We start from the raw sequence: 72,089 nt of genomic DNA on the forward strand, positions 1-72,089 counted from the left end.
CAACTCCTTCTTCTTCGATATAACTCGGAGTCTTGAATCGTTAGCCTTCGAAACTCAACTGAAATCGAGAAATACAAATGCCATAACATTCATAACATCTAAACAACTATCTCAACTCGGTTATAGGCTATCAAAATGAAGTCAAAACATCAACCGGTGGCGTAACGATTAAAAATCGGGAACCGACTCGGTATCGAATTCATTTCTAATCAACTTAATCATTCGTATCACTTATATCAGATGAATTCATCATTCAATTCATCATATCAGCAGCTATAATCACATGTTAACAAGTCAAAACCATGCTGAAATACTCAGAAGTTCATATAACAATAACTCATCATTCCGGTCTTGACAACGAAACACATATACGATCAAGAACATGAAACTATATCAAGGTACTGTTCTCTGCCAAATTCCATTCTTCAAAACATGCCGCAAGAACAAAATACTTACATCAAATCGAAGCCCTCGTCGCAAGGATTCTAGAACATCTTTCGGAATTGAAATCGGACAAGCGGATCAAAAGTTATCGGCGTTTGAAAATTGAAAACGAAAAAGGAATAAGAGGGTTTGGCTTCCTCTGTTCATTTCTTCACTTTTCTGAATTGCATACAACATAAGCACGTGTACATGCTGATAATCTGATTAAAAATCAGATATGTATAGCTTAATTGCAATTTAGTCCCTCAAGTCTTCAGTAATTGCAATTCAATCCTCGGCCTTCGTTTTAATTCAATTTCAATCCAAAATAATTTAAGAATATTAGAATTAAAATCAAAAACTCTAAATTTTCCAAATTAAATATACTCGGATTAAAATTAAATAAATTCGGATTAAATCAATAATCCCGGCCTTTTGCACTTTAGCCCTCGAATCTTCGATATTTTCAAATCAACTCTTGGTCGGGTTTCATCTTCAAAATACATCTTCTTTAATTTCCGAAATATGGAATTTAATCTCAAATTCCATAAATATTCAAATTGAATATTTATTCTTTTAATTTAAGAATTCTCGGAATTTAATTCGCAAAATCCGTACATTTTCAAATTAAATATTTTCGGCTCAGAAATTAAATCTATCATTTCCATAACTTCTCAAATCAATATTAGCCCATAATATGAAATTTAATTCTCAAATCTCATAATTAATAATTTAATATTTTCGGGCCTTACAATTCCTTCCCTCTAAGATATGATTTCGTCCTCGAAATCGTATTCATCCAGAATATAAAATCTAATAGACTTAATGATTATCTGAAGTGATTCTCACTTCAATCATCCACTCTGTATTTCGTATCTCACTTCATCTTTCAATCTCTTGTCAGATTATTACTTCGAATCTGCTTCTATTCTCTTGTAATCAGTATCTATTCAGTTGTACTTTAAGTCCTTGAAACGACTTTGTTCTGAGCTGTTTCTTTCTTCAATCAAAGATTTGTCTAATAATCGACTTAACTCAGAATCTCATCAATATCTATCTCATCTGAGTAAAGTACATAAGAAGAATCTACTGATACTTCTTTCACTTAGATACTGAACTTATCCAGCTGAAAAGAATACATTCGTTCAATACAATCATCAATTCTGTCTGACATCTCAGTCAGTGAAATTCATCTTTGGTGACAACTTGATTCTTTCTCTATATCATTCTATACAGAGTATAGAACATAAATCAAGTCTACACTGTTCCTCAATTCATCGCTTCAAAATCATTATTCATCGTCACATTCTAAATCTGTAAATTAAACTCTGCTCTTTCTCTATTCTGAATTGAATGATGTTTCAAGAATAACTTTTCCACTTAACTAATCAATTTCAGCTTCAAAAGTTATATCTATCATTCAATTACTAATTCTGATTCATCTTCTTTGCTTTCATTCCATACAGATTCATATTCAATATCATTGTGTCTCTTAAATCAAATCTGATCTAATATCAACAAATCATGTCTGATCTGATGTCATATACTTCAGTAGTATTATTTCAACACAAAGAAATCTAATTTTCTTCCATCATATCATCATAACATTCTCTCAAAATCGACTCATTAGCTATTACAGGAATTATAATCCTCAAGTGGCAACACATCAAGTCAAGTAATACCGAATCAGGTATTAAAGTTCTGAGAATATTCTCAATATCCGGAAAATCAACTCAGATAATCCATCAATCGACAATTGGTATAATGCAATCACATATAACCAACTCTCTGAACATCAATCAATCAATCGATGCCACATATGTCGAATAAATCTAAAGTCTTAATCCTGACAATATATTTTAATCATTCCTGTAATTTCATCATATCTCTTTCTTCGTCACAGATCTGAATAGACAGCTGTTATTCACATCTCATACAGTGTATATTCTACAAAACTGATTAGTCTATTCGGACTATTTCGTAATCAGAGTTTATGATGTAGTAACAGAGTTCAACGTATTCAGAACTGTTGATAATCGGTATCATGTCAGATAAAAATTCATTCTCGAAATTCAATTCATCTTCTCTACTTATTCTTCCAATTCAAAGATATCATGTTGTACCTTTACTTCAAAAAGTACTCAAAGTCTTCGAATCAGCTGTATTACAATGTAATAGTAAATCCAATGTTTCAATCTGAGACATTATTTCTTGGCTTACTATTCGTCTTACAACGAATCTAATCACAATTCAATGAGTTGATCATTCAGACAAATCGTATCTAGTAATTTCCATCAATCTGTTCATACTTACCACCTGTTTACTTCACATAAACTGTTTCATCTTGGTATTTTTGCAAAATATTCTTTCAAATCACAATCTCGTAACAATTCTGGAGTTTCTAAACTATCACTGAACTCATCTGGTCAACGATTTTCAAATTCATCAGAAACTCTCTGTACGTTTAACTTCAAAAACATACTAATTCTGTTACCTCTACTTGTTTTATCTTCTGCTAAAACAATTATCGGATGAATATTGAATTCATTGTTGTGCAATTCTTTGATATCTCTTTTCGGAAATATCAGGCACAATCAAATAATCAATCATAATAGAATTCATTCATTCTAATCTGAGGCTTCAATTCATATCTCTATATGGCATTCTATACTGAATTCTCATCACTTCAGTTTACTTTCTGTGTTTCTTTCATCTTCTAAACAGTTCTAGATTGCTTTCAATCAAAAAAAATTCTGATTGGTCATATATTCATCTGAATATTCAAACCAAAATACACAAAAATCTGAAATCAATTGATCGAATGCCTGTTTCATTCTTCATTTCTATTTCTCAATTGAATTCTAATAACTTGATCTCATCTCAATGTGCTTTAATCTTTCCAAATCAGTTCTCACTTAATTTGGATTACAGCAATTCGGACAGTTTTAGTATCTATCTCGATACTCAAGCATATAAATTCAAAAGATCAATTAATCACGCATTCATCTCTTCTCTTCGTTCTATTTCCCAAATCTCAATTGGAAATTCTATCAGTTACGAGTCCAAAAATATTATAATATACTGAATGTATACATCAACCAATCAGTAACTCTTGAAATTCATAATCAGAAAAACTCACTTAAGTCAAGATCATCCATAGAACAATAATATGAATGACAATATGCTAATTGAAAACAACTCACTAGCATCTCAACTCAAGACAAGTAAATCAAATCAGACCCTAACAAAGAATAAGAGTCCATCAAAATCGATTGAGGTCGGTACCAAAACCTCAAAATCAATATCAAGAATTTCAAAAATCATGATTTATGATGTAATAACTTCAGTAAAATCAAATAAAAGACTCATCTGTAACTGATTTTTATATCATCATCTATTTTGTAAACCTCAAAAGCAGTAGTCAATTCACAAACTCATCAATTCTCTGATAAATTCCAGTTTACAACTTAAACTAAAGTCAAGAATCTTACTGAAATATATCTGTCATCTCTACTCATCGGCATATCTTTCAATTCTGGTTTAGATCATGAACATATCTAGTGCATTGAATATACTTATTTCAGAATATTTCTGTAATCAAATATCATATAGCAAATCGAAATCACAGAATCTTAATTTGAGATTCTATATCATCATATTCAATTGCACATTATGTTCTTACTGATCTAATTTAATCGCTTCTTATCATCAATTCTTCTACTAATCTGTATTCGATTATTGCATCATCATCTATCATGCAACATAAACAGATATTTCAATACGAACAAAATCATCTTCAGTTTCAGTTCATCGAAATAATAGTTCCATTCTTCAGTTCAATTCACACAATTTCTTTTCTGATACAGAGGTGATCATATAATAAGCTTTCAGCTATCATGAATCTATTGCACCAATAATAGACAGGTCAAAACAAAATAAATCTGTTACCTGAAATTTCATTCTCAGGTGCAATTTCATTCTGATTCTCTGTATACTTCTGGAATAGAAATTGTAGCTAAATATGTGTTTTTCTCACACACTATAGCATCTGTACAATTTCAGTCCTTTTGCTTCATCATTCAGCTTCAGTTTTATTAAACAAGACTATGTCTTTCATAACATGTTTCAGCCGTCAACATTTATTCAGACATAATCTTTGAATTCAAGCCATAATTAAACAACTCAATCTTGAGCTTCATTATTATCATCCACAATTCAAAGAATCATAATAAGCTTGCAAAGTCTAATAAAACATTCTTCAATATTCAAAATATTCAACTTCGAGATGGTATATTTTTCTTTCTCATCATTTCTATATATTGTGGCAAAGAACTATAAACAAAAATCATGTTCTAAGCACTTACCAACAAATTAATATACCTCTGTTCTTTCATCATTTCTTCATCAAAATTCATCAGCTGATTGCTAGGTTTCGAAGTTGGTAGACAGTCAATCTAATACATCATTCATCTGTATCTTTCAAATATCTGAACATCAGTTCTTCAGAACAACTTCTACCTGCAATACATCTATTCATTCGCTGAAATTCTGTTTTTGTTCAATCAGAGATATTTCATTCAACTGAACAATAATACAGTTCTGTTCAATCTGACCATACCATTCTGTTCAGTCGGTCCATACAACTCTGTCAGTCTGGGGTGCTTACATCACCCAAAGAACAATATTCTCTTCGATTTTGGGTGTTTACATCACCCGAGGAAATTTTTATAATAACATCGATAAGAATTTGAAAATTTACAAATCAGTAAATTAATCAATTCAATTTCAAAGGTATATCAAGAGTACATGCAATTTATTAAATCATCGAATCAAATACTGCATAATCATGCAATACTATAAATGCATGTGACTCACTCTACCCCGCTCAGCTTCTATCTCAGTCCAGAACCTAGGCTCTGATACCACCTGTTGTGGGGACCTCGGGTTGTTAATCTCGTCTTAGGGCAACTAATGATTAATTAAACAATTAATCAAACAATTAAAAGAATAATAAATCAAAAGCAAAAAATTTTTTTTTTTTTAAAAATTCCAGAGCCTCGCTTGATCGGGCAAAATCAGCCGATCGAGAGAGCAACAAAATCATGCTCTCGGGTCTGAACAAAATTTGGTCTCGCTCGATCGGGCAAAAGCTACCAATCGAGCAAGAAATAAAATTGAATTCTCTGCCCATGAAAAACAGGCCTCGCTCGATCGGTAACTTTCACCCGATCGAGCGAGCCAACTTTTGCTCGAATTCTGCTGCTGATCTTTTGCTGTCAAAACATTAGTACAAGGTATATATCATCATCCAAATCAATTCTAAGCATGTTATAAAATCTAAAAACATTCATACATTCATATACCAAGTTCCTATTATCAACTCATACAATTTAATACATCCAATGAATAACATTAAAGACATAAATCCACAAGCTACACTAACTCTCAATAGTGAGCTTCTAAACAAGATGTCAATGTCAAGTTCAATGCTATTTGCTACCATTCTTCAACTTAACCCGAGTCCACACTTGCTACATCTCTCTCCCGAGCTATCAATGTTCTCTCAACCAAGCTCCTGCCCCACCTGTTGCAATGCACACATACAAAACAAAGCAACAGCCGGATAAACTCCGGTGAGAAATCATTCTCAGTATAATCGACATATAAATATCGTTAAATAAATTCATATCAACTCTAAACATATCAACTCAAGAATAGAGTAAAAATAACGCTTATATCGACTCAAATTCATATCAAGACTCAATTTATATAGCGCTCTTATCTCAAGAATTGATTCTTATCACTTCGTTGCCATCAAGATTCGTATCCGATCTTGACATGGATATCCATCTATCGTAGCCATTCTGGGATAGAAAATAAGGTTAACCGCAACCTTGGCATAGAATCAATTCAATATACAATCATATCAAAAGCAATAAAGATCCACTACCTGTGATAGATTGAAAATAACATAAGTTCTACCTCAAGAACAAATACTTAAACAAGTATGTGGTTTGTTCGGGATAACTCAAGAATAGTCATTCTTGAGTTTCACAGTCCCTGACTCGCGATGTCGTCATTATACCTTTCATTCTCGAGTTGACGATGTTCCACATCTGGATAGGAAGTACCACAACTCATAGAAAATTTGCTCATTCAAACATCAATCATCTTCACTCACATTCGCTTCCATCTTGATCACTTCTTCTTCGGTTTCAAGTTGAGGTTCTTGAGTCAATAGTCTCCTATTAAACTCTGAAACATATCATCAAAACATGTATATCAAACCTCATTCTATTCAATCCTTTCATAATTGAATCAAAATCATCAACATAGATTCAATTAATATCATTTCAAACTTCAACTCCTTCTTATTCGATATAACTCGGAGTCTTGAATCGTTAGCCGTTGAAACTCAACTGAAATCGAGAAATACAAATGCCATAACATTCATAACATCTAAAAAACTATCTCAACTCAGTTATAGGCTATTAAAACGAAGTCAAAACATCAACCGGCGGCGTAACGATTAAAAATCGAGAACCGACTCGGTATCTAATTCATTTCTAATCAACTCAATCATTCGTATCACTTATATCAGCTGAATTCATCATTCAATTCATCATATCAGCAGCTATAATCACATGTTAACAAGTCAAAACCATGCTGAAATACTCAGAATTTCATATAACAATAACTCATCATTCCGGTCTTGACAACGAAACACATATACGATCAAGAACATGAAACTATATCAAGGTACTGTTCTCTGCCAAATTCCATTCTTCAAAAAATGCCGCAAGAACAACATACTTACATCATATCAAAGCCCTCGTCGCAAGGATTCCAGAAAATCTTTCAGAATTGAAATCGGACGAGCGGATCAAAAGTTATCGGCGTTTGAAAATCGAAAACGAAAAAGGAATAAGAGGGTTCGGCTTCCTCTGTTCATTTCTTCACTTTTCTGAATTGTATACAACATAAGCACGTGTACATGCTGATAATATGATTAAAAATCAGATATGTATAGCTTAATTGCAATTTAGTCCCTCAAGTCTTCAGTAATTACAATTCAGTCCTCGGCCTTCGTTTTAATTCAATTTTAATCCAAAATAATTTAAGAATATTAGAATTAAAATAGAAACTCTAAATATTCTCAAATTAAATATACTCGGATTAAAATTAAATAAATTCGGATTAAATCAATAATCCCGGCCTTTTGCACTTTAGCCCTCGAATCTTCGATATTTTCAAATCAACCCCTGGTCGGGTTTCATCTTCAAAATACATCTTTTTTAATTTCCGAAATATGGAATTTAATCTCAAATTCTATAAATATTCAAATCGAATATTTATTCTTTTAATTTAAGAATTCTCGGAATTTAATTCGCAAAATCCGTACATTCTCAAATTAAATGTTTTCGGCTCGGAAATTAAACCTATCATTTCCATAACTTCTCAAATCAATATTAGCCCATAATATGAAATTTAATTCTCAAATCTCATAATTAATAATTTAATATTTTCGGGCATTACAAGCCACAAAGTTGTTAAACTTTGATAAGTTTGATTTTGATCAAACCAAAGCAAAGCTTTGACAAAATTCTAGATAGAATTTTAGACTGATAAAAATCAATAATATGAACTATGTTAACTTGTCTCTCATGAATGAGAAGTTTACAACATATAGAAGATATAAACTAGGAATCCTAATAGAATTAGACTAAAGATTTCCTAGTTGGATTATAATTCCAAAATCCTAAAGATAATGCAAAATATATCTAAAGATATTAAAGATATCATCTAGAAGTTTTCTAATAGACTTCTAAGACTCAAAATAACAGAATATATCTAAATATATCAAATATATATCAAAAACCATGCATACACACTAACATGCCAAAGTGCATGTGAGAGACAGCAGGCGCGGGCGCGCGAGTGGAAGGCGGGCGCGCATGGCCGTTTGTCCAACATCTTCAAAATTCACTCGGATGCGCGGGCGCGCATAGGCTTCAGACTTGCTGACTTATTTTTGAATTTTCTTCACTTCCTTGATGTTTTTGGACTTCAATATCACCATAACACCCTTCAAAAAGATCTTGAAACATCTCAACTTGATTCCTATGAATTCTAAACCCTTCAACTCTTGATTGTAAATATAAGGTTTTTTTCACTGTTTACCGTACAATCCATATTTTTTTCTCATTTAAGATGGTTGTGTGGAGGTTCTATTTTTACCATAACACGCCATATGAAAGGACATCATTTAACTAAAAAGACGTAACTCAAAAAGTATTATTAAAATAAAAACTTCAAATCACGCCACTCAAGTGGCGTGACTTCAATTTGTTAAAAATTTGACTGTCTCGGTTAGAGTGACTTTCAATTTGTTACAAATATTGTTCAATTTGTTAAAAATTTGACGTCAATTTATTATTATTATTTTTATTATTGTTATGAAACAAGTAATAAAATTTTATTATTATTAATATAGAATGTAATAAAATTATTTATCGAAAAGTTGGTTATTATTATTATTATTATTATTATTATTATTATTATTAATGTTAATGTGGTAATATTAATCTCATAGATTAGATTATTTGTTCCAATAATAATAATGATGATAAAATTTCATTACCCTTTAATAATAATAATAATAATAATAATAATAATAATAATAATAATAATAATAATAATAATGTGTTAATATTAATCTCATCGATTACATTATTTGTTCCATTAATAATAATGATGATAAAATTTCATTACCATTTAATAATAATAATATTAATAATCATCATCATCATCATCACTAAAATAATCCTATTAACCAAATTTTTGATAAATAATTTTATAACATTCTATAAAAATAATAATAATAAAATTTTTATTACTAGTTTCATAATAATAATAATAATAATAATAATAATACATTGAAGTCAAATTTTAAACAAATTGAAGTCACCCTAACTGAGGTAGTCAAATCGGTGTTTTCAAAACCGGACTAGACCCGCCGGTTCGATCGAAAACCAGTCATTGGTCATGTGTGAAGCACTCCTTAAAACCGTTTTAACGGTTGAACCGTTCAGAACCGGTCAAGTACCGGTTAAACCGGATTTTGAATTTTTTATTTTTTTAAAAAAAAATTAGTTTTTTTAAATTTAAAACTTTAATTTAATATTTTATTATATATAATAAATGATTTTTTGTAATGTGTACATCGCTAAAAATATTATTTTAGTATTATTAAATTTTATTTTTATTAATTTATTTACTTATAAAAATATATATAACTATAATTAATATTTTAATATATTTATTTTTCAAACTAGGATAAATATATTTTTTTTGTCTATTTACATACATCTTTTAATTTTTAAAATTTAAACTATATTATTAATTATATTATATTATATAAACGGTTTTTCGATCCGATCGTCCGGTTAAAACGGTCTGATCGATTCGACCGTTTTTTCAAGGAAGAACGGTTCGATCTACGGTCCGATTATGAAAACATTGAGTCAAATTTTAACAAATCGAATTCACGCCACTTCGAGTGGAGTGATTTGAAGTTTTTATTTTAATAATATTTTTTGAGTCACTGTAACGTCCCAATTTTTACAATCGGAGCGTTACTGAAACTTACATACTTAAAAGATAAGAAAATTTTGAGAAAAATAAAAAAATTTGCGGAAGCATCATCTTCTTTATTAAATAAGCGGATAAAAAATTCATAAATAATAAAATAAACATTTAAAAGACTATGCTAAACATGGCCATCAACTAAAAATTCAAAACTTGTTTTCCCATCAAAACATAAATTGGTTTGAACAACTTTCACTCATAAATCTTTCGCACTCATGCATCATCCAATGGACCGACCCCTGCCTCTTCTTCATGTTCGCCCTCATAATCATCAATGAATGCATCAACATCATTGTTATCAGCACCATTCAAGTATAGTGAATCTAAAGACTCAGAAAGGAAAAACATAAAAAAAGGATCTTTGTAAACTTTAAAAGAGAAAACATTAACTTAAGCTTTCATGCAATAAATATAACTTTGATGTAGCCATAACATAAAAATATTTGGGGTGATGAAGTATAACTAGTGCGGCCACCGTCATAAGGAGACATTCATAGTTTTCTGTTGATCAACAAGCATATGACATTACACCCGTAAAATTTCATTCTTTGGATAGCCGCTTCGGAGCTCACCGTGAATTGCATACCCCGTATAACCATCCCGTGAGCCATGTTTAGATAGCCGCTCTGAAGCTCATCCCGAAGTGCATATCCCGTATAATCACCACAAGACACATAAGTCATCAAAATATTTTTCATGCATCCAATCATTCATCGTATCATAACATAGCGTATCATGCCTTTGTCCTACATCTCGTAAAATCATACTCTTAAAATTTCTTGTGATACTACATGCATACAATACTTCAAAATATTTCATGAGACAATGATTTTTCATGTGAAATTCATATAATCATGCCATACATAGCTTAACCGTTTCGTGTGAGTCATTTCGTCCATCCCGGACATTGAAAACATAAAACTTTTACATAAAACCTCCTAAATTTATTTAAGACATCATAAAATATCATAAACATAACTTTTAGAACTCAAAAACAACGGATTTAAACTTTCATAATTCAAAGCGATCCGAACCCTTATCCGAACGTGACAAGGACCCCGTGCTAGGGTCCGTGCATTAAGTTTTCAAAATAATTTCTTACGACTACGTCGAGTCACAGACCTATGTCCGGACCCCCCCCCCCCTCCGGACCCATACACGGATGATGCACGGATCCCATTCCTAGGTCCGTGCATAAGCCAAATTCATTTTAAAATAAATATGTCGATGCACGGACCTGTGTCCGGACCCCCTTTCAGGGTCTGGATACTGCGAATAAAATTCTGCAGATTTACGACTATGAAAACAGTTTTCACGAAAGTCATATTTTTTGATTCCTAAAACGATCAATCTTCCTAAAACAAGGAAAAACACTTCAAAACCTCAATAAACCTTCAAATAATACTTCAAAACTCACCCCTCAAAACATAACTCAAAGATTTGAATCAAATTTCACACCTAAAACACTCAACCCAAAAAGTTTGGATTTCAAACATCTTTGCCCTTACATCTCATCAAACTTGTACCGGAAACATTAGGAACGCCTCACGTTTCACAATTAAACAACATACTCATGAATCATCAATAAATATGCATAAATCATCAAAAATCTCATAGGGTTTACTTGAAATACTTATACTCTTGAATGGATTTCAAAACAGTAAAAACATGCCTGAATCGTTTGATTGGATTTAACCTGGACTGCAGAAAGATCTAGCCTAGAGAAGAAAGAACTCTTGATCACTTGATGCAGTGCTCACGTGAAAGAGGGTTTGGGGAAGGAGAATGTACGCAACGTTCTTTTGAGAAATCTTGAATGATTGAACGCCAATAATTTTGTGACTAATGGGCTCCTAAATCGGTCCATTACTTATAAATAAAACTTTTAAAAACATTATTCTCCCCACTATTAAAATACACTGCATCAACTTAAATATTAACTAAAATATTTTACTTGACTAGTTCGAAGGCTAGGCTCGTTTCTACGATCCAGAATTAAATACCAACCTGAAAAATTTTAAAATCATACATTCACATAAATATCAAGCATTAACATAATTCAAATAATAACACAGAACAATTAAATTTTATAAAATAACATGCAATATATCAATTAATTTAATTAATTATATCGTGATTGAACTAGTGGACTTTTGGACCTTACAACTCTACCCTTCTTAAAAGAATTTCAAACTCAAAATTCGAGTTACCAAACTGTTCAGGATAGCGTGTTCGCATATCCTGCTCGGTTTTCCATGTAGCTTCCTTAACCAATTGGTTGCGTCATAGGACTTTCACCATCGGGATCTCTTTGTTCTTCAATCTACGAACTTGTTTGTCCAAGATTTGAACAAACATCTCCTCGTAGGAAAGGTCTGGCATCCATTCTACTGGCTCATGACGAATAACATGAGAAGGATTCACCACATACATTCTTAGCATGGAGATATGGAAGACATTGTGTACGCCCTCCAAGTTTGGTGGTAGAGCTACTCGGTAAGCTCGAGCCCCAACTTTATCTAGGATCTCAAAAGGTTCTATGTATCTTGGACTCAGTTTACCTCTCTTACCAAACCTCATAACACCCTTACATGGTGACACCTTCAAGAAAACATGGTCACCTACTTCGAACTCCAAATCTTTACGCCGCTGATCGACATAAATCTTTTGTTGACTTTGTGCTGTCAACATTCTATCTCTGATCTTGGCTATCAAATCTACCGTCTAAGTCACTATCTTTGGTCCCAAAATAGCTCTCTCTCCAACTTCATTCCCATGTAGGGGAGTCCTACATCTTCTTCCATACAATTCCTCGTACAGGGCCATGCCAATAGTTTTTTGATAACTATTGTTGTAGGTGAACTCTACTAAAGGTAATTTCGATTCCCAATTACCTCCAAAGTCGATCATACAAACCCTCAACATGTCTTCGAGTATCTGAATTACTCGTTCTGAATGAACATCTGTCTGCGGATGAAAAGATGTGCTGAAAGCTAGCTTCGTTCCCAATACTCTATGTAAACTTCCCCAAAAGTTCGAAGTGAACTTAGGATCTCTGTCAGATACTATTCTCAATAGACCTCCATGTAGTTTGACTATTTTTCGAATGTACAGCTCTGCATACTGCTCGGTTTCCCATGTAGCTTCCTCAACCAATTGGTTGCGCCATAGTACTTTTACCATCGAGATCTCTCTGCTCCTCAATCTACGAACTTGTCTGTCCAAGATTTGAACAGGCATCTCCTCGTAGGAAAGGTCTGGCGTCCATTCTACTGGCTCATGAAGAATAACATGAGAATGATTCACCACATACTTTCTTAGCATGGAGATATGGAAGACATTGTGTACGCCCTCCAAGTTTGGTGGTAGAGTTACTCGTTAAGCTCGAGCCCCAACTTTCTCTAGGATCTCAAAAGGTCCTATGTATCTTGGACTCAGTTTACCTCTCTTACCAAACCTCATAACACCCTTCCATGGTGACACCTTCAAGAAAACATGGACACCTACTTCGAACACAAAATCTCTATGCCGCTGATCGGCATAACTCTTTTATTGACTTTGTGCTGTCAACATTCTATCTTTGATCTTGGCTATCACATCTACCGTCTGAGTCACTATCTCTGATCCCAAAAAAACTCTCTCTCCAACTTCATCCCCATGCAGGGGAGTCCTACATCTTCTCCCATACAATGCCTCGTACGGGGCCATGCCAATAGTTTCTTGATAACTATTGTTGTAGGTGAACTCCACTAAAGGTAATTTAGATTCCCAATTACCTCCAAAGTCGATCATACAAGCCCTCAACATGTCTTTGAGTATCTAGATTACTCGTTTTAACTGACCATCTGTCTGCGGATGGAAAGTTGTGCTGAAAGCTAGCTTCATTCCCAATACTCTATGTAAACATCCCCAAAAATTCGAAGTGAACTTAGGATCTCTGTTAGAGATTATTCTCACTGGAACTCCATGTAATTTGACTATTTTTCGACAGTACAGCTCTGCATACTGATTCATTGAGAAATTATTCCTGACTGGAAGAAAATGAGCTGACTTGGTTAACCTGTCAACTATCACCCAAATCAAGTTTATCTTTCACGGTGAAACTAACAATCCTACCACGAAATCCATAGTGACATCTTCCCACTTCCATGTGGGTATAGGCAATGGTTTCAGGAGACCCGCTGGCATATGGTGCTCAATCTTCACCTACTGACAAGTCAAGCATTCACTCACAAATCTTACAATATCCTTCTTCATATCTGGCCACCAATATAAGGATTGCAGGTCCTTATACATATTTTTACTCCCTGGATGAATGGAATTCAGAATAGTATGGGCTTCAGTCATTACTTCAACTATCAGTGAGTCTACTACTGGCACCCACATTCTCCCTCTGTGATGAACAATTCCATCTTTAACGGTATACAGTGCACCACTCTTAGCCTCATCTCTATTTCTCCACGCCATCAACTGTTCATCAGAAGCTTGACCTGCTCAAATTCTATCAAGCAAACTTGGTACTACTGTTAAGGCTGATAGAGTGCATACCTCCATTGGTTCGAATACCTCCACACTTATCCGCTCAAAATCAGCAATTAACTCTTGTTGAACTTTCAACTGGTTCAATGATGTATACTTGCGACTCAGTGCATCTGCTACTACATTAGCCTTACCTAGATGGTAGCTAATGTCATAGTTGTAGTTCTTAACCAATTCCAGTCATCATCTCTGCCTCATATTCAACTCCTTCTGAGTGAAGAAGTACTTTAGGCTTTTGTGATCAGTAAAAATCTGACACCTCTCTCCATTCAAGTAGTGTCTCCACAGCTTCAAAGCAAATACAACTGCCGCCAACTCAAGATCATGAGTCGGGTAGTTTTTCTCATGGACCTTCAGTTGTCGAGATGCATATGCTATTACTTTATCATCCTGCATCAAAACAGCCCCTAATCCACTCTTAGAAGCATCGGTGTAAAATACAAAATGACCTGTGTGATATGAATCTAGGAGGTGCTCAAAGATTCATATTGTTCCAAGATTTGCTCCGTGATTTGCCGTCAAGAATTAAAGGATTTGGAATTCATGGGAATCAAGTTGGACTGCTTGAAGATCATTTTGGTGGAAGTTATAATAATATTAAAGTCCAAAAAGATCAAGGAAGTGAAGAAAACCTTGGAGAAAATACAAAAACAAATCAGCAAGTCCAAAGCCTATGCGCGCCTGTGCGTCCGAGTGGATTTTGATGATGCTAGATAGAACCCTATGCACGCCCGCCCCTTCCACTCGCGCGCCCGCGTCATTCCAAAAATACACACTTTGGCATGTTTGTGTATGTGCATGGAATTTTGAGTATTTTTTATATTTTGGTAGTTTTTTTTCCTATTTTGAGTGTTATAAGTCTATTAGGAAACTTCTACATGATATCTTTGATATCTTTTGCAATATTTTGGCATTATCTTTAGGATTTTAGAATTATAATCCAACTAGAAAATATTTAGTCTAATTCTATTAGGATTCCTAGTTTATTTCTTCTATATATTGTAAACTTCTCATTCATAAGAGATAGTTAATTATGATTTATTGAATTATTGATTTATATCAATTCCTAAAATTCTTTCTAGAATTTTGCCAAAGCTTTGCTTTTTTTTTTTTATCAAAAATCAAACTTATCAAAATTTAACAACTTTGTGGCGTTTGTCAATTGATTATCTTCGTGGATTGTCAAAAACAAGTTTTCTGAAGGTTCCGTTGTGATTGATTGTTTTCTTCTCGTGATTATCTGCTGCTAATTTCAAGTAAATTAGAGGTGGATATCCGAATCTTACTTGTTCAAAAGGTCGGGACAAAATTAAAGAATATTTTTGTTATTGAATTGAGGGTACAATTTTAATATAGTCGTGTTTGCCTTTCATGCATCTAAGATTCGCATAATTTGCCATCAAAGCTTAAGGTTTCATTGATTCAAGTAAGTCGTATCTTTTTATTTGTTCTTCTTATATATTCTTCGTTCTTCTTACACGTTCTTCGTTCATCGTTCCTTGTTCTTCGTTCTTCGTCTATCTCATATCAAATTTTTGTGTCGTTCTTTCAAACTTGTTATCCAAGTCTCTTGTCTTGTGCTACAAGTTATAAATTCAAAAAAAAAGATAGAAACATCAAAAAATTCAAAAAAAAAATCGGTAAAAAAAATTGAAGGACCGAAAAAGCTGTAAAAAAAAAAGGAGAAGCAAAATAACTTGTGGCAAAGTTCTTGTTTTTTTTTTTGAGTCTTTGGGTAAAAAGTTATTTCAATCTTTATAAAGTCAATTCCTTGTTTTTGCACAGTCTACGTGAGTCGATTGGCAAGTGTTTACAAGTTTTGAACTTGTGAGTTTGATATTTAAAATCACAAAGCATTAAGTTATTCCATATTTTGAGTGAAAAAAAGAGTGTTTGAGTGAATTCATTTGGAGTGACTTGTGAGATTTTGGGTTAGGAATATTTTATTAATAACCTTTTTCTTGCATGTACAATGTTTGAAAGAAAATTCGATGGGTATAGGGAGAGTGAAAGAAGATTTGATGATAGTAGTAGGAGAGAGAAAAGAGTTGATGGGCATGGAGATGAAAGGAGATATGATGAAGGAGATGGGAGAGATTTTTATTATTATTTGAATAGGTTGAAGAAAAATAAAATTTCGTCGTTACATGGAGATATGGATTCGGAATCGTACTTGAAGTGGGAGAAAAGGGTAGAGAACATATTTGAAGGTCGTGATTTTTCTGAAGCTAAGAAGGTTAAACTTGTCTTACAAGAGTTTGCCGACTATGCTTGCACTTGGTGGGATAAAGTGGTGGTGAATAGGAAAATCCATGGAATGAGTCATATTTCTACATGGGATGAGATGAGAGATCTATGCGGAAACGTTTTGCTCCTAATCACTGTGAAGCTTCCAAACGTGAACATCAAGGTACATCTAAACTTTCAAATTCTAGTACCTTTGATATTGCATGCTTATGGTGTCATAGAAAAGATAAGCATGATATGAGCCAATATTTTAAGGAGGATATGATGAAAGTGGCGGATTCTCGTGTAGAGATTGAATCTAATGGTGTCGTAGAGGTTGAATCAAAAGTTGAAGTTGAGTCAATAATTGAGAATGAAACTTCATTGATTGATGATGAGAGTGTTGAAATTTGTGCGGTGGAAGGTGAATGGCTTGATGAGAAATCTTCTATTGTGCATGACGTGGTTGATAATGGTATTAGTGTTGGTAAATGTGAAGTGGTAGGTGAGTTTGTATGTGTTGAAGAGTCATCTAATATTCTTGTGATGGAAGAGAGTACTATTGATGTTCATAGTGGGACTAGTAATTTGTTGGATGAGTCTTGTAATCTTTCTATTCAATTGTGCCCAAAATAACTTCTTGAGGATCAATTGGAAGTTGAAAATTTGAGTGATATGGCTGAAAAAAAGAGTGATGAAAAAAGTGAGATAGTCATGGAAAAAAAAAAGAAAAAGAAGAGGCCAAAAAAATGAGTGTCCAAAAGAGTGAGGTGGCCTTTGAGGTAAACAAAAGAGAGGAAAGAAATTGTGTTGAAAGAGACCAAAAAAAAAAAGAAATATTATGGTCCAAAATTGTGAGGATGAAAGTTTTGTTCAAATGAATAAAATTCCTAAAGTACTTATGTACAAAGAGATTTTTTCTCATTGTGATGATATAGCTGGTTCAATTCCGAGCATCGTTTGTTCTTCTTTGCAGGATTTTGGAGTTGTGTTGATGATGAAGCAAAGGAGATACCATACTAAAAGGCTTAGCATGTTGGATCCATGTGAAGTTGGTCACACACAAAGTGAGGTTAGAGATTTGAGAGTTGTTCCATTCGAGAGGTATGATTTACATGTTGAACACAAATCAAATGTCTACTTTCAAAGGTATGATCTCAATTCTCAATTGTTTGGATTTAATGACTTTGTTGAGAGATTTGTGACTATGCTATCTATGAAATATGCTTTAATTTCAAATAGTGATCTTAAGTTTTTTGAAATTTTGCATACTACAAGATTGAATGATTTGGATCATATTGATGTGTTGAAGTCACTTTTTGATCTCAAGGTGTTTGAATCATGGTATGTTATGAGATTGAGTGATTTGGTTTATGTTGATATGTGTGAGTGTTGCATGAATCGCATAGGTAGGAAGTCCTATTTGCTTGATTGGCTAGTAATGAATTTTGGGATAGCTAATGTGCGTAACACTTTCATGGGTTTGATGGATTATGTTTTGCATGCGTCTATGAGTAAATTTGTTGTGGTATTCTTTGATTATATATTAGTATATAGCAAAAATTTTAATGTTCATGTTGAACATTATAGAGTTGTGTTAATCATGTAGGATATGAAGTTTTTGGGTCGTGAGCATTATAGAAAGTTGAATGTATTTCATGCAAGAAAACTTGTTGATTTTGGTGTAAGTTCTCAAGAGGTTCAAATTGTCGGTGATATTTACTACACTATCACAAAGGTATGAATTTTTATCTATTTTGGTTACAAGGTTCTTATGGTTTGAAATTGTTAATGAATTGCATGAATGTGTTATTGACTTTGAGGAAGTGTTTGGAAAATATTTATGCGGTGTTAATGATAAATTATATGTGAGCAAGTATTTGTTTAAAGAAAATAAGTTTTTTTTAATATGTTCGTCATTGCATGATTTGCTTGATGAAAGGATATGTGCATTGAGTTTGAAGTGTAATTTTGAGAGATCCAAAATAATGATTCTAATGGATGAATATTTGTTATGGTTACACATGAAAAGATATGTTGAGTGTAATTGTGAGTGGCACATTGCATGTGAATTGTTTCTTATTCCTAAAGCACAATGGTTATACTTATCTATGAATTTTGTATTGGGGTTAACTAGGACTAAGAAGGGGAGGAATTTGATATTTGTCCTACTTAATGCAATTTTAATTATGTTTATGTGTGTTTGTGGTTATATGGTGTTTAGTTTAAGCTTGAAGAATTTTGTGTTATTTGATATGGTTATGAGTATGCAAGGTACATTAATGCATGTGAAAAATAATTTTAAATTTTCTAATTCTTGCATGGTTTTTGTAGATAAGGGGGAAGATTTGAGGACAAATCTTTTTGAAGAAGGGGAGTCTGATATGAATCTAGGAGGCGCTCGAAGATTCATATTGTTCCAAGATTTGCTCTGTGATTTGCCGTCAGGAATTGAAGATTTGGAATTCATGGAAATCAAGTTGGACTGCTTGAAGATCATTTTGGTGGAAGTTATAATAATATTGAAGTCCAAAAAGATCAAGGAAGTGAAGAAAACCTTGGAGAAAATACAAAAATAAATCAGCAAGTCCGAAGCCTATGCGCGCCCGCGCCATTCAAGTTGTGCGCCTGCGCGTCCGATTGAATTTTGATGATGATAGACAGAACCATATGTGCGCCCGCGCCTTCCACTCGTGCGCCCGCGCCGTTCAAAAACACACACTTTGGCGTGATTGTGTGTGTGCGTGGAATTTTAAGTATTTTTGATATTTTGGTAGTGTTTTTCATATTTTGAGTGTTATAAGTCTATTAAGAAACTTCTAGAAGATATCTTTGATATCTTTTGCAATATTTTGGCATTATCTTTAGGATTTTAGAATTATAATCCAACTAGAAAATATTTAGTCTAATTCAATTAGGATTCCTAGTTTATTTCTTCTATATATTGTCAACTTCTCATTCATGAGAGACAGTTCATTAAGATTTATTAAATTATTGATTTATATCAATTCTTAAAATTCTTTCCAGAATTTTGCCAAAGCATTGCTTTATTTTTTTTTTATTTATCAAAAATCAAACTTATCAAAGTTTAACAATTTTGTGGCGTTTGTCAATTAATTATCTTCGTGGATTGTCAGAAACAAGTTTTCTGAAGGTTCCGTTGTGATTGATTGTTTTTTTATCGTGATTATCTGTTGCTAACTTCAAGTAAATTAGAGGTGGATATCCGAAATCTTACTTGTTCAAAAGGTCGGGACAAAATAAAAAAATCTTTTTGTTATTGGATTGAGGGTACGATTTTAATATAGCCATGTTTGCCTTCCATGCATCCAAGATTCGCATCACTGTGCCTTATGGAATTGCTAACACTGGCACTGTCATCAGTCTCTCCTTCAATTCTGTGAAGATTTTCTCACACTGCTCTGACCAAACGACCTTCGCACCTTTCCGAGTTAAAAAAGTCAATGGTAGAGCTATCTTGAAGAAATCCTGGATAAACCGTCTGTAGTAGCCTACTAAACCCAAGAAACTCCGTATCTCTGTAGCATTCTTTGGGGTAGCCCAATTCCGAAATGCTTCTACTTAGACGCATCCACCTCAATTCCCTTAGCTGAAACTATATGACCCAAAAATGCAATTTTCCCAAGCCAAAATTCATAATTACTGAACTTAGAATACAACTGCTTCTCTTTCAGAATCTGCAATACTGTAGTCAAGTGCTGACGATGCTCCTACAGACTGCAAGAGTAGATCAGTATGTCATCTATGAAGACTATTACAAACTAATCCAAGAAAGATTGAAACACCATGTTCATCAAGTCCATGAACATTGTTGGTGCATTGGTCAACCCAAATGGCATTACCAAGAACTCTTAGTGGTCATAGAGAGTCCTGAATGCTGTCTTCTGCACGTCTTCATCCTTCACCTTTAACTGGTGGTAGCCCGATCGTAGATCAATTTTAGAGAACACCACCACTTCCTGTAATTGGTCGAATAGATCATCGATCATGGGCAAGGGATATTTGTTCTTCACTGTAACTGGATTCAGCTCTCTGTAGTCAATGCACAACATCATTGACTCATCCTTCTTCCTAACAAACAACACCGGTGCACCCCATGGCGATACACTCAGTGTGATGAACCCCTTATCCAGAAAATCTTGTAACTGATCCTTCAGTTCTTTCATCTCAGTCGGTGCCAATCTGTATGGCGCCTTAGAAGATGGCTTAGTTCCAGGAAACAATTCTATCCCAAATTTGACTTCCCTGACTGGAGGAAATCCCGCAACATCATCGGGAAAGACTTCTGGAAAATCTTTTACTACTTCCACCTCTTCAAGTTTCAGACGTTGCGTCTCCTAATCACCAGTTAGGCTTTCTAGGAATCCTGTACACCCTTTATTCAATAATTTCCAAGCCGTTCCTGCTGATATCATACCTGGTTACTCCTCTTAGATGCATCACGGAACACAAATGATTTTTCGTTTTGAATTTCAAAGAGACGGTCCTTTGTTTGCTGTCAATAATAGCCTCATGCTGAGCCAACCAATCCATCCCAAAATCGCATCGAAATCCACCATTTCCAAAACAATAAAATATGCACACAAATCTAGACTCTGCATCTGAATCTTACAATTTCTTACCACACTACTACTTTTCAATTCCTCTCCTGAGGGTAATGACACACAAAACCCCGAAATAGATTCTTCCGGCAAGATCCCCAATTTCATCATAAAACTAACAGACATAAAAGAGTGTGTAGCTCCTGTATCTATCAACACAAAATCAGGAAAATCAGCAATACAGATCATACCTGTGAGGATTGTAGAATTCGGATCAACTTGATCGTGAGTCATAAGAAACACTCTTTCCTTAATAGGCTCATTTTATTGCGGGAAATCCTTGACGAAATGCCCTAGCTTCTTTCAAAGAAAACATGTATTAGTACCAAGCATGCATTGACCTGAGTGTGGGTTCCCACAAATTTGACATATAGGCGCATTTGCCGGCTTTGAAGCATTGGCGTTCAACTGATTCTGCCCCTGAGGTTGCGCTTGATTAAGGTTCTGGCGCTGCTGTTGCTGTGGTCTCCTCGGAGCTGGAGCTTGGTACGGCCTATTTTGACTAGGCCCCTGGTAGCCAACTCTCTTCGTCTGTGACTCTTTGATAATGTCATTCCTATCCTTCCCAGATGACATAGCCTCATCGACTGTTGCTCGGTAAGTGGTGGCCCCACTTAATCTGACATCACGATGAATAGAGGCATTCAGTCCCTCCATGAAATGATTCAACTCTTCTGCAGCATTTCCAGAAATCATGGGCACAAAGTATCGCCCACTCTCAAACTTCTTCACGTATTAGGCAATGGACATGCTCCCTTGATGGAGCTCCAGAAACTCTCCGGCAAGTCTGGTCCTGGTGCTGACCGTAAAATACTTTCCATAGAACACCTCTTTAAATCCATTCCAAGTCAACGTAGTCATATCCACAGCAGAACGGGCTTCTTGCCACCAAACTCGTGCATCATCAAGAACATAAAGATAGCACACCTCACCCGGTCTGCATCGGTGAGCTGCATGTACTCAAATATGGTCTCCACTGACTGCACTCATTCCTCAGCTACAATGGGATCAACCCCTCCCTTGAACTACGGTGGCCCTAGATCCTTAAACTGTTTAAAGATCGGGTTGGTTATTAGAGGCTGATTGTTGTTCCAGCCACCTGCTTGTGCTTGGATCAACTACTGGATCTGTTCTCCTTGGGGCTGCTCTGCTCTTGTAACAGATTCGCCAACCCAGCCAAGAACTGGTTGTTCTGGTTGTCCTCATTATTCGGGTTCCTACGATTAGCCATTTTCTTGATATCCAACATAGTCCACATACTTAATCACGTTTTAAAAATACTACAACATACTTGAAACATGCAGAACTCTTAAATAGTACATACTATCATGCATCTTAAACAATCCATAACATAAAAACTTACAGAAATGAAGATGGAGCATAGGGTCGTGGTGAGTACGCATACATGCGATGAAACCCAGAGCGAACTGCTCTAATACCAAGCTATAACGTCCCAATTTTTACAATCAAAGCGTTACTGAAACTTACATACTTAAAATATATGAAAATTTTGAGGAAAATAAAAATCTTTGCGGAAGCATTGTAGCGACCCTACCCGAATCCACTACCTAATCAGAGTTAAGAGCATAATTAAACATGCATTAAATAAATCGCTGCGGAAGACTTAAATAAAAATATACCGGCAGAATACAACCGGTTAAACCAATTCGATTTATACAACCAAATCGAATAAATAGCCTAAAGGCAAAACCTATAGCTAATCCTGATGTCTTCACTGGTCGCTGGCTACTCCAAGCTCCTGTCGCTCAATCCTGCACATACACCTGCCCCGTCGAATGGGGTGTCCAGGTACACAGAAAAGACTGGACGTGAGCTCTAAGCTCAATACGAAAGTACTGGGAAAAACATAAAAATATGATGCATGCAAATGATAGGGTATCCATATCTTGGATAACTGTATATAACTGCTCAGTAATGGCGCCTAGGACATGAGTGGTACAATCCGGGGAGCAAACCCTGCGTACACTGCTCATTCCTACAGGACGTGGACTATGTCCCCAGATGCTGACTACCCATGACCCGTCAGTCACTGGGTACTAGACATCACCCGTCCAGACAGGGCTGAGCGGCCCTACATGGCTCATCTCACAAGATGGACAGACACAATATGATATGCACATGCTGCATAATAATATGACACACAAATGCAACATATAAGCATGCAAAAACCGCTGGCTATCTCAGTCTGTACTTACGTACCTTACTACAGGCATTTCCTAGCAGTCCCGCTCTAGGTTCCAAGCCTATATCAACTCTACAATGCAAATACCCATGCATCAATAATTAAGCTCTAAAAGCCTTAACTAAGCTATTGCATACTCCTAAATAATTTAAGGAGACCATAGCTATACATGCGTCCGTCGTCAGTCCATTGATGACAATTGCCTCAAAACTTAGGCCACAGCTCCGCTACAACGCCTGGATTGTTATGTCACTTCTGGATTCCCAATAGGATGCCTAGAACTCCCTAGATCTGAGTTAGAAGGCCAAGGAATTGAGAGAGGAAAAGGAGAGGTGCGAGTTGAAAATGAAATTTCGGACCTCTATTTATAGGCAAAGTTCGGGCCGTCCGAATAAGACTTCGGATCCTCCGATCTGGTTCGGATCCCCCGTTCCTGACTTCAGAGCCTCCGTTCCTGTTCGGAGCCTCCGATCCTGACTTTGGGTCCTCCGAAGTCCCATCAATGATGTCACCCTTGACGCATTATCTTCGGAGCCTCCGATCCGAGTTTGGATCCTCCGAACCCGTTCGGATCCTCCGATCCAGTTTGGAGCCTCCGAACCATCCGAACCCTCGGAACCTTCCCGACCATTTTCGAGTGTCTTGAATCCATTTCTGGAGTCCGTTAACCCATTTGGAATTTCTTTAATCATGTTTTACTTAATATAAACATGATTAAATGATTAATTATTCATTAATCGTTAATTCTGGATACGGGTCACTACATTCTCCCCCCCTTAGAAGATTTCATCCTCGAAATCTAGGGTAAAACTTCGAGAACGTACAAGAAACCCTTGCTAGAGTGTCTGGTCGAAATAGCTTCCAACGCACTCAGACTCTCGTCAAATTCCCTATAAGCTCCATTAATGCTTAACCGCATTAATATTCTTTCACTGAAGATTACTTCTCTACTGGTCGACAGTCGAACTTTCCTAGCGCTAGTGTATCGTAACACTGATACATCTTTCACTCGGACCACGATCTTCCTGACCACGAAGGATACAATACCTGCTTGATCAAGATTATTGTCTCAAAGAAAATCTTATACTGACGAAGACCAAGTCATAACCTGACTGGTTTTACTGCATTCGTCGAATCACTAATCAAAACTAACCATCTAATGGTTCCAAAAGTTCTCGGTGCTCAACACCTCTAGTTAGGAAACACTTTTCCCAACACTGTGCCGACACAACAAAACTCAAATTTCTCCCCAAGAGAATCTAGTTGACTCAAGTCTATACTTTAACGTAACCGCTCACGATGTTTCCTAGACTGGTTACCCTCCCTACTCTCCCTGAAGCACAACCGGCTTCCCAAGGAATACTGGGAACTTAAACCATCATGTCTAGTACATTCTGCTGTCCACGTTTCTTAGTATAACTCCAACACTGTGCCCTGATGATAACTATCATTACTTGCAATTCATGACGCTACGTCATCTCCTAGTCATTGGCCTGCGAAATCACGCATACATTGCAAATGGAAGTCATCACGCCTCTGATGATCTACATCATCTCGATCATAGGTTATTCACCTCATGAATTTCAATCGATATACATCCTCTGGTTAGTTATACATACTCGCAATCACTGTACATACATCAAGACTAAGGCAAGCTTCCACCAATATGCTCGACTGGGACTTTCCACAGTGCACAGACATATGGAAAGCTTACTATTCCGTCTCGAAACTCGACAGTCATTGCACCTGGTATAACTCAACTCAGAGTCTCTGATAATACCATCAGTTCATACCAACCTCCCAAGGTTGAACATACTGATCCTGGAACTAAATCTCAACGGATTCTCAATAGTCAAATCGCTTCCTTGCCGAACGCATCAGTCTCAGCACTGAACGATCTAATTCATCGATTCCCTAGTCAATCCTGGGAAATACTTTTGCTCGAAGTAACTTGCCACCCGACGTACATCCGAATATCGTCCATTGCTAACGCGCAATATTCTTGACGAATGGTCCGCACTGATGTGGATTGTCGACTGGAAAGAACAAAGTTGCTTCATCGCTATCTTGCGAAATCTTCAATTCCCACAACAATCTTGTTGGCTACTAAGTCGATCTAAGACTGCCTCGATCATCCCAATGATCTTAAGCACCACACAATGAAAATTTGTGACACACTCTGCCGGATCTAGAGAACTAGGTCTCAGCAAATGTCACACCTCACAATCAAACAACTGATGTTTCCTTGCTAATGTCCACTAGCATTTCCAACTACTCGTCGGATCCAACCACAATGGTACACATAGATGCTCTCACTTAACCGAAATGTCCGGTCAACAATCTTCACTATTGTTGTTCAATGGAAAACTCTCACATGAAACAGCAACATGATCCTTTCCTGACCTATTGCTATCACTAAGCAATTGATTGGATCAATATCAGTTTCTTTCTTAACAAGAATGCACTATACTGGAAACTATCAACTTCCTTGCTTGTCTCCACTGTCAAGTTAGCACCTAACTTGATCATACAAGTTCACTTGCAATCGTTCCCGATTACAGCAATCCCAGAAGATTCATCTTTGGCGATCATTGAGACTAAATAACTCAGATCTCCAATTTTTCTGAGATGGTATTCAGTAATCATCCCATAAGCATTACTCGACAAAATACTATCCCAATTATTTCTTAATTGCTACATCTTGATCAACCCTAATTGGCTCAACCAATCGAATTCGTCGATTTACTTATGCTCGCACTTATCAGATCAAACCACCACTGATCATTCACCCTAAATGGCTCGGTCAATAACCATGACTCAGCTGCCACAAAGAATCATTTCCAAACGGTGTCAGATCACAGTACATAAGTAGTTTACTTGGCACAAGTCCTGCGCCTTTTCAGCACAACTAACCACTGCTTTGTATTCTGAACTTAATCATCCTAACTCTGACGGAGTTAGCCAATAACCACTAGTAGTCACTAGCACAGATCCCATGCCACCTTAGCACTACCAATCGTTGTCTTTTTCACCCAAGGCAAACATCAAGATAAACTAAGCTCATTTCCATCCCATGGAAAATCCTACGCTCAATCTCTGAAAATATCAGACAGCGCAACCACTGGACTCACTGTCCTTACCTCGTTCATTCAGAATGAACATCACGGCTCGTCAAGTCCAAGAAGAATAACTAAAGAATCCCAAAGATTTCCACAATCTTCGGACACAATCTTGATTATATCCCTCGCTAAGATTGTTCAACAAATTAAGACCGAGGTAGCCTACCACCATGTCCCACCTAGAATCACCACCAAGTGTATACTGGCATCACGCTTCCCTCATGCCTCAATTAGTCTTATACAATCCTTAGCGTCTGATACAACCCCATTACTGATGGAAGACTAACATCGCTGGAAATACTCACCTCCAAGTCAACGTCTCAGATAGTCTTCACTCTCCCCTCCTGAATAAGTCTCATATCAGGAGAATCCAATCATATTTCTAATATGATACTAGTCAGATGATATCCCCAATCATCATCGTGTAGTCCTCGTATTCGAGTCAAAGTCTCGTAACAACATCCCATCCAATATCTTGGATAATTCCTATCACAAAGAAATTTGATAAGTGCATTTTGTGCACTTAATTTGTATATGGTTTTACTTGACTTTTGGAATTTATTGGTAGATATTGCGTGAAATTGTTGTTGTTTTTGTGTTTGTAGGAATTTATGGACTTCGATGTGTTCAAGTGGAAATAAGCTTAAAAGATGGAAGTTTACAAGGAAATTTAAGAGTTGGAAAAGAGAAGGAAAAGGCTAAGTTTGAGCTAAAGGGGCGCCCGCCCCATTCATAGGCGCGCCCACGATGTTATTGAAGAATGCAAGAAGAAAAGTCGAGCTGAGGGCACGCCCGCGCTGACCTTAGGCGCGCCCGCGCCATTGAAGAATACTCAAAAGTTTGTTTTGCGAATTGGAGGCGCGCCCGCGCCGTCATCTGTTTGGAATATTAGAGTCCGACTGTTTATGGAAAATTTGGGGATATCTTTGGTATTATTTTGGATGATTGTTAGGTCATATTGAGGGGATTTTTCTGAGTCAAAAAACTATCTATCAGCCGCCAATACACACAATATTCTAGAGAGTACTTTTGTGAGTTTTTGGAGTTGAAGAATTGAAGATTGCTTGGAACGAAGACGAAGACTTTTCGACCGGACGTGGAAGAAAGACTACGGCTTTGTTTATTCTTTTTATTTTCTTTTGATTATTGAATTATGTTTGAGATATTAAACATGATTTGGTTTTTATTGAATTCGAGCATGAACTAAACTTTTCTAGTCTAGAGGTTGACGTAGCTTGGTTGAGACATATTCATGAATTTTTGATTTTAATGAATTGAATTTCTATAGATTAATTGTGTTTCTAGAATTGAATATCTTCTTAATTTACTGGCCATAAATTGATTTGTTATATTTACTTAGAATCATTGCTCGGGAGAGGGGATTTTGAGTAGGATCAATAGGAACTACACTGTTAATTGTTTATATAGCTCGGGAGAGTATATAGCTTTAATAGAACCTTTAAGGAACATCATTTTACACATATCACTAAATCTAGATTTTTAATAGGGATATTGAAATCGAATTGTAGTTGATACACTTTATTTGTTGCTCGGGAGAGGGGAATAGAATAATCTAAGTGTTCTTGGTTATTAATCGAAGGAAATTCATAAAATAGATTAATTAGGATTGAATATTGTCGAGACCAAGTGAAATCAAAACCTCTGGACTATTTTTCTCTGATTGATAATTTCTCGAAATTTGTGTGTGTGAGCTTGATAATTTTTCTTTATTTATTTTATTTATTCTGCAAAATTCTCAAAGTTTGATTTTCTAGATAAAATTAAGACTATTTTAATTACAAGTATTGAATATTTTTATTTTACTCCCTGTGGGATCGACACTCTCTCTTTCATTATACTAAAACTTGACACTCATACGCTTGCGAGGAAATTTTCACAACAAGTTTTTGGCGCCGTTGCCGGGGAGTAATTTTGATTAATTTTTAGTCTTGTTACCAATTAGTCAAAGTTTTAATTTAGAGTTTTCTTTATTTTAATTTAAGTACTAATAAATTGCTATTGTTCTTAATTGCAGTTTATGCGAAGATCTCAAAGTGCGAATTCTTTGCTCTTTGATCAAGAGATTGAACGAACTGCAAGAGCTTTGAGAAAAGCTAGGAGAGAAGAACAATTAAACATGGCTGAAGAAGATGTCAATGAATTGCCTTTGGTGCCAATTAGAGATCATTTCAGGCCAACGATCCAGGCTCACTATTCTGGAATCGCTAGAGGGACAATAAATGCCAACAACTTTGAGTTGAAGCCGACCTTAATCAACATGGTTCAGCAGAACAAATTCAATGGAACTTCCACAGCTGATCCTCACTTACACTTGCGCACTTTTCTAAAGAATACTGATACTGTTAAAATAAATGGTGTTTTTGAGGATACAATACGCTTACGTTTGTTTCCTTTTTCTCTCAGGGACAAGGCACGGAGTTGGCTGCAGTCATTGCCACTAGGATGCATAACAACTTGGGAGGGCATGGCTGTGAAATTCTTAGAGAAATTATTTCCACCATCCAAGGCAACCCAGCTGAATATTGAGATCAGTACCTTTCAACAGCATGATTCAGAATAACTATACGAGGCATGGGAAAGGTACAAAGATTTGTTAAGACGTTGTACTAATCATAATTTTGCAGATTGGGAAGAAATAGAGTTTTTCTACAATGGACTGAATGCGCCTACAAGAATGTCTGTGGACTCTGCTGCTGGAGGTACCATATTTTCCAAGGACCCCATTCAGGCTTATGATATGCTGGAACATATGACTATCAATAGTTATCAATGGCCATCTGAACGTATGGGAGTCAAGAAAGGAGTGTACAGTGTGGATCCTCTTACATCCATTACTGCACAGCTATCTGCGTTAAGTACACAAGTGGCTTCTCTGAACAAGGTGAATATCGCAGAACCTGCAGGTGTGTCGGTTTCCATAGATGAATCTCATCCACCTGAGGAAGCTCAATATATCAATCCCAGAGGCTATGGAAACTATCGAGTTAACCCTCCACCTAATGCTTATCATCCTGGTTTACGTAACCATGAAAATTTTTCCTATGCCAACAACAAAAATGTGTTGAAACCCCCTCCAGGATTCAATACAAATCAAGGGGAAGGTAAAGAATCGTTGGAGGATGTGGTGTCTACATTTGTTACTGAATCTAACAAGCGGATGTCGAGGACTGAAACTCGAATGGATAGCATGGAGACACAGATGTGTAGTTTGGGAGCTATGATGAAATCCATGGAGACACAGATTGGACAGCTTGCAAATGCTTTGAAGGATCAAAACAGAGGACAGTTTCCCAGCAATACTGAAGTGAATCCAAAAGAGCAGTGCAAGGCAGTTGAGTTGAGAAGTGGGAAGAAGTTAGAAGAGAAATAGCAGAGCAAAGCCAAAGAAAGTGAAGAACCAGTGACTGAAGAAATTGTGGTTGAAGAGCCCAAGAAGGAAGCTGAATCTAAACCGATGTACAAGCCACAACTTCCTTATCCACAACGGTTTAAGAAGAAGGCACTTGATGAACAGTTTTCCAAGTTTCTAAATATCTTCAAGAAGATACACATCAATATTCCATTTGCAGATGCCTTGGAACAAATGCCTAATTATGCAAAATTCATCAAAGATGTAATGTCTAAGAAGAGGAGATTGCAAGACAACGAAGTGGTGAATTTGATAGAAGAATGTAGCGCAATCCTGCAGAAAAAGTTGCCACAAAAGCTGAAGGATCCAGGGAGTTTTACTATCCCTTGTTTTATTGGTGGTTCTAAGGTAAATAGAGCTTTATGTGATTTAGGAGCAAGTATAAATTTAATGCCTTTTTTTTGTTTACAGGACTTTGGAGCTTGGAGAAGTCAGGGCGACCACCATCACATTACAGCTGGCTGATCGGAGTATCACATACCCACGAGGTATTGTGGAGGATGTTTTGGTAAAGGTCGATAAGTTCATATTTCCAGCAGACTTCGTGATTTTGGACATGGATGAAGATGAAGAAACTCCCTTGATTTTTGGGAGACCTTTTCTAGCTACTGCACGTGCATTGATCGATGTCCACAAGGGAGAACTCACACTTCGAGTTGGTCGTGAAGCGGTGATTTTTAATATTTATCACACCATGAGGGGCCCAAATGAGGTAAGTGCATGTAAGAGCATTGAAATTATTGAGTCTCATAACTCTTTTTCATGTGCAGGAAGTACTGATCCGCTCGAACGTTGTTTGGTGGCGGACGAGGTGGTTGATAAGGAAGAGGATTGGGAGTTACATGAACAAAAATTATTCCTGGACAGCGCTCTGAAAGAAAAAATGGTGAGTTCTAAGGAATCTGAAACATTGGAATATAGTGCACCAGAGGTATCCCCTGAAACTCATGATCTGAAAGCATTGCCTGCGCACCTATGTTATGAATTCCTTGGTGAAAATTCTACTTGTCCTGTTATTATATCTGCTCATTTGTCTGCTGTAGAAAAAGATAAGTTGCTGAGAGTTCTGAGAAATTTTAAAACCGCTTTAGGATGATCAATTTCTAACATCAAGGGTATTAGTCCAACAATTTGCATGCATAAAATTTTGATGGAAGAGTCGTATACTCCTTATGTTGATCATCAGAGACGGTTGAATCCCGCCATGAAAGAGGTAGTTAAGAAAGAAGTTCTAAAGCTGTTGAATGCGGGAGTGATTTATGTTATTTCTGACAGTAGTTGGGTATCTCCTGTTCAAGTGGTGCCTAAGAAAGGTGGGATTACTGTGGTTAAAAACAAGAATAATGAGTTAATCTCCACACGTACAGTAACTGGCTGGCGAGTATGTATAGATTATAGGAAGTTGAACAAAGCTACTCGTAAGGATCATTTTCCACTTCCTTTCATTGATCAAATGCTTGATAGACTTGCTGGTTATTGCTATTAGTGTTTCTTAGATGGTTATTCAGGCTATAATCAAATTGCCATAGCACCGGAGGATCAGGAGAATACTACTTTTACGTGTCCCTATGTCATGTTTGCTTTCAGGAGGATGCCATTTGGACTGTGTAATGCACCTGCAACTTTTCAGCGGTGTATGATGGCGATTTTTGCAAATATGGTGGAGGACGTGATGAAAGTGTTTATGGATGACTTTTCAGTATTTGGTTCCTCTTTTGATCATTGCTTGCATAATCTATCTCTTGTTTTGCAGAGGTGCCAAGAAAAGAATTTAGTTCTTAACTAGGAAAAATGTCACTTTATGGTTCAAGAAGGGATTGTCCTTGGACATAAAGTGTCATCCAATGGATTAGAGGTGGATCGAGCCAAAGTGGTTGCAATTGAGAAGCTTCCACCTCCGAAGAATATCAAGGGCATCAGAAGTTTTTTAGGCCATGCAGGGTTTTATCGGCGTTTCATCAAGGATTTTTCTAAAATCACAAAACCCCTGTGTATTTTACTTGAAAAATATTCTACATTCATTTTTGATGATGATTGTTTGCAGGCCTTTGAAAAGATCAAGACGGCATTGACCACAGCACCCATCATGATTGTGCCGGATTGGAAGGAGCTCTTTGAGCTTATGTGCGATGCTAATGACTATGCAGTGGGCGCGGTATTAGGCCAAAGGAGAGATAAGATTTTCAGAGCTATATATTACGCCAGTCGCACCATGGATGCCGCACAGCAAAACTACACTACCACCGAAAAAGAGATGCTTGCAGTAGTTTTTGCTTTTAATAAATTTCGTCCATATTTAATTGGTACTAAAGTAGTTGTTTATACTGACCATGCAGCAATTCGCTACTTGTTTGCCAAAAAGGATGCCAAGCCACGCTTGATAAGGTGGATTCTACTTTTACAAGAGTTCAATTTTGAAATCAAGGACAAGAAGGGTAGCGAAAATCAAGTTGCTGATCACTTGTCGAGATTGGAGCTAGAAGGCGTGAAGGAGGAGGAGAGCATAAAGGAATTGTTTCCGGATGAACAAATCTTTGAGGTAAGTTCTTTTATTCCATGGTTTGCTGATATTGCGAATTTCTTGTCTTGTGGTGCCATGCCTCCAGAATTACACCGACATCAGAAAAAGAAATTTTTCCATGACGTTAAGTTCTACTTGTGGGATGATTCCTATGTTTTCAAACGTTGTGCCGATCAAGTGATTCGGAGATGTGTGGCGGGGCAAGAAGCAAATGAAATTTTGGAACAATGTCATTCCTCACCCTATGGAGGACATTTTGGAGCCACCCGAACTGCTGCTAAGGTACTACAATTTGGTTTTTATTGGCCTACGTTGTTTAAAGATAGTTATACCTTGGTGAAATCATGTGATAAGTGTCAAAGAATGGGAAATATTTCAAGAAGGCATGAATTATCCCTCACAAATATTTTAGAAGTAGAATTATTTGATGTGTGGGGTATTGATTTTATGGATCCCTTTCCCCCTTTTTTTGGGTACACTTATATTTTATTAGCAGTTGATTACGTTTTGAAATGGGTGGAAGCCATTGCCACCTCGACTAATGATGCTTGTGTTGTAGTTAAATTTTTGCAAAAGAATATCTTCACGAGGTTTGGAACTTTACGAGAAATAATCAGTGATGAAGGTACGCATTTCTGCAATAAGATTTTTAATACCTTGCTCACTAAGTATGGTGTCAGGCATAAGGTGGCGTGTGCATACCATCCGCAAACCAATGGCCAGGCGGAGATCTCTAACCGGGAAATCAAACAAATCTTGGAGAAAACGGTTAAGACAAATCGGAAAGATTGGGCAATCAAGCTAGATGACACCATTTGGGCCTACCGCACTGCATTCAAAACACCCATTGGGATGTCTCCCTACAGGCTGGTTTTTAGTAAGGCATGTCATTTACCGTTGGAGTTGGAGCACAAGGCGTTTTGGGCTATCAAGAAGCTAAACATGGATCTCGAAGCATTCGGGGAGTTGCGGAAACTACAGTTGAAAGAATTGGATGAATTTCGAAGTGAAGCATATGAGAATTCCAAGCTATACAAAGAGCAAACAAAGAAGTGGCATGATAAAATCATTGTGCATAGGGAATTCGAAAAGGGTCAGAGAGTTTTGCTATTTAACTCTCCGTTGAAATTATTTCCAGGGAAGTTGAAATCGCGATGGTCAGGGCCGTTTCTCATAGAAACAGTTTATCCACATGGTGCCATTGTATTGCGGTGTACAGATGGAAGAACTTTCAAGGTTAATGGGCAGAGAGTCAAGCACTACTTTGGCAACGAAGTACTACCCGCATCCAGTGCATTGCTTGATGATCCCAACTAAAGACTGGTGCACGTCGGGCTGATGACTTTAAACCAAGCGCTTTTTGGGAGGCAACCCAAATTTTTTAGTTTTTGTCTTTGTTTTTTTTGTTTTTACTTTTAATTTTGTTGTTTTGGAAGTAATTTGGTTTTTTCTATGATTTTTGCAGGATTTTGGATACCAATCTTGAACCGAAGGGGCGCCCGCTCTATTAAGTAGCGCGCCCGCGCCGCTCTAGCATGACAACGGTGAAATGTTTTCGAGCTCAAGGCGCCCGCCCCTTCTTCGGCGCGCCCGCGCCGTCCCTGTACCATATTTGTGCCAATTTTTTCGAGATGAAGGCGCGCCCGCCCTTACCACGCGCGCGTCCACAAAACTCACAAAATGAATCGAAGGCGCGCCCGCCCTTACCATACGCGCGCCCGCCCCGACACCAATTTCTTCCATATAACATACTCTTTTCTTTCCTTTCTCCCAAATCTTTTCCCTATTTCTTGTCCACCTTCTTCCTCACGATTTTTCCCCTCTTCTATTGTTATAATCGGCTCGTCTATCTATTCATCTCCACCCCCCACAATCTAATTTCTTTCATCATCTATTTGACGCGGGATGGTCGAACCACTTTTATCCAGGGCCGCCTCATTTAAATTTTGGAGGATTGTACATTGGGGAAGCTTTTGATTATCTACTCTTCTCGGACTCATATGGAGTAAGTCGTTCTTTTGGTACTTTTAAAAGTGTTTTGGGTGGTGAGTATTTCGAAATTCTACTCGTGCGATTCGTGGGTCTTGAAGTCTTAATTGATTAATTGATCTTTGAAGTGTGAATTCTATTGGATTGTTGCAGAAGCGGTTGTTGTTGTGTGTGGATTGTGGATTAGATTTAAGTTTGGGGAAGTTGTGATTGTGGTAAATTTGTTAATTGTTGCGTGACTTGTGGTGCACTAAGTGTTTGATTCATGGCACCAAAGAAGAAACAAAAATCTGTTGCATCCTCTTCTCATGCTAATCCGAAGCCTGAGCCGCAGCGTTTCTAGAATGAGAGTGCCGAACAGCATTATCAAAATTGTCTAGGAAAAACGATATTACCGGAGCGTGGGTTTGATACGACATCGGGATTTGGGAACGATGAGTTTTTGAATACAATTGGTAGGGCTGTGAATGGGCGTCAATGGTTAAATTTTGTTAAGCCACCTCAGGATGCAGTCGTCCCAGTCGTTCGTGAATTTTATGCGAACTTGAAAGTAAAGCACATGCAGTTGAAAGTGCTTGTCCGAGGCCAGCTGGTGCCTTTTGATGCTCACACTATTAACACCCTGTACAACCTTCCGCCAGTATTTCACGATGAGTATGCGGAGTACCGAGCGAATGAAGTGGATTACGCGGTGATTCTGAGCCGTATTTGTGTTCTGGGCGCGGAATGGCACATGGGCCGTGATCATCAGCCTTCCAAGTTGAAGAAAACCGAGCTAATTCCTGATGCTAAGCTGTGGTATAACTTTGTGTGTACTCGTCTTAAACCAATTGACCACGAGCATGAGGTGACACAAGAACGAGCGATTCTTGTTTATTGTATTTTGGAGGTCAAAGCAATCGACTTGGGACAGATTTGTCAAGAAACTATTCAGGATGTGGCAGCAGGTAAGACGACTGGCGGGTTTGCATTGCCCGCACTTATCACTGATCTTTGTGAAGCGGCTGGAGTTGAGTGGGGCCAGAATGAAGAATTGTTGAAAGCTACTGCTCCGATTTCTTGTCAAACACCTTTTCGCATGATACCTTCTTCTGAGCACCGAACTCGCGCTGAGAGGCGATATTTTAATAAGAGAGCAGCTGCACGAAGCGGCCCTGCACCCCGACCTCAAGCACCCCCTGTTGCGCTCGATCGTGTTGCTCTTCTGGAGGATGAATTGAGAGCACACCGTCAAGAGTTTCGGACATTTCAGCAGACTACTGGTGTCTTTATGGACTACATGATGGATTTTACAGATACTTTGAGACATCAGTTTCCACAGGCTGCTAGTTCGACTCATCCATTTCCTCTGTACCCACAGTGGCCGCCCACTTTTGGCCCTTCAGGTCCGTCCCATGCTGATGCTACTGATGATGGCGACGACCACTGATAGTCGTCGTTTGTGGTACATGTCCTTTATGCTTTCTTGTTTTAATTCCTTGAGGACAATGAATGTACTAAGTTTGGGGGAGTTGTGTCAGTTCTGACTTTTATTGTTTTTGTTTAGTTGCTTTTGCTTTTGTTTTGTTTTTATTTTAGTTGTTTGGTTCTTAGGAGTTGTGTTGTGTTGGTGTGTGGCTGAATTTGAGAAATTTATGTAGTTGTGGTTTTTTGGTGAATGATGTTGAGAAATCATAATGAAATGGATTGATGGTCAATGATGTTAATTTTTGTTTTGTAACTGAAGTCCATGACTACCTGCCTAGCTGACAAAATTTTGAAATAAACGGAACCAAGTGAACAATTGAACTCCTATATATTCTGTGATTTTGCTTGAATCTGAATCTTGAGACAGACAAACATAAAAATGATTGAGGCATTGTTTGGATTTTTTGGGCCTTGAATTTTATTGAATCAATTTATCCTTAGTTGCCCATTTGAGCTTACATGCATATTAGTACTTAGAGGTACGATAATTCTGAAACATGTTGTGAAAATCATCGTTTACTGCTGATGATTATTCCTTTCTGCACTAATTGAGATTTGTATGATTTAATTGTGGATTGAGACTTGTCTAGAACTAGTTCGGACACCCCTCGAGGCGAAATACGGGCAAAACTGTGATTAGGAATGATTTAGGTGATTTTTTTGAATTCGTTTGAGCCTTTCAAGCTACCTATTATATATGTTATCCCTAGTACCTTGTTTGAGCTTTATTGAAAATCGAATGGCATGCGTGTAAACGTGTGATGAAACCCCCATTCGTCATTATTTCAAGGTCCTACATTGACTACCTGAATAGCTTATACACTATTTCCTACCTTTAATGGAGTAATTTGAATTCTAAATTGTTATATGCTCCTAGTTTTTATTTGTGAATATGGAATGGTGTGGCGGATGAATGGAAATGAGGAAGGTAGTAGAAAATAAAAAAAGAGTTGAAAAAGTTGTGAAAAGAAAAGTTGTGAAAAAAATTGAAAAAATCAATGAAGTGAAATAAGTGTGAAGTTGTGAATGAAAAGGAGTTGACATTAGAGTTGAGCATAAATGTGAATTACTCCTTATTTGAATTTTTTTTCCTTCATTTGTAGCCATGAGCCAGGCCTTGCATTATAAGATTATTAAGTTCTATTGACCGAGTCACAGTTGCCCAATATACTAGTGGAGAGGGGTTGCGAGAATTTAGCTTATGGACTGTTGATTGAAACTTTAATGATTATGAATTCTTGATCGAAACACGCACACACTACGTTCTTGAATTAAAACAATTGAGTGTGATTGTGATGATATATCCTTTAATTTGATCCTGCTCTACCATGAAAATCCTCATGATTTGTGAATGTTTGAATTGAGTTAAGAGAAGAGTATTTTGAAACGTGAGTTGCGGAGTTTATGAGTTTATGAGGTTGAATTACTTTTCTGGCTAACTTATTTTTCAAGTGTTAGTAGGATAGATATGATTGGATTTAAATTGTTTTGGAATTCCATACTGAGGTCATTAATCCATAGTCATTCTTTATGGTTGTTGTTTTTGCAATTGAGTGGAGTTTGTGTTGGTTTTGCTCGAGACGAACAAAAGTTCAAGTTTGGGGGAATTTGATAAGTGCATTTTGTGCACTTAATTTGTATATGGTTTTACTTGACTTTTGGAATTTATTGGTAGATATTGCGTGAAATTGTTGTTGTTTTTGTGTTTGTAGGAAGTTATGGACTTCGATGTGTTCAAGTGGAAATAAGCTTAAAAGATGGAAGTTTACAAAGAAATTCAAGAGTTGGAAAAGAGAAGAAAAAGGCTGAGTTCGAGCTCAAGGGGCGCCCGCGCTGACCTTAGGCGCGCCCGCGCCATTGAAGAATACTCAAAAGTTTGTTTTGCGAATTGGAGGCGCGCCCGCCCTGTTCCCTGCGCGCCCGCGCCATCATCTGTTTGGAATATTAGAGTCCGACTATTTATGGAAACTTTGGGGATATCTTTGGTATTATTTTGGACGATTTTTAGGTCATATTGAAGGGATTTTTTTGAGTCAGAAAACTATCTATCAGCCGCCAATACACACAATATTCTAGAGAGTACTTTTGTGAGTTTTTGGAGTTGAAGAATTGAAGATTGCTTGGAACGAAGACGAAGACTTTTCGACCGGACACGAAAGAAAGACTACGGCTTTGTTTATTCTTTTTATTTTCTTTTTATTGTTGAATTATGTTTGAGATATTAAACATGATTTGGTTTTTATTGAATTCGAGCATGAACTAAACTTTTCTAGTCTAGAGGTTGACGTAGCTTGGTTGAGACATATTCATGAATCTTTGATTTTAATGAATTGAATTTCTATAGATTAATTGTGTTTCTAGAATTGAATGTCTTCTTAATTTACTGGCCATAAATTGAGTTGTTATATTTACTTAGAATCATTGCTCGGGAGAGGGGATTTTGAGTAGGATCAATAGGAACTACACTGTTAATTGTTTATATAGCTCGGGAGAGTATATAGCTTTAATAGAACCTTTAAAGAACATCATTTTACACATATCACTACATCTATATTTTTAATAGGGATATTGAAATTGAATTGTAGTTGATACACTCTATTTGTTGCTCGGGAGAGGGGAATAGAATAATCTAAGTGTTCTTGGTTATTAATCGATGGAAATTCATAAAATAGATTAATTAAGATTGAATATTGTTGAGACCAAGTGAAATCAAAATCTCTGGACTATTTTTCTCTTATTGATAATTTCTCAAAATTTGTGTGTGTGTGAGCTTGATAATTTCTCTTTATTTATTTTATTTATTCTGCAAATTCACGAAGTTTGATTTTCTAGATAAAATTAAGACTATTTTAATTACAAGTATTGAATATTTTCATTTTACTCCCTGTGGGATCGACACTCTCTCTTTCATTATAATAAAACTTGACACTCGTACGCTTGCGAGGAAATTTTCACAACAAAATTCTAACCACAACTCTGATGATAACCCATAGCCATCGCCGGTAGAATCCGTCCACCTACTAGATCCACACGTCTAGCAGTAACCCAAAGGTTAATACCTATATGCTCAAGGTACACACTCGTCAAGGAAATTCCTCCAAGATTGGATCCCACAGCAGAATACTCAACCTATATCTCTGGCACACCAGATGATATCAAACCATCGATATCAAACCTGATATCTAATCCAAGGTCATACCTCGTCGTGACTGCTACCAACTCCTTAGACTGAGTAGCCTTCCCACTGCCATCTCCTGAAGCACAAAGGCTCCTAGGTAACCTCTGAAGTACAAAGACTCCCAGAGTAACACTGGCATAGGGTCGCGCCCCATCACTTCTAGTCCTGGTCATAGTCCACAACTCTCGACATATACTGGACCTGGCATCCTGCTGAAAACCCATCATGACAAGCCTCAACCTAACGAAGGTCAGACAGCCTACTGTTCCAAGAAACAACCTAGAACAAAGCCCAAATGTTCTAAACCGAACAATATGCCTAATGCCTCTAGATGAGTCCACTCGTCGCTGGCACTATCTTAGTCTTCTGACTAACTAAGTCAATCCTAGGAAAATTCCTAGACTAACCGCATGTCACACTATCACAGTTGGCCCACTCAAATCCCATGAGCTGCAATAGTTGAACGCTAATCAACTAAACCCAATCCAAACTTCTGCACAATCATGCAATCATCCACGAATTTCTGGATAAATAAAACATGTATCACTTATTTTAAGTTATGTACAATTCTCTTTATTACAATCTCATGTAATACATACAGTATTCAAAATACAATGAAATGTACAATCGACTTGAAATGATACAACCAAAGTATGATGATTCATTACACCTGAAATATTGTTTACAACTACATCAATATAGTATTTAAATCATCATAATAGTCTTCGTTTCTTGAGCATTAAACTTCTAATTGACACACGCATCGATACAAGCATACTCCGGACCAAGTCTCTCTACATGTCCTCTCGTGAAGAACTCTGGAGAAATGGCTCGTGATAGCTATCCAGCTATGCTCTGCGTCAGTGCATGTCAGTCGACCCCTTCTGCTCACGATCTACCATCAGCGTTCTTCTTGTAACAAAATCATGCTTCTGAACATGAAGTTTCCCGTGTGCCTACCGAATGCATCGATACAAGCATACCGGCAAAACTATGTTCCGCATGAAAATCTCTTCAACTACGACTGGAGAATCTTCAGAGTAGTGTCATCATGGTACGGACGATACAGATGCAAGAACCAAGTGCGTCCCATCCAATCCTCTGCAACTGCCTTTGGCATCTGGTACTCGATCCAAAGCTAGGATCCACCTGAGTAGAAATCTTGAAAACTCGGACACGATCCATCACTCCTGTCCGCACTTGCTAGAATCCCATAAGCCAAATCTTTAGAAATCCTGCCGATGATGATAGTCTCTGGGCAAACTAATTGCCGCACCATCACTTCTTCCAAGGTCTCATCCATCCTATAAGGATAACCCAAAGTCTCATTACTATATCCCAAGTCTCTTGCATGCATATGCTCTGATACCAATAAATGTAGCGACCCTACCCAGATCCACTACCTAATCAGAGTTAAGTTCATAATTAAACATGCATTAAATAAATCGCTGCGGAAGACTTAAATAAAAACATACCGGCAAAATACAACCGGTTAAACCAATTTGATTTATACAACAAAATTGAATAAATATCCTAAAGGCAAAACCTACAGCTAATCCTGCTGTCTTCACTGGTCGCTGGCTACTCCAAACTCCTGGCTCTCAATCCTGCACCTACACCTGCCCTGTAGAATGGGGTGTCCAGATACACAAAAAAGACTGGACGTGAGCTCTAAGCTCAATACGAAAGCACTGGGTAAAACATATAAATATGATGCATGCAAATGATAGGGTATCCATATCTGGGATAACTATATATAACTGCTCAGTAATGGCGCCTAGGACATGAGTGGTACAACCCGGGGAGCAAACCCTGCGTACACTGCTCATTCCTATAGGACGTGGACTGTGTCCCCAGATGCTAACTAACCCATGACCCGTCAGTCACTGGGCACTAGACATCACCTTTCCAGACAGGGCTGAGCGGCCCTACATGGCTTATCTCACAAGATGGACAGGCACAATATGATATGCACATGCTGCATAATAATATGACACACAAATGCAACATATAAGCATGCAAAACTCGCTGGCTATCTCAGTCTGTACTTACGTACCTTACTACAGGCAGTTCCTAGCAGTCCCGCTCTAGGTTCCAAGCCTATATCAACTCTACAATGCAAATACGCATGCATCAATAATTAAGCTCTAAAAGCTTTAACTAAGCTATTGCATACTCCAAAATAATTTAAGGAGACCATAGCTATACCTGCATCCGTCGTCAGCCCGTTAATGACAATTGCCTCAAAACTTAGGCCACAGCTCCGCTACGACGCCTGTATCGCTATGCCACTTCCGGATTCCCAATAGGATACCTAGAACTCCCTAAATCTGAGTTAGAAGGCCTAGGAATTTGAAAGAGTGGGTGCCCAGTGAGCCAACTTGTGGCTATGGGCTTTGATGACTCTTTGTACAAACGATCTTTTGTTTAATGTAATTTACACTTTTATTAATGGCAATGACTTTATCTTTCTTCATATTGTTATATTATGATATACTATTGTTGTTTTGATAAAGACCTTGAATATACTATAGTGTATGTAAGATGTGGTAGAACATGGGGATGTCTATCATGAAATACATCTTATAGTCACTGTATATTCTAAACTGTTCCTAGTCGATTGAGCCGTCCGATAATAAGGATAAGGATCGCTCGAGTTTGAGACTAGCTTTGCGATGCGGAGTACCACGTTTCATTGGTAGGGAACATGGAGATGTTCGAAGCATGCAAATGGATATTCATAGGATGAATAATCGAACTACCCTATCCGGACTTTCCAAGTGGTTATCACTTATCGAGTGGATAAAGTCCGCGGTTTTGGTTGTACACCATTAGTCCTTACTACTTGAAACATCATGGAGACTCTATATGCTAGTACTATGCTTTGACTCGTTTACCGACTCTATGGGGTCATCAGGTGTCGGGATTGGGTACAGTTACAACACATATAGGAGTCGATGCATTGTTGTCATATGATTTTATTTAATAAAAGGTAAAATATGATTTTATATGTAAAATATGATTTTATATATAAAATATGATTTTATCATGTTTAAATTTAAATTGCCATATGCATGATATCCAATAAATTAATTTTGAATTAAATGTTATTGGATAAGGATGATCGATTGCCATGACCAATTTTGTAGGTGTATGTTAGGAATTTACATTTGTTTTATTGTTGTTGGTTTTATTAATGGGCCTGGTTTATGGCCCAATATGAATGTCATATGTAATAAAAGTGGGCTTGGTTTATGGCCCGTTCCCACCCCTAAAATGTATCCCCTACTTGTCATTGTTATTTATTGTAAATACATTAGATTTAGTGGGAGATCAAGATTTGAAGATGGTGGGCCCAGCAGACAATAAAGACGAAGAAATGTAAATTGGAAGCTAATGTAATAGGATTGCATTGCATACTGCATATTACCTAGGATTGGACTAAGACTCGTGATTGGCAACCACGAGTCAATTAGAAATGGAATCGATCATCCTATATATAATATATGATATTATGATTGTATGCATGTTTTAGACATAATTGTATGAATCCGGCAAGCATACAATAAATTGAAAAATGATGAGACAAACTTTCATAATTAAAAATCCCTCATTTTAAATATGATTTAAAATTGATATCAAGATAAATAAAGGAAATTTAAATTTGTTTAAATGTTCCTACCTTCCATCAACGGTCAATGTATGAGATGCTACCCGCGGATACGGTCCGGCTCATATTATTGGGGGGGCCCGTTCGTCGGAAAGCTGTACATTGGATCGACAAATGTTGTAAGTTGGGTGGAACTCCCATGGGATCGGCTCATATTATTGGGGGATCCACATGGCGACCGTCCATCACAACTTAATATTGATGGGTCATCTTGACATGTCACTTTAAACGGCGTCATATTATTGGGCCCTTATTGGACATGAGGTAAACACATGGGGGTTGCTTTGGAAGCAATTGGGCTCTACCTTTTGAGAATTATGGTTGGCTGATATTATTCGGGACCATAAGTTTGTCAATTGGACTCCATGTTCTCACTAAGGAAAAAGTTTCCCGTTTTCACTAGAGGGTAGTGAAATCGTTAAAATAGTGGGAGTGAGATTCATAAAATTAAATTTTGCCTATTTTATGTCTTAGTAAATTGCTTAAACAATCATTGATATATGTCTGTTTTTCTTTTCAGTATTTCATACGATGAATTCGCGTAATCCTTTATTCTCGATCCTCGAACAAAACAAGTTAACTGGCGCAAACTATACGGAATGGTTCCGGAAGTTGAAGATTGTCTTGACTTTGGAGAAGATGCTCTACGTGTTAGAGAAATCACCTCCGAAGGAAGCACCAGCTGACGTAAGTCCGGAGGAATTGGCCAAACTTGATGCATGGTGGGACCATGACATCAAGACCAAATGCTATATGCAAGCCTCGATGTCTGATGAACTCCAGAGGCGATTTGAGGACACCGTGAATGCTGCTGACATTCACGCTCAACTCAAGGAACTTTTTGGGGCTCAATCGAGGGCTGAAAGGTTTGCTACTGTTAAGGAGCTGATGACGTGTCGCATGCGTGAAGGGACTTCGGTCCGTGATCATGGGGTACGAGTGATTTGGCTCATACAAAAGTTAGCGACCCTTGATTTGGTGTTGGAGCATGAACTCAACGTGGATTTACTGCTTCTGTCTCTTCCTTCTTCGTTTGACGGATTTGTGGTAAATTTTAATATGAACAAGATAGAGGCCACCCTTGAAGAGATGGTCAATATGCTTGTGGCATATGAATCCACACTTAAGAAGGATAAGCCAGCTTTCTTGGTGGGCTCCTCATCTTTTGCTAAGAAGGGGCCAAGTATGAAGGGCAAGAAACGTTCTGCCCCACCCAAGAAAGTCGAGCCCGAGAAGAAGCACAAGACAAAGGCTTCAAAAATGGAAAAATCCAAGGATGTTTGCCATTACTGCAAGAAGCCGGGTCATTGGAAGCGCAACTGCAAGGAATATCTAGAGCAGTTGGGAACTGCAAAGGGTATGTTCTATATTGAAATAAACATTTCACTTAATACAACTTCTTGGGTATTGGATACCGGATGTGGATCTCACATTTGCAATGATTTGCAGGTGATGACAAGAAGTCGCAGGCTTAGAATGGGTGACACCCAGCTGAGGCTCGGGAATGGTTCCAGAGTTGAAGCTACGGCCATTGGAGATGTTTGTTTAACTTTGCAGAATGGTTTTAAGTTATTATTAAGAGATGTTTTATTTGTTCCGGATTTAATTAAAAACATTATTTCTGTTTCTATGCTAGATAGAGATGGATATTCTTGCAATTTTGTGAATGGGATTTGCAATATTTACAAGAATGAATGTTTGATTGGAAATGGACAACTTGAAAACGATCTATACAACTTAAAACTAAAAGACGTTCCAATAAATTATGTTGATAAACCGGCAACAACAAACAAAAGGAAAATCGATAGCCAAAACCCGGCAAACCTTTGGCACGCTAGACTAGGTCATATTTCCTCAAGGAGGATGAACAAGCTAGTGGGAGAGGGCATGTTTGATATGTCTGATATTAACTCTCTACCTACTTGTGAATCCTGCCTAAAAGGGAAAATGACTAAATCTCCTTTTAAGGGGAAACCTGAGCGTAGTCAAAATCTGTTGGATTTGATCCATACAGATGTTTGTGGTCCATTTAGAGTTGGGACTCAACATGGCCACACCTACTTCATTACCTTTACTGATGATTATTCAAGGTATGGGTATTTATATTTAATGAAATATAAGTATGAAGAATTTGAAAAGTTCAAAGAATTCAAGGCTGAAGTAGAAAATAAGCTAGGTAAAAGTATTAAAGCACTTCGATCGGATCGAGGTGGAGAATACTTAAGTACCGATTTTTTGGACTATCTAAAAGAGAATGGGATTCTCTCTCAGTGGACTCCTCCTATGACACCACAGCTTAATGGTGTATCGGAGCGTCGTAATCGAACTTTGTTGGACATGGTTCGATCCATGATGAGCTTCACTGAGCTTCCACCTTCATTTTGGGGCTATGCGCTTGAAACGGCGGTATTGTTGTTGAACAACGTCCACACTAAAGCAGTGGACAAAACACCATACGAATTATGGAATGGCAAAGCTCCTAAGTATTCGTACTTAAGGATTTGGGGATGTCCTGCTTACGTGAAGCAGACAGTGGGAGATAAGTTGGATAGTCGATCCAGCTTATGTTATTTTGTAGGGTATCCGAAGAATTCAATCGGATATTATTTCTATTATCCTGCTGAAACAAAGGTGTTTGTTTCTAGGAATGCCACCTTCTTGGAGAAGGAGTTCTTATTGGATAAGAAAGGCGAGATGATGGAACTCGAAGAAGTTCGAGAAGAACCCAAAATACAAAATAACGATCCTACGCCTCAGGAACCATTACTGGACGCCTGAACCTAGAAGATCCGAGAGGACTTCTAGACCTCCTGTTCGATATGGTCTTCTTCTTGAAGGGGATCAAGATGAACCCGACATTGGATGTGATCCAAGAAACTTCAAGGAAGCAATTTCTGATGCGGATTCAAATTTATGGCTTGAAGCTATGCAGTCTGAATTGGATTCAATGCATACAAACCAAGTTTGGTCTTTAGTAGATCCTCCTGATGGAATTGTTCCAATAGGGTGTAAATGGATCTACAAGAGAAAGCTTGGGCCTGATGGTAAGGTATTGACCTACAAGGCGCGATTGGTGGCGAAAGGTTACACTCAAAGACAAGGAGTTGACTATGATGAAACCTTTTCACCAGTTGCAATGTTCAAGTCCATAAGAATCCTTATTGCCATAGCTGCATGGTATGACTATGAGATATGGCAAATGGATGTGAAGACTGCTTTTCTTAATGGAGACATTAAGGAAGAAATCTATATGAAGCAGCCGGAGGGGTTCACATCCATGGGAAGCGAGCATAAGGTATGCAAGCTTCAGAGATCAATTTATGGTCTAAAACAAGCATCAAGAAGTTGGAACCAGAAATTTGATGAAACAATAAAAGATTTTGGTTTCATCAAGAACCCGGAGGAACCGTGCGTGTACAAGAAAGTAGTTAAGGATGATGTGACATTCTTAGTACTTTATGTTGATGACATCCTACTCATTGGGAATGATGTAGGGATGTTGCAGTCAACAAAGATATGGTTATCAGGTAGATTCTCGATGAAGGATTTGGGTGAGGCATCCTACATTCTTGGGATACAGATCTATAGAGATAGATCTAAGAGAATGATAGGACTCACTCAATCAACCTACATCGACACCATATTGAAACGGTTTTCAATGGATGGGTCCAAGAGAGGACATCTACCCATGTGTCATGGAGTTTCTTTATCCAAGTCTATGTGTCCCAAGACTGATGCAGAGATAGAGAATATGACACATGTACCATATGCGTCAGCTATAGGTAGTATCATGTATGGGATGATATCTACCAGACCGGATGTAGCATTTGCTCTGAGTGTCACGAGCAGATATCAGGCTAATCCTGGTCAAATGCATTGGAAAGCCGTGAAGGACATTCTTAAGTACTTACGAAGGACTAAGAATATGTTCATGGTATATGGAGGACGAGATCTGAAATTGGAAGGCTATACCGACTCTAGCTTCCAAAGTGACGTGGATGACTCGAAGTCAACCTCTGGATTTGTGTTCATGCTCAATGGCGGTGCTGTCTCTTGGAAGAGTTCCAAGCAGGACACCACAGCGGATTCCACCACTGAGGCTGAATACATTGCAGCATCAGCTGCTGCTAAAGAGGTCGTTTGGATGAGGAAGTTCGTCCAAGAGTTGGGCGTCATTCCTGAATTTGTTGGTCCAGTCCCGGTGTACTGTGACAACACGGGTGCCGTTGCTCAAGCAAAGGAACCAAGGTCTCATCAAAGATCCAAACACGTACTGAGGAAATACCACATCATCCGGGAGATTGTGGAAAGAGGAGACATCACTGTCGAACGAGTGGCCTCTGCAGACAATATCGCTGATCCGCTTACTAAGCCCTTGCCAGGACCATTGTTTGACAAACATCGCGAAGCAATGGGTCTACGTAGTATGACTAGTTGGCTATAGGGCAAGTGGGAGATTGAAAGAGTGGGTGCCCAGTGAGCCAACTTGTGGCTATGGGCTTTGATGACTCTTTGTACAAACGATCTTTTGTTTAATGTAATTTACACTTTTATTAATGGCAATGACTTTATCTTTCTTCATATTGTTATATTATGATATACTATTGTTGTTTTGATAAAGACCTTGAATATACTATAGTGTATGTAAGATGTGGTAGAACATGGGGATGTCTATCATGAAATACATCTTATAGTCACTGTATATTCTAAACTGTTCCTAGTCGATTGAGCCGTCCGATAATAAGGATAAGGATCGCTCGAGTTTGAGACTAGCTTTGCGATGCGGAGTACCACGTTTCATTGGTAGGGAACATGGAGATGTTCGAAGCATGCAAATGGATATTCATAGGATGAATAATCGAACTACCCTATCCGGACTTTCCAAGTGGTTATCACTTATCGAGTGGATAAAGTCCGCGGTTTTGGTTGTACACCATTAGTCCTTACTACTTGAAACATCATGGAGACTCTATATGCTAGTACTGTGCTTTGACTCGTTTACCGACTCTATGGGATCATCAGGTGTCGGGATTGGGTACAGTTACAACACATATAGGAGTCGATGCATTGTTGTCAAGGATTCACCACATACTTGCGAGTGTGGATATCCTATGCGATCTGAGGAGATATTAGTGTGACAAATCTCTGGCCAGAGTACTTGATGTGATTTAAGAAATGGTTTCTTAGTAGCACATGCGATGTCACTAATTTGATCTTCAAGATGTATTGCATAGTTATCGAATCTTGAGCGACTCTCGATATACCAATGGTTGTTGATTCGATCGGGATATATGGATGAAGGGACCGTACTGTACGCTAACCAAAATCTACTGGTTCTTGTAGGCACTATCAGTGATACCTAGGGAATCATGGGGCGATGTTGCTAGGCGCTTTACCATGATTCGTTGGGCAAGTCGGAAATCGTTGTTCCGAGTCACAAGGAGTTGTGAGCCCACGGCTAGCTGTATCCCTGAACCATTGAGGGTCACACAGTGTAATGGAGTTTTAATCCCCGTTGAGATAGTTAAATTTAAAGAGTTAAATTTAATGAATAAAGAAGTTGGACTTCTTAAATAAGAGTAAGGGAGTAGGATTTCCTAAAATGACATAGGGATGTACATTTTTGGAAACCACTGAATTCGGATTCAGGAAAATTTATCTTGACTTTAAAATGTGCAGAAATGGTTTTTGTGCACATTGGTAAAATCGGTTTATCAATCGGAGTCACGATGAATTTTATATTAATTTCTGAACGTGCGGGCTTTGCTTGTCGGGCCTCAACTTATGACTAATGGGCCCTAAGCTGTTAGTGGCCTGCATTATAAATAAGTTATTGCAGTACAGAAATTAGATACAACAGGTCATAATTTTGAGAGAAAAATTTCGAAACCCTAGCCTCTCTCTCAAATATTTTGGCCGAACACCCTCCCTCTCTCTGTCTGAGAAATTCCGGTCTGTGATTTTGAATTGCAGTCTGGAATAGCGAATCAAATTCGTTTATTCTCTTCGCAGAAAACTTCTGATAGATTTTCTAGTGCAATCTATCAGAGGGATTAAACCTCCATTCGTGGACCTGATTGAAGGAGTTCATCAGTTCCTGGGAGAGACAACAAGAGCAGAGAAATCTGTTGGAGTCCAATAATCTCGCTTCGAGATTGAAGGTAAAATTTAATAATTGTTATTTAATTTTACACACACAAATAATTTAATCGTATGGTTGATACCCACACTATGGAATTGTTCCATACTAAAAATTTTAAACTTCCGCTGCACCGGGTATCAATCGTGATTGATCTGAACGCCAGTTTCCAACAGAATTGAGAGAGGAAAAGGAGAGGTGCGAGTTGAAAATGAAATTTCGGACCTCTATTTATAGGCAAAGTTCGGGCCGTTCGAACTTGACTTCGGATCCTCCGAACTGGTTCGGATCCCCCGTTCCTGACTTCGGAGCCTCCGTTCCTGTTCGAAGCCTCCGATCCTGACTTCGGGTCCTCCGAAGTCCCATCAATGATGTCACCCATGACGCATTATCTTCAAAGCCTCCGATCCGAGTTCGGATCCTCCGAACCCGTTCGGATCCTCCGATCCAGTTCGTAGCCTCCTAACTCGGTTCGGAGCCTACGAACCATCCGAACCCTCAGAACCTTCCCGACCATTTTCGAGTGTCCTGAATCCATTTCTAGACTCCGTTAACCCATTTGGAATTTCCTTAATCATGTTTTACTTAATATAAACATGATTACACGATTAATTATTCATTAATCGTTAATTCTGGATAAGGGTCACACATTCTCCCCCCCTTAGAAGATTTCGTCCTCGAAATCTAGAATAAAACCTCGAGAACGTACAAGAAACCCTTGCTCGAGTGTCTGGTCAAAATAGCTTCCGACGCACTCAGACTCTCTAAAAGAGTGGGTGCCCGGTGAGCCAACTTGTGGCTAAGGGCTTTTATGACTCAATCTATAAACAATATTTTGTTTAATATAATTTACACTTTTATAATGGCATTTACTTTATCTTTTATCATATTATTATGTTGTGACATACTATAAGATGTTTAGATGAAGACCTTGAATATACTATAGTGTATGTAAGATGTGATGGCACATGGGGATGGCTATCATGAAACACATCTTATAGTCACTGTATATTCTAAACAGTTCCTAGTCGATTGAGCCGTCCGTTAATAAGGATAAGGATCGCTCAAGATTGAGACTAGCATTTGCGATGCCGAGTACCACGTTTCATTAGTATGGAACATAGAGATGTTCAAAGCATGCAAATGGATATTCATACGATGAATGATCGAACTACCCTATCCGGACTTTCCAAATGGTTATCACTTATCGAGTGGATAAAGTCTGCGGTTTTGGTTGTACACCATTAGTCCTTACTACTTGAAACATCATTGAGACTCTATATGCTAGTACTATACTTTGACTCGTTTACCGACTCTATTGGGGTCATCAGGTGTCGGGATTGGGTACAGTTACAACACATATAGGAGTCGATGCTTTGTTGTCAAGGATTCACCACATACTTGCAAGTGTGGATATCCTATGCAATCTGAGGAGATATTAGTGTGATGAATCTCTGGCCAGAGTACATGATGTGTTTTTAGTAGCACATGCGATGTCACTATTTGATCTTCAAGATGCATTGCACAGTTATCGAATCTCGAACGACTCTCGATTTACCAATGGTTGTTGATTCGATCGGGATATATGGATGAAGGGACCGTACTATATGCTAACCAAAATCTATTGGTTCTTGCAGGCACTATCAGTGATACCTAGGGAATCATGGGGCGATGTTGCTAGGCGCTCTTACCATGATTCGATGGGCAAATCAGAAATTGTTGTTCCGAGTCACAAGGAGTTGTGAGCCCACGGCTAGCTGTATCCCTGAACCATTGAGGGTCACACAAGTAATGGATTTTTAATCCCGTTGAGATAATTAAATTTAAAGAGTTAAATTTAGTGAATAAAGAAGTGGGACTTCTTATTTAAGAGTAGAGGGAGTAAGATTTCCTAAAATGACATAGTGATGGACATTTTTGGAAACCGCTGAATTCGGATTCAGAAAATTTATCTTGACTTTAAAAGATGCAGAAATGGTTTATGTGCACATTGGTGAAATTGGTTTATCAATCTGAGTCACGATGAATTTTATATTAATTTTTGAACATGCGGGCTTTGCTTGTCAGGCTTGAACTTAGGACTAATGGGCCCTAAGCTGTTAGCAGCCCACATTATAAATAAGTTATTGCAGTACAGAAATTACACACAACTTACACTCAGATTTTCAAAAACCCTAGCCTCCAGTCTAGGAATTTCGGCCGCCCCCCCCCCCCCTCTCTCTGTCTTAGAGAATTTTCAGTCTGCAAATTTCGAATTTGCAGTCTGAATTAGCAGATCATATCTGTTCTATCTCTTCGCAGAAACTTCTGATAGACTTTCTAGTGCAGTCTATCAGAGAGATTAAACTTCTGTTCGTGGACCTGATTGAAGAATTGTTCGTTCATCAGTTCCTGGGATATACAACAAGAGCAGTTTAATCTGTTGGTGTCCATAATCTCGCTTCGAGATTTTAAGGTAAAATTTATATTGTTTAAATTTTATATTATCAATTTTAATCGTAGGAATTTGATACCCATATGGAATCGTTCCATATAAAATTTTAAAACTTCCGCTGCACCGGGTATCACTTTCTTTTTTAAACCGGAGAACGACCGTGTTCCAACAGTGGTATCAGAGCCAGGGTGTTCTCGAATTTTACGATTAAAATTTTATCGATTGTACAAAGCCTCGATTTTTCAGAAAAATAAAACGGAAAATAAAAATATATATATATATATTCGGGCTGCCCGCTGCGCCGCGTGCAGCCCTGCGTGCAGATGGGCTGCACGCAGCAGCCCTGCGCGAGCTAGGGCAAGCGTTGCCCTAGCCCGCGCAGCTGGGCCGCATGGAGCGGCCCAGCGGCTGGGCTGGACGAGTCCAGCCCAGCGACGGGCCCGGGCTGCCCAGAAATTTTTATTTTTTTTTATTAAAAATTAAATTTTTTCGTGAATTATGAATTATAGCCCAAAATGGTTTTGGGCCCAGTTTTTGGCCCGATTGATAATTGTTTCAGTTGGTCCACGAGGCAATGGGTCAAAATTGTTTGAGCCCAAAATTTTTAAGAAAATTAATTTTTGGATTTGAATTTTGGAAATTTATAAATTTAATCCCATAAATTAAATCTTTAATTATTAATTTTGTTAAAATTGATAATAAAATATGATTTTATGTGTAAAATTGGATTTTATATGTAAAATATGATTTTATGGATAAACTAGATAAAATATGATTTTATATATATAATAAGATTTTATGTATGAAATATGATTTTATCTATTTATATTTATTGTCATTGCATGATATCCAATAAATTAATTTTTGAATTAAATATTATTGGATAAGGATGATCGATTGTCATGACCAATATTATAGGTGTATGTTAGGTTGTTTACATTTAACTTTATTATTGATTGTTGGGTTTTATTAATGGGCCTGGTTTATGGCCCAAATTTGATTTTATCATTTGTAATAAAAGTGAGCCTGGTTTATGGCCCGTTCCCACCCCTACAATGTATCCCTTTATTTGTCATAGTAATTTATTGTAAATTCACTAGAAATAGTGGGAGTTTTTGAAGATGGAGGTGGGACCAGCAAGCAATGATAAAGACTGAAGAAATGTAAATTGGAAGCACAATGTAATAGGATTGCATTGCATACTTGCATATCACCTAGGATTGGACTTAGACTCGTGATTGGCAACCACGGGTCGATTAGTAATGGAATCGATCATCCTAAAATATAATATATGATATTATCGTTGTATGCATGTTTAGACTAAATTGTATGAATCCCGGAAGCATACAAATTTTAAATGATGAGACAAATTTTCAAAATTAAAATCCCTTATTTTAAATATGATTTAAAATTGATATCAAGATAAATAAAGGAAATTTAAATATTGTTTAAATGTTCCTACCTTCCATCAACGATCAATGTATGAGATGCTACCCGCGGATACGGTCCGGCTCATATTATTGGGGGGGCCCGTTCGTCGGACAGCTGTACATTGGATCGACACATGTTGTAAGTTGGATGGAACTCCCATGGGATTGGCTCATATTATTGGGGATCCACATGGCGACCGTCCATCACAACTTTATATTGATGGGTCATCTTGACATGTCACAATAAACGGCGTCATATTATTGGGCCCTTATTGGACATGAGGTAAAAACATGGAGGTTGCTTTGGAAGCAATTGGGCTCTACCTTTTGAAAATTATGGTTGGCTGATATTATTCGGGACTATAGTTTGTCAATTGGACTCCATGTTCCCACTAAAGAAAATGTTTCTCGTTTTCACTAGAGGGTAGTGAAATCGTTAAAATAGTGGGAGTGAGATTCATAAAATAAATTTCACCTATTTTATGTCTTAGTAAATTAATTAAACAATCACTGATTATTGTCTGTTTCTTTTCAGTATTTCATTAAGATGAATTCGCGCAATCCACTATTCTCTATTCTGGAACAAAATAAACTGACTGGCGCAAACTATACGGAATGGTTCCGTAAGTTGAATATTGTCTTGACCTCGGAGAAGATGTTCTACGTGTTAGAAAAATCTCCTCCAAAGGAAGCACCAGCTGATATAAGTCCAAAAGAGTTGGCCAAACTTGATAAATGGTGGGACCATGATATCAAGGCCAAATGCTATATGCAAGCTTCGATGTCTGATGAACTCCAGAGGCGATTTGAGGATACCGTGAATGCTGCTGACATTCACGTACAACTCAAGGAACTTTTTGGGGCTCAATCAAGAGCTGAAAGGTTCGCTACTGTAAAAGAGTTAATGACGTGTCACATGCGTGAAGGGACTTCGGTCCGTGATCATGGGGTACGCGTGATTTGGCTCATTCAGAAGTTGGTAACGCTTGATTTGGTATTGGAGCATGAACTCAATGTGGACTTATTACTTCTCTCTCTTCCTTCATCGTTTGACGGTTTTTTGGTGAATTTTAATATGAACAAGATAGAGGCCTCCCTTGAAGAGATGGTCAATATGCTTATAACTTATGAAGCCACTTTAAAGAAGGATAAACCGGTTCTCTTGGTGGGCTCCTCTTATTCTGCTAAGAAGGGGCCAAGCACAAAGGGTAAGAAACGTTCTGCCCCATCCAAGAAAACCGGACCCGAGAAGAAGAACAAGACAAAGGCTTCAAACATGGAAAAGTCCAAGGATGTTTGCCATCACTGCAAGAAACCCAGTCATTGGAAACGTAACTGCAAGGAATATCTAGAGCAGTTGCGAACTGCGAAGGGTATGTTTTATATTGAAATAAATGTTTCACTTAATACTACTTATTGGGTATTGGATACCGGATGTGGATCTCACATTTGCAATGATTTGCAGGTGATGACAAGAAGTCGCAAGCTTAGAATGGGTGAGACCCAGCTGAGGCTCGGAAATGGTTCTAGAGTTGAAGCCAAAGCTGTGGGAGACGTTTATTTAATTTTGCAGAACGATTTTAAGTTACTTTTGAGAGATGTTTTATTTGTTCCAGACTTGATTAAAAACATTATTTCTGTTTCTATGCTTGATAGAGATGGTTTTTCTTGCAATTTTGTGAATGGGATTTGCAATATTTACAAGAATGAATGTTTGATTGGAAATGGGCAACTTAAAAACGATCTATATAACTTAAAATTAAAAGACGTTCCAATAAATTATGTTGATAAACCGGTAACAACAAACAAAAGGAAAATTGATAGTCAAAACCCGGCAAACCTTTGGCATGCTAGGCTAGGTCATATTTCATCAAGGAGGATGAACAAGCTAGTGGGAGAGGACATGTTTGATATGTCTGATATTAACTCTCTACCTACTTGTGAGTCCTGCCTGAAAGGAAAAATGACTAAATCTCCTTTCAAAGGAAAACCTGAGCGTAGTCAAAATCTATTAGATTTGATCCATATGGATGTTTGCGGACCATTTAGTATTGGAACAAAATTTGGTCACACCTACTTCATTACCTTTACTGATGATTATTCTAGGTATGGGTACTTATATTTGATGAAATATAAGTCTGAATCATTTGAAAAGTTCAAAGAATTCAAGGCTGAAGTAGAAAACAAACTACGTAAGAGGATTAAAACACTTCGATCAGATCGAGGTGGAGAATACTTGAGTACCGAGTTTTTGAGCTATCTAAAAGATAATGGGATTCTCTCTCAGTGGACTCCTCCTATGACACCTCAGCTTAATGGTGTTTTGGAGCGTCGCAATCGAACTTTGTTGGACATGGTTTGATCCATGATGAGCTTCACTGAGCTCCCACCTTCGTTTTGGGGCTATGCTCTTGAAACGGCGGTATTTTTGTTGAACAACGTTCACACTAAAGCAGTGAACAAAACACCATACGAGTTATGGAATGGCAAAGCTCCTAAGTATTCGTACTTGAGGATTTGGGGATGTCCTGCTTACGTGAAGCAAACAGTGGGAGATAAGTTGGATAGTCGATCCACCTTATGTTATTTTGTAGGGTATCCGAAGAATTCAATCGGATATTATTTCTATCATCCTACTGAAACAAAAGTGTTTGTTTCAAGGAATGCCACCTTCTTGGAGAAGGAGAAGAACCCAAGATACAAAATAATGATCCTACACCTCAGGAACCATTGATTGACACGCCTATTACTAGAAGATCCGAGAGGACTTCTAGGCCTCCTATTAGATATGGTTTTCTTCTTGAAGGGGATCAAAGTGAACCCGACATTGGATGTGATCCAAGAAACTTCAAGGAAGCAATTTTTGATGCAGATTCGAACTTATGGCTTGAAGCTATGCAGTCGGAAATAGATTCGATGCATACAAACCAAGTTTGGACTTTAGTAGATCCTCCCGATGGAATTGTTCCAATAGGGTGTAAATGGATTTATAAGAGAAAACTTGGGCCTGATGGAAAGGTACTGACCTACAAGGCACGATTGGTGGCAAAAGGTTATACTCAAAGACAAGGAGTTGACTATGATGAAACTTTTTCACCAGTGGCAATGTTCAAGTCCATAAGAATTCTTATTGCCATAGCAGCATGGTATGACTATGAGATATGGCAAATGGATGTGAAGACTGCATTTCTTAATGGAAACATTAAGGAAGAAATCTATATGATGCAGCCCGAGGGATTCACATCCATGGGAAGCGAGCATAAGGTATGCAAGCTTCAGAGATCGATCTATGGTCTCAAACAAGCATCAAGAAGTTGGAACCAGAAATTTGATGAAACAATAAAGGATTTTGGTTTCATCAAGAACCCGGAGGAACCGTGCGTGTACAAGAAAGTAGTTAAAGATGCTGTGACATTCTTAGTACTTTATGTTGATGACATCTTACTCATTGGGAATGATGTAAGGATGTTGCAGTCAACAAAGATATGGTTATCAGATAGATTCTCGATGAAGGATTTGGGTGAGGCGTCCTATATTCTAGGGATACAGATCTATAGAGATAGATCTAAGAGAATGATAGGACTTACTCAAGCTACCTACATCGACACTATATTGAAAAGGTTTTCAATGGATGAGTACAAGAGAGGACATCTACCTATGTGTCATGGAGTCTCTCTATCCAAGTCTATGTGTCCCAAGACTGACAAAGAGATAGAGAAAATGACACACATACCATATGCGTCAGCCATAGGGAGTATCATGTATGGGATGATATCCACCAGACCGGATGTGGCATTTGCTCTAAGTGTCACGAGCAGATATCAAGACAATCCCGGTCAAATGCATTGGAAAGCCGTGAAGGATATTCTTAAGTACTTGAGAAGAACTAAGAATGTATTCATGGTTTATCGAGGAAGAGAACTGAAATTGGAAGGCTATACCGACTCTAGCTTCCAAAGTGACGTGGATGACTCGAAGTCAACCTCTGGATTTGTGTTCATGCTCAATGGCGGTGCTGTCTCTTGGAAGAGATCCAAGCAGGATACCACAGCGGATTCCACCACTGAGGCAGAATACATTGCGGCATCAGCTGCTGCTAAAGAGGCCGTTTGGATGAGGAATTTCGTCCAAGAGTTGGGCGTTATTCCTGAAGCTGTTGGTCCAGTCCCGGTGTACTGTGACAACATGGGTGCCGTTGCCCAGGCAAAGGAACCAAGGTCTCATCAAAAATCCAAACACGTACTGAGGAAATACCACATCATCCGGGAGATCGTGGAAATAGGAGACATCACTGTCGAGAGAGTGGCCTTTGCAGACAATATCGCTGATCCACTTACTAAGCCCTTGCCAGGACCATTATTAGACAAAAATCGTGAAGCAATGGGACTACGTAGTATGACTAGTTGGCTTTAGGGCAAGTGGGAGATTGAAAGAGTGGGTGCCCGGTGAGCCAACTTGTGGCTAAGGGCTTTTATGACTCTATGTATAAACAATCTTTTGTTTAATATAATTTACACTTTTATAATGGCATTTACTTTATCTTTTATCATATTATTATGTTGTGACATACTATAAGATGTTTAGATGAAACCTTGAATATACTATAGTGTATGTAAGATGTGACGGCACATAGGAATGGCTATCATGAAACACATCTTATAGTCACTGTATATTCTAAACAGTTCCTAGTCGATTGAGTCGTCCGTTAATAAGGATAAGGATCGCTCAAGATTGAGACTAGCATTTGCGATGCCGAGTACCACGTTTCATTGGTATGGAACATAAAGATGTTCAAAGCATGCAAATGGATATTCATACGATGAATAATCGAACTACCCTATCCGGACTTTCCAAGTGGTTATCACTTATCGAGTGGATAAAGTCCGCGGTTTTGGTTGTACACCATTAGTCCTTACTACTTGAAACATCATTGAGACTCTATATGCTAGTACTGCACTTTGACTCGTTTACTGACTCTATTGGGGTCATCAGGTGTCGGGATTGGGTACAGTTACAACACATATAGGAGTCGATGCTTTGTTGTCAAGGATTCACCACATACTTGCGAGTGTGGATATCCTATGCAATCTGAGGAGATATTAGTGTGACGAATCTCTGGCCAGAGTACATGATGTATTTTTAAGAAATGGTTTCTTAGTATCACATGCGATGTCACTATTTGATCTTCAAGATGCATTGCATAGTTATCGAATCTCGAACGACTCTCGATTTACCAATGGTTGTTGATTCGATCGGGATATATGGATGAAGGGACCGTACTGTACGCTAACCAAAATCTATTGGTTCTTGTAGGCACTATCAGTGATACCTAGGGAATCATGGGGCGATGTTTCTAGGCGCTCTTACCATGATTCGATGGGCAAGTCCGAAATTGTTGTTCCGAGTCACAAGGAGTTGTGAGCCCACGGCTAGCTGTATCCCTGAACCATTGAGGGTCACACAAGTAATGGATTTTTAATCCCCGTTGAGATAATGAAATTTAAAGAGTTAAATTTAGTGAATAAAGAAGTGGGACTTCTTATTTAAGAGTACAGGGAGTAAGATTTCCTAAAATGACATAGTGATGGACATTTTTGGAAACCACTGAATTCGGATTCAGAAAATTTATCTTGACTTTAAAAGATGCAAAAATGGTTTTTGTGCACATTGGTGAAATTGGTTTATCAATCTGAGTCACGATGAATTTTATATTAATTTCTGAACATGCGGGCTTTGCTTGTCAGGCTTGAACTTAGGACTAATGGGCCCTAAGCTGTTAGCAGCCCACATTATAAATAAGTTATTGCAGTACAGAAATTACACACAACTTACACTCAGATTTTCGAAAACCCTAGCCTCCAGTCTAGGAATTTCGGCCGCCCCCCCTCTCTCTGTCTTAGAGAATTTTTAGTCTGCAAATTTCGAATTTGCAGTCTGAATTAGCAGATCATATCTGTTCTATCTCTTCGCAGAAACTTCTGATAGACTTTCTAGTGCAGTCTATCAGAGGGATTAAACTTCTGTTTGTGGACCTGATTGAAGAATTGTTCGTTCATCGGTTCCTGGGATATACAACAAGAGCAGTTTAATCTGTTGGTGTCCATAATCTTGTTTTGAGATTTTAAGGTAAAATTTATATTGTTTAAATTTAATATTATCAATTTTAATCGTAGGAATTTGATACCCATATGGAATCGTTCCATATAAAATTTTAAAACTTCCGCTGCACCGGGTATCACTTTCTTTTTCAATCCGGAGAACGACCGTGTTCCAACACTCTCGTCGAATTCCCTATAAGCTCCATTAATGCTTAACCGCATTAATATTCTTTCACTGAAGATTACTGTGCTACTGGTCGACAGTCGAACTTTCCTAGCACTAGCGTATCGTAACACTGATACATCTTTCACTCGGACCACGATCTTCCTGACCACGAAGGATACAATACCCGCTTGATCAAGATTATCGTCTCAAAGGAAATCTTACACTGACGAAGACCAAGTCATAACCTGACTGGTTTTACTGCATTCGTCGAATCACTAATCAAAACTAACCATCTAATGGTTCCAAAAGTTCTCGGTGCTCAACACCTCTAGTTAGGAAACACTTTTCCCAACACTGTGCCGACACAACAAAACTCAAATTTCTCCCCAAGAGAATCTAGTTGACTCAAGTCTATACTTCAACGTAACTGCTCTTGATGTTTCCTAGACTGGTTATGAAAGAGTGGGTGCCCGATGAGCCAACTTGTGGCTATGGGCTTTGATGACTCTTTGTATAAACAATCTTTTGTTTAATATAATTTACACTTTTATTAATGGCAATGACTTTATCTTTCTTCATATTGTTATATTGTGATATACTATTGTTGTTTTGATAAAGACCTTGAATATACTATAGTGTATGTAAGATGTGGTAGAACATGGGGATGTCTATCATGAAACACATCTTATAGTCACTGTATATTCTAAATCGTTCCTAGTCGATTTAGCCGTCCGATAATAAGGATAAGGATCGCTCGATTTTGAGACTAGCATTTGCGATGCAGAGTACCACGTTTCATTGGTAAGGAACATAGAGATGTTCGAAGCATGCAAATGGATATTCATACGATGAATGATCGAACTACCCTATCCGGACTTTCCAAGTGGTTATCACTTATCGAGTGGATAAAGTCCGCGGTTTTGGTTGTACACCATTAGTCCTTACTACTTGAAACATCATTGAGACTCTATATGCTAGTACTGTGCTTTGACTCATTTACCGACTCTATTGGGGTCATCAGGTGTCGGGATTGGGTACAGTTACAACACATATAGGAGTCGATGCTTTGTTGTCAAGGATTCACCACATACTTGCGAGTGTGGATATCCTATGCAATCTGAGGAGATATTAGTGTGACGAATCTTTGGCCAGAGTACATGATGTGTTTTAAGAAATGGTTTCTTAGTAGCACATGCGATGTCACTATTTGATCTTCAAGATGTGTTGCATAGTTATCGAATCTCGAACGACTCTTGATTTACCAATGGTTGTTGATTCGATCGGGATATATGGATGAAGGGACCGTACTGTACGCTAACCAAAATCTATTGGTTCTTGTAGGCACTATCAGTGATACCTAGGGAATCATGGGGCGATGTTGCTAGGCGCTCTTACCATGATTCGATGGGCAAGTCGGAAATTGTTGTTCCGAGTCACAAGGAGTTGTGAGCCCACGGCTAGCTGTATCCCTGAACCATTGAGGGTCACACAGAGTAATGGATTTTTAATCCCCGTTGAGATAGTTAAATTTAAAGAGTTAAATTTAATGAACAAAGAAGTGGGACTTCTTATTTAAGAGTAGAGGAGTAAGATTTCCTAAAATGACATAGGGATGGGCATTTTTGAAAATCACTGAATTCGAATTCAGAAAAATTTATCTTGACTTTAAAAGGTGCAGAAATGGTTTCTGTGCACATTGGTGAAATCGGTTTATCAATCGGAGTCACGATGAATTTTATATTAATTTCTGAACATGCGAGCTTTGCTTGTCAGGCTTGAACTTATGACTAATGGGCCCTAAGCTATTAGCAGCCCACATTATAAATAAGTTATTGCAGTACAGAAATTACACAACAGAGGTCACAAAATAATTTTGAAAACCCTGTTTTTCTTAAGTGTGGCCGCCGCCCCCTCCCCTCTGCTCGGGAAAAATCCAGCCTGTGAATTTTAAATTTGCAGTCTGGTTTAACGGATCAAATTCGTTAATTCTCTTCGTAGAAACTTCTGATAGATTTTCTAGTGCAATCTATCAGAAGGATTAAATCTCTGTTCGTGGACCTGATTGAAGAACAGTTCGTTCATCAGTTCCTGGGAGATACAACAAGAGCAGAGCAATCTGTTGGTGTCCATAATCTCGATTCAAGATTGGAGGTAAAAATTTATAATTATTATTTAATTTTTACACACAATTTAATCGTAAAGTTTTGATACCCATTATGGAATCGTTTCATATAAAATTTTTAAACTTCCGCTGCACCGGGTATCAATTCTTATTGATCTGATCGACGTTCTCCAACAGTGCTATCAGAGCCAGGTTGCTCAGATCAAGCGATTAAATTAATCGATTGTACAAAAATTTTTAAGCCTCGGTTTTTGAAACAAAATAAATTTTTTAAATTAAAAATTTTTCGGGCAAAAACACGGGCAGCGATTGGATTGCTGCCCGGGGGGCAGCAAGAGTCGCTACCCCGGGCAGCGCACGGCGCTGCCTAGCGCTGCGCAGGGCGGCGCACAGCACTGCCCAGGGCAGCGCACGTCGCTGCCCTAGGGGCAGCCCGGGAGCGTCCCGGGCGGCCCGCGGAAAAATTAATTTTTTAATTTTAAAATTAAAATTTTAATATGTTAAAATTCTATTTTTGGTCCGATCGAAAATTGTTTTTGATTGGTCCACGAGGCATCGGATCGAATTGTTCGAGTCCGAAAATTTTAAAATTGATTTTTGGATAAATTTGAATTTTTGGAAAATTTATAGATTTTATCCGTTAAATCAGATTTTATGAAATTAATTATTTTTGGTACAATTGATGATAAGATATGATCTTATGGAAATATTGAGTAAAATATGATTTTATGTATAAAATTGGATTTTATATGTAACATATGATTTTATTTGATAAAAAGATAAAATATGATTTTGTATGTAAAATAAGATTTTATATATGGAATATGATTTTATCCTTTTAATTTAAATTGCCATTGCATGTTATCCAATAAATTAATTTTGAATTAAATATTGTTGGATAAGGATGATCGATTGCCATGACCAATTTTGTAGGTGTATGTTAGGAATTTACATTTGTTTTTATTGTTGTTGGATTTATTAATGGGCCTGGTTTATGGTCCAATATGAATTGTCATATGTAATAAAAGTGGGCCTGGTTATGGCCCGTTCCCACCCCTTAAAATGTATCCCCTACTTGTCATTGTTATTTATTGTAAATACATTAGATTTAGTGGGAGATGAAGATTTGAAGACGGAGGTGGGCCCAGCAGACAATAAAGACAGAAGAAATGTAAATTGGAAGAACAATGTAATAGGATTGCATTGCATACCTGCATATTACCTAGGATTGGATTAAGACTCGTGATTGGCAACCACGGGTTGATTAGAAATGGAATCGATCATCCTATATAATATATGATATTATTGTTGTATGCATATTTTAGACAAAATTGTGTGAATCCGGCAAGCATACAAAATTTTTAAAATGATGAGACAAATTTTCAAAATTAAAATCCCTCATTTTAAATATGATTTAAAATTGATATCAAGATAAATAAAGGAAATTTAAAATTGTTTAAATGTTCCTACCTTCCATCAACGATCAATGTATGAGATGCTACCCGCGGATACGTCCGGCTCATATTATTGGGGGGGCCCGTTCGTCGGAAAGCTGTACATTGGATCGACACATGTTGTAAGTTGGGTGAAAATCCCATGGGATCGGCTCATATTATTGGGGGATCCACATGGCGACCGTCCATCACAACTTAATATTGATGGGTCATCTTGACATGTCACAATAAACGGCGTCATATTATTGGGCCCTTATTGGACATGAGGTAAAAACATGGAGGTTGCTTTGGAAGCAATTGGGCTCTACCTTTTGAAAATTATGGTTGGCTGATATTATTCGGGACCATAGTTTGTCAATTGGACTCCATGTTCTCACTAAGGAAAACAGTTTCCCGTTTTCACTAGAGGGTAGTGAAATCGTTAAAATGGTGGGAGTGAAATTCATAAAATAAATTTCGCCTATTTTATGTCTTAGTAAATTAATTAAACAATCACTGATTATTGTCTGTTTCTTTTCAGTATTTCATAAAGATGAATTCGTAATCCACTATTCTCTATCCTCGAACAAAATAAACTGACTGGCGCAAACTATACGGAATGGTTCCGTAAATTGAAGATTGTCTTGACCTCGGAGAAGATGCTCTACGTGTTAGAAAAATCTCCTCCGAAGGAAGCACCAGCTGACATAAGTCCGGAAGAGTTGGCCAAACTTGATACATGGTGGGACCATGATATCAAGGCCAAATGCTATATGCAAGCCTCGATGTCTGATGAACTCCAGAGGCGATTTGAGGACACCGTGAATGCTGCTGACATTCACGTACAGCTCAAGGAACTTTTTGGGGCTCAATCGAGAGCTGAAAGGTTCGCTACTGTAAAGGAGCTAATGACGTGTCGCATGCGTGAAGGGACTTCGGTCCGTGATCATGGGGTACGAGTGATTTGGCTCATACAGAAGTTGGTAACGCTTGATTTGATGTTGGATCATGAACTCAACGTGGACTTATTACTTCTATCTCTTCCTTCTTCGTTTGACGGATTTGTGGTGAATTTCAATATGAACTAGATAGAGGCCTCCCTTGAAGAAATGGTCAATATGCTTGTAACATATAAATCCACTTTAAAGAAGGATAAACCGGATTTCTTGGTGGGCTCCTCTTCTTCTGCTAAGAAGGGGCCAAGTACAAAGGGTAAGAAACGTTCTGCCCCACCCAAGAAAACCGAACCCGAGAAAAAGTACAAGACAAAGGCTTCAAACATGGAAAAGTCCAAGGATGTTTGCCATTACTGCAAGAAGCCCGATCATTGGAAACGTAACTGCAATGAATATCTAGAGCAGTTGCGAACTGCGAAGGGTATGTTCTATATTGAAATAAATGTTTCACTTAATACTACTTCTTGGGTATTGGATACCGGATGTGGATCTCACATTTGCAATGATTTGCAGGTGATGACAAGAAGTCGCAGGCTTAGAATGGGTGAGACCCAGCTGAGGCTCGGAAATGGTTCCAGAGTTGAAGCTAAAGCTGTGGGAGATGTTTATTTAATTTTGCAGAACGATTTTAAGTTACTTTTGAGAGATGTTTTATTTGTTCCAGATTTGATTAAAAACATTATTTCTGTTTCTATGCTTGATAGAGATGGTTATTCTTGCAATTTTGTGAATGGGATTTGCAATATTTACAAGAATGAATGTTTGATTGGAAATGAACAACTTGAAAACGATCTATATAACTTAAAATTAAAGGACGTTCCAATAAATTATGTTGATAAACCGGTAACAACAAACAAAAGGAAAATCGATAGTCAAAACCCGGCAAATCTTTGGCATGCTAGGCTAGGTCATATTTCCTCAAGGAGGATGAACAAGCTAATGGGAGAGGGCATGTTTGATATGTCTGATATTAACTCTCTACCTACTTGTGAGTCCTGCCTGAAAGGAAAAATGACTAAATCTCCTTTTAAGGGGAAACCTGAGCGTAGTCAAAATCTGTTGGATTTGATCCATACGGATGTTTGTGGTCCATTTAGAATTGGTACTAAATTTGGCCACACCTACTTCATTACCTTTACTGATGATTATTCTAGGTATGGGTATTTATATTTAATGAAATATAAGTCTGAAGCATTTGAAAAGTTCAAAAAATTCAAGGCTGAAGTAGAAAACAAGCTAGGTAAAAGTATTAAAGCACTTCGATTGGATCGAGGTGGAGAATACTTGAGTACCGAGTTTTTGGACTATCTGAAAGAGAATGGGATTCTCTCTCAGTGGACTCCTCCTATGACACCTCAGCTAAATGGTGTATCGGAGCATCGTAATCGAACTTTGTTGGACATGGTTCGATCCATGATGAGCTTCACTGAGCTTCCACCTTCGTTTTGGGGCTATGCGCTTGAAACGGCAGTATTGTTGTTGAACAACGTCCACACCAAAGCAGTGGACAAAACACCATACGAGTTATGGAATGGCAAAGCTCCTAAGTATTCGTACTTGAGGATTTGGGGATGTCCTGCTTACGTGAAGCAGACAGTGGGAGATAAGTTGGATAGTCGATCCACCTTATGTTATTTTGTAGGGTATCCGAAAAATTCAATCGGATATTATTTCTATCATCCTGCTGAAACAAAGGTGTTTGTTTCAAGGAATGCCACCTTCTTGGAGAAGGAGTTCTTATTGGATAAGAAAGGCGAGATGATGGAACTCGAAGAAATTCGAGAAGAACCCGAAATATAAAATAATGATCCTACACCTCAGGAACCATTGATGGACACGCCTATACTTAGAAAATCCGAGAGGACTTCTAGACCTCCTATTCGATATGGTCTTCTTCTTGAAGGGGATCAAGATGAACCCGACGTTGGATGTGATCCAAGAAACTTCAAAGAAACAATTTTTGATGCGGATTCAAATTTATGGCTTGAAGCTATGCAGTCGGAAATAGATTCGATGCATACAAACCAAGTTTGGTCTTTAGTAGATCCTCCCGATGGAATTGTTCCAATAGGGTGTAAATGGATCTACAAGAGAAATCTTGGGCCTGATGGTAAGGTATTGACCTACAAGGCGCGATTGGTGGCAAAAGGTTATACTCAAAGACAAGGAGTTGACTATGATGAAACCTTTTCACCAGTTGCAATGTTCAAGTCCATAAGAATCCTTATTGCCATAGCTGCTTGGTGTGACTATGAGATATGGATGTGAAGACTGCATTTCTTATTGGAAACATTAAGGAAGAGATCTATATGACGCAGCTTGAGGGATACACATCCATGGGAAGTGAGCATAAGGTATGCAAGCTTCAGAGATCAATCTATGGTCTAAAACAAGCATCAAGAAGTTGGAACCAGAAATTTGATGAAACAATAAAGGATTTTGGTTTCATCAAGAACCCGGAGGAACCATGCGTGTACAAGAAAGTAGTTAAGGATGCTGTGACATTCTTAGTACTTTATGTTGATGACATCCTACTCATTGGGAATGATGTAGGGATGTTGCAGTCAACAAAGATATGGTTATCAGGTAGATTCTCGATGAAGGATTTGGGTGAGACATCCTATATTCTAGGGATACAGATCTATAGAGATAGATCTAAGAGAATGATAGGACTCACTCAAGCAACCTACATCGACACCATATTGAAACGGTTTTCAATGGATGGGTCCAAGAGAGGACATCTACCTATGTGTCATGGAGTTTTTCTATCCAAGTCTATGTGTCCCAAGACTGATGAAGAGATAGAGAAAATGACACATGTACCATATGCGTCAGCTATTGATAGTATCATGTATGGGATGATATCTACCAGACCGGATGTAGCATTTGCTCTGAGTGTCACGAGCAGATATCAAGCTAATCCCGGTCAAATGCATTGGAAAGTCGTGAAGGACATTCTTAAGTACTTACGAAGGACTAAGAATATGTTCATGGTATATGGAGGAAGAGAACTAAAATTGGAAGGCTATACCGACTCTAGCTTCCAAAGTGACGTGGATGACTCGAAGTCAACCTCTGGATTTGTGTTCATGCTCAATGGCGGTGCTGTCTCTTGGAAGAGTTCCAAGCAGGACACCACAGCGGATTCCACCACTGAGGCAGAATACATTGCAGCATCAGCTGCTGCTAAAGAGGCCGTTTGGATGAGGAATTTCGTCCAAGAGTTGGGCGTTATTCCTAAAGTTGTTGGTCCAGTCCCGGTGTACTGTGACAACACGGGTGCCGTTGCTCAGGCAAAGGAACCAAGGTCTCATCAAAGATCCAAACACGTACTGAGGAAATACCACATCATCCGGGAGATTGTGGAAAGAGGAGACATCACTGTCGAAAGAGTGGCCTCTGCAGACAATATCGCTGATCCACTTACTAAGCCCTTGCCAGGACCATTATTTGACAAACATCGCGAAGCAATGGGTCTACATAGTATGACTAGTTGGCTTTAGGGCAAGTGGGAGATTGAAATAGTGGGTGCCCGGTGAGCCAAATTGTGGCTAAGGGCTTTGATGACTGTTTGTATAAACAATCTTTTGTTTAATATAATTTACACTTTTATTAATGGCAATGACTTTATCTTTCTTAATATTGTTATATTGTGATATATTATTGTTGTTTTGATAAAGACCTTGAATATACTATAGTGTATGTAAGATGTGGTAGAACATGGGGATGTCTATCATGAAACACATCTTATAGTCACTGTATATTCTAAATCGTTCCTAGTCGATTTAGCCGTCCGATAATAAGGATAAGGATCGCTCGAGTTTGAGACTAGCATTTGCGATGCAGAGTACCACGTTTCATTGGTAAGGAACATAAAGATGTTCGAAGCATGCAAATGGATATTCATACGATGAATGATCGAACTACCCTATCCGGACTTTCCAAGTGGTTATCACTTATCGAGTGGATAAAGTCCACGGTTTTGGTTGTACACCATTAGTCCTTACTACTTGAAACATCATTGAGACTCTATATGCTAGTACTATGCTTTGACTCGTTTACCGACTCTATTGGGGTCATCAGGTGTCGGGATTGGGTACAGTTACGACACATATAGGAGTCGATGCTTTGTTGTCAAGGATTCACCACATACTTGCGAGTGTGGATATCCTATGCAATCTGAGGAGATATTAGTGTGACGAATCTCTGGCCAGAGTACATGATGTGTTTTAAGAAATGGTTTCTTAGTAGCACATGCGATGTCACTATTTGATCTTCAAGATGCGTTGCATAGTTATCGAATCTCGAACGACTCTCGATTTACCAATGGTTGTTGATTCGATCGGGATGTATGGATGAAGGGACTGTACTGTACGCTAACCAAAATCTATTGGTTCTTGTAGGCACTATCAGTGATACCTAGGGAATCATGGGGCGATGTTGCTAGGCGCTCTTACCATGATTCGATGGGCAAGTCGGAAATTGTTGTTCCGAGTCACAAGGAGTTGTGAGCCCACGGCTAGCTGTATCCCTGAACCATTGAGGGTCACACAGAGTAATGGATTTTTAATCCCCGTTGAGATAGTTAAATTTAAAGAGTTAAATTTAATGAACAAAGAAGTGGGACTTCTTATTTAAGAGTAGAGGAGTAAGATTTCCTAAAATGACATAGGGATGGGCATTTTTGGAAATCACTGAATTCGGATTCAGAAAAATTTATCTTGACTTTAAAAGGTGCAGAAATGGTTTCTGTGCACATTGGTGAAATCAGTTTATCAATCGGAGTCACGATGAATTTTATATTAATTTCTGAACATGCGGGTTTTGCTTGTCAGGCTTGAACTTATGACTAATGGGCCCTAAGCTGTTAGCAGCCCACATTATAAATAAGTTATTGCAGTACAGAAATTACACAACAGAGGTCACAAAATAATTTTGAAAACCCTGTTTTTCTTAAGTGTGGCCGCCGCCCCCTCCCCTCTGCTCGGGAAAAATCCAACCTGTGAATTTTGAATTTGCAGTCTGGTTTAACGGATCAAATTCGTTAATTCTCTTCGTAGAAACTTCTGATAGATTTTCTAGTGCAATCTATCAGAAGGATTAAATCTCTGTTCGTGGACCTGATTGAAGAACAGTTCGTCCATCAGTTCCTGGGAGATACAACAAGAGCAGAGCAATCTGTTAGTGTCCATAATCTCGATTCGAGATTGGAGGTAAAAATTTATAATTGTTATTTAATTTTTACACACACAATTTAATCGTAAAGTTTTGATACCCATTATGGAATCGTTCCATATAAAATTTTTAAACTTCCGCTACACCGGGTATCAATTCTGATTGATCTGAACACCGTTTTCCAACAGGTTACCCTTCCCACTCTCCCTGAAGCACAATCGGCTTCCCAAGGAATACTGGGAACCTAAGCCATCATGTCTAGTATATTCTGCTGTCCACGTTTCTTAGTATAACCTCAACACTGTGCCCTGATGATAACTATCATTACTTGAAATTCATGACGTTACGTCATCTCCTAGACATTGGCCTGCGAAATCACGCATACATTGCAAATGGAAGTCATCACGCCTCTGATGATCTACATCATCTCGATCATAGGTTATTCACCTCATGAATTTCAATCGATATACATCCTATGGTTAGTTATACATACTCGCAATCACTGTACATACATCAAGACTAAGGCAAGCTTCAACCAATATGCTCGACTGGGACTTTCCACAGTGCATAGACATATGGAAACGCTTCCTATTCCATCTCGAAACTCGACAGTCATTGCACCTGGTATAACTCAACTCAGAGTCTCTGATAATACCATCAGCTCATACCAACCTCCCAAGGTTGAATATACTGATCCTGGAACTAAATCCCAACGGATTCTCAATAGTCAAATCGCTCCCTTGTCGAACGCATCAGTCTCAGCACTGAACGATCTAATTCATCGATTCCCTATTCAATCCTGGGAAATACTTGTGCTCGAAGTAACTTGCCACCCGACGTACATCCGAATATCGTCCATTACTAACGCGCAATATTCTTGACGAATGGTCCGCACTGATGTGGATTGTCGACTGGAAAGAACAAAGTTGCTTCATCGCTATCTTGCGAAATCTTCAATTCCCACAAAAATCTTGTTGGCTACTAAGTCGATCTAAGACTGCCTCGATCATCCCAATGATCTTAAGCACCACACAATGAAAATTTGTGACACACTCTGCCGGATCTCGAGAACTAGGTCTCAGAAAATGTCACACCTCACAATCAAACAACTAATGTTTCCTTGCTAATGTTCATTAGCATTTCCAACTACTCGTCGGATCCAACCACAACGGTACACATAGATGCTCTTACTTAACCGAAATGTCCGGTCAACAATCTTCACTATTGTTGTTCAATGGAAAACTCTCACATGAAACAGCAATATGATCATTTCCTGACCTATTGCTATCACTAAGCAATTGATTGGATCAATATCAGTTTCCTTCTTAACAAGAATGCACTATACTGGAAACTGTCAACTTCCTTGCTTGTCTCCACTGTCAAGTTAGCACCTAACTTGATCATTCAAGTCCACTTGCAATCGTTCCCGATTACAGCAATCCCAGAAGATTCATCTCTATCATTGAGACTAAATAACTCAGATCTCTGATTTCTCTGAGATGGTATTCAGTACTCATCCCATAAGCATTACTCGACAAAATACTATCCCAAGTATTTCTTAATTGCTACATCCTGACCAACCCTGATTGGCTCAACCAATCGAATTCATCGATTTACTTAAGCTCGCACTTATCAGATCAAACCACCACTGATCATTCACCCTACATGGCTCGGTCAATAACCATGACTCAGCTGCCACAAAGAACCATTTCCAAACGGTGTCAGATCACAGTACATAAGTAGTTTACTTGGCACAAGTCATGCGCCTTTTCAGCACAACTAACCGCTGCTTCGTATTCTGAACTTAATCATCCTAACTCTGACGGAGTTAGCCAATAACCACTAGTAGTGACTAGCACAGATTCCGTGCCACCTTAGCACTACCAATCGTTGTCTTTTTCACCCAAGGCAAACATCAAGATAAACTAAGCTCATTTTCATCCCATGGAAAATCCTACGCCCAATCTCTGAAAATATCAGACAGTACTTAGCGCAACCACTGGACTCACTGTCCTTACCTCGTTCATTCAGAATGAACATCACGGCTCGTCAAGTCCAAGAAGAATAACTAAAGAATCCCAAAGATTTCCACAATCTTCGGAAGCAATCTTGATTATATCTCTCGCTAAGATTGTTCAACAAATTAAGATCGAGGTAGCCTACCACCATGTCCCACCTGGAATCACCACCAAGTGTATACTGGCATCACGCTTCCCTCATGCCTCAATTAGTCTTATACAATCCTTAGCGTCTGATACAACCCCATTATTGATGGAAGACTAACATCGCTGGAAATACTCACCTCCGAGTCAACGTCTCAGATAGTCTTCACTCTCCCCTCCTGAATAAGTCTCATATCAGGAGAATCCAATCATATTTCTAATATGATACTAGTCAGATGATATCCCCAATCATCATGGTGTAGTCTTCATATTCGAGTCAAAGTCTCGTAACAACATCCCATCCATAATCTTGGATAATTCCTATCACAAGAAAATTCTAACCACAACTCTGATGACAACCCATAGCCATCGCTGGTAGAATCCGTCCACCTACTAGATCCACACGACTAGCAGTAACCCAAAGGTTAATACCTATATGCTCAAGGTACACACTCGTCAAGGAAATTCCTCCAAGACTGGATCCCACAGCAGAATACTCAACCTATATCTCTGGCACACCAGATGATATCAAACCATCGATATCAAACCTGATATCTAATCCAAGGTCATACCTCGTCGTGACTGCTACCAACTCCCTAGACTGAGTAGCCTTCCCACCGCCATCTCCTGAAGCACAAAGGCTCCTAGGTAACCTCTGAAGTACAAAGACTCCCAGAGTAATACTGGCATAGGGTCGCGCCCCATCATGTCTAGTCCTGGTCATAGTCCACAACTCTCGACATATACTGGACCTGGCATCCTGATGAAAACCCATCATCACAAGCCTCAACCTAACGAAGGTCAGACAGCCTACTGTTCCAAGAAACAACCTAGAACAAAGCCCAAATGTTCTAAACCGAACAATATGCCTAATGACTCTAGATGAGTCCACTCGTCGCTGGCACTATCTTAGTCTTCTGACTAACTAGGTCAATCCTA

The sequence above is a fragment of the Henckelia pumila genome, chromosome 4 (assembly GCF_033568475.1).
Source record: "Henckelia pumila isolate YLH828 chromosome 4, ASM3356847v2, whole genome shotgun sequence".
Classification (NCBI taxonomy): Eukaryota; Viridiplantae; Streptophyta; class Magnoliopsida; order Lamiales; family Gesneriaceae; genus Henckelia; species Henckelia pumila.